The sequence below is a fragment of the Zonotrichia leucophrys genome, chromosome 3 (assembly GCF_028769735.1).
Source record: "Zonotrichia leucophrys gambelii isolate GWCS_2022_RI chromosome 3, RI_Zleu_2.0, whole genome shotgun sequence".
NCBI classification, from domain to species: domain Eukaryota; kingdom Metazoa; phylum Chordata; class Aves; order Passeriformes; family Passerellidae; genus Zonotrichia; species Zonotrichia leucophrys.
In genome coordinates this window covers 14,257,917-14,330,005 of record NC_088172.1, presented here as the reverse complement: position 1 = coordinate 14,330,005, position 72,089 = coordinate 14,257,917, and the positions used below count along the sequence as shown (strand labels likewise).

General features: G+C 41.3%; 1 protein-coding gene across 1 annotated transcript; it reads right to left on the bottom strand.

The window, feature by feature from the left end:
* Window positions 1-15,520: 15,520 nt before the first annotated feature.
* Window positions 15,521-59,169, bottom strand: SH3BGRL2 (SH3 domain binding glutamate rich protein like 2). Its single transcript, XM_064706950.1, has 6 exons — window positions 59,099-59,169; window positions 56,679-56,808; window positions 53,531-54,124; window positions 32,915-33,100; window positions 20,972-21,052; window positions 15,521-19,825 (listed from the first exon to the last, which is right to left on the bottom strand). The coding sequence occupies exons 1-6, from the start codon at window positions 59,167-59,169 to the stop codon at window positions 19,811-19,813; spliced, it is 1,077 nt and encodes a 358-aa protein (XP_064563020.1). The 3' UTR covers window positions 15,521-19,810.
* Window positions 59,170-72,089: the final 12,920 nt, after the last annotated feature.

Sequence of the window (72,089 nt, the reverse complement as noted above, 5' to 3'; positions counted from 1 at the left end):
GAGGGATGGAAAAGCCATGGAGGGGAACAAGTCTCTACCAAAGGCATTTGTAAGGGGGAATTTGTGGAGCTAGCATCACAGAGAACAGCAATGCTTCCTGTAGGAAACTCTATGAGATGGCAAAAACCCCAGAAGGTCCTTCAAGACGCAGAAGTGTGATGGCCATCCATGCCTGGCCACTGCAACACAGACATAGCTGACAGTCTCACTCTGCTGATCTCCTACAAATGTGAAATTCATTACTCTGTAATAATGATAAGAAAAAAATTATAAGAAATATAAATGCTAGAATGTTTAATTTTATTTTGCTTTTTACTTTATTTGCAGGAAAGATACCACTTCCAAACCAGGGGAAAAAAGACACAGCACAGGTGGAAAGAGACAGGGACAGTTAAAACTTTCCAAAACTGAATCCAGTGAGGGGCATAATGCAACAGACTTCTTCAATTGTATCACCAGAAAAAGAAAGGCAGGAGATAGATGGGCCTACAGAGGAATTATACAGGAGATCTGGTGACAGAGGAAAAGGGAAAATCCAAGCTTGATGCCTTCTTTCCTTGGTCTTTATGGGTAAAACCATTCTTCAGGAATCCCAGGTTCCCAGGGCCGGTGGGAAAGTCTAGAGCAGGGAGACCAGGTCAGGTATCATTTCAAGGAGCTGGGCACACACAAGTCCATGGACCTGGTGATGCACCCATCAGTGCTGAGGGCACCGGCCAGTGTCATTGTAAGGCCAGTCCTGGTTGTCTTTGGAAGGTCATGGCAACTGGGAGAGGATCCTGAGGAGTAGAAGAAAACAAATGTGAGTCCTGTCTTTGAGCCAGGTAAGAAGGAGGATTCAGAGCATTACAGGCTGGTTAGACACACCTTCATCTCTGGAAGGTGATGAAAAAAGCCAGTGTCCTTAATACCTTCTTTGCCTTGATCTTTTCCAGTTAAACCAGACCTTAGAAACACCTGGGATTGGATGTGGCTTCCTGTTTGAAGGGAAAATAAACTATGAAAGACCTAATATTACACCAAGTAAGTGGTCACTGTTAGTGTTCTTGTCTGATGTATAGATAAATATTCAAACTGAGGAAACAAAGTGTTGTATAATGAATATTTTTAAAGATAACTTGAACAAATATGAAAATGGATCATATCACACTGAATTTTCAAGATAGAGACATAGCTTTATTCCACTGGACTCAGCCAGTCCCTTAGAATTTATACACACACACACACACACACACACACACACACATATATAATTTTTTTTTAAATCTAAATGTACTATAATGTACAGGAAACTTTGTGCATTCAATGAGCACCATGGAAAAGAAATCCCTGACCTTTACCTGAATTTACTGTTATTAGTTCTGCTGAAAAATGGACATTTGATTTTTCCTGCAGCCATTTTTTGTCTTTTGTTAATTTTGTTAAACTGTCCAAATTACAGCAGATTATCATCACTTTCACACCGATATTTCTTCTAAATGCTTATGCAGACAAGGCAACCACACATCTCTGATGCAGTAACAATAATTTTGAGCAGGGCCAGCACACTGCCTTTGCAGTCTGAGACCCTCTGAAATTTGTGTGGACTGAGATGACCCCTTGGGCAAGGTCAGCAGAATCTCAGCCCCTTGCTTCCCAACCAGCTTAGCCAGTAAGCAGATTATGGATGCACTTGGAGAGTTTCTGAGTGCTTAACCCAGTGAGAGCCCTTCTGTGTTTTGCCCTCCCAGGCCCATGGAGATGTGCAAGGCTGCAGAGGCTGCTCCATTCTTGATAAGACAGTGCTTGGAGCTGAACTATTATCTGCCAGAACAGCTGGTTAATAGGGAACAGTCCAGCATTATTTGTTCATAAACCAGCTCCTAAGTGATGAGTACTACTCCTTCACTTTCTCAATTCATACATGTTTCATCATGATTCATTGTAAAGAGGAAAAGCCAAGTTAACAATGGATCTGTCAACAAATGTTTCACCTTACCTGCCCTGCATTAAGAAACACCTATTGAATGCAAAGATGTGTTTTTCACAAACAAAGACAACGTTCAAAGCCTCATGAAATACTTATTTTCTTCATTTTTAGAGTAGGCAAGATAATTTTATTATATTTATATTTAGGAGGAGGGATAAAAGAGTGATTTTTTCCATTGGATGACTGCAGTTTTATCTACCTGTTTATGAGGCTGACAAACGTAATGGAAAACCCTAACAGATTGACAGATCACACCTGGGTAATTTCCAAGTTGTTCCAGCTCTGCCGCTCTGCCACTCCTCTCTGTGCCCTCCCACTCCAGGTGTCACTGTAGTACACTTCCACCCTGCTCTAACCTCCCACATAAATCCTTTGGACTGGTGGGGAATCCAGTGGATCATCCAGGGTGTTCCCTTCAGCACTCTGGTGGGCTTCAGATGTGCACATCAGCTTCAGCACTGCCTGAATGGTGTCCGTGCTCCTGCCAGTGAATATCCCAGCTCCTGATGTTCACAGGATGGTTTATTGACTCATTCTCCATTTCTGCCCCCCCTCCCATATTCTGCTCTTTTTTTCACCTGCCTACCTTTCTCCACCCAGTCTCCTCCCAGACAAACTCCCTGGTTATCCCTGTTTTGCTGCATTTATTTCCAAATGCCTGATACCACTACATGTGCAATCTCAGCATTAAATGTCATTAATTATTCCATTCCCTAGGCACAGCTGCCCTTACAAGGCTCAGTTCCCCAAAAGATCTTGAATTCCCCTTGAATTACCTGGTTCATACTAGTTTCAGCTGGCTTGTCATGTATGCTTTCTGAGACATGATGGCTCACCTATGTCTTGATTCTCCTATTCAGCTTCAAGTAAGTTCAAGCACTGTCTTATATAAATCTTCTCCTGGAACATGTTTTTCTCACCCTGTTTTTTGGGGTTCACAGCACATCCTTATCTCCCTTCCCACTCACAAGGATGGTCCTTGGGACACCATCCTGCTTCCTGCAAATCCCAACCATCCCAACACCACCCTCATCCTCTGTAACCCACAAGGCTTCACTGGTGTTGGAGGGACGCCCAGCCTGTGCACCAGTCTGGGCACCACAGCAGGGGCAGGACAAGGGACAGCAACAACCTCCTGTTGACTGGAGGCTGCACAAATGTCTCTGGGGCTCAGGTCTGCCTGGATCTGCCACTGCTGGAGGTGGCTTTGTCTGTGTCAAGGTTTGTGCTTGAGCAGGTGTGCATGCTGCTGCTTTGTTTCAGGGAGGAAACAAATTTTCTGGGTGACACAGCTCTGCTGAGACTGGACCAAACCTGGATTTGGCTAAAAAGAGGATGAAGAAAACCAAAGCATTTTGCTGCTTTACTTGACACCTGATGGGGAAAATGCAATTTTCCTTTCTAACTATCTGGGAAAAGTACTTTCTATTTGTAGATATTTTTCTCAGAGGTGATAAACCATTTATTGTAATAATTTTAATAGGAATACAAGTTTTGGGAGACCTCTCTTATCCCTACAGCCAGTCAGTTCCCTTCTCAGGCCCTGGCTGCCAATTCAAGACAAGTAATTTTGTGAACACAAAATGGGATGTTATAATCAGGACACCTGGTGAAAGGGTAAAGGAAAACACAGAAGAAATCTGGGCTTCCTTTGAAACAGAATCGCAACAATTAAAACCAGGGGGTGATGATTTACTACAAAAGCACAGATGAACGGGATTTTACTTTTATTCCTATAATTTATAAAATATTTTATGAAGACAGCTGGCCTGTGTGAAAGAAGTAATTTGCTCCATTGATTGATCTCCCTTCCCAACACCTAAACCAGATGAAATGCCAGTTAAGCAGAAAAGCCTGAGCAAGCATTTTCTCTCTAAGAGGGTTTTTTATTATCTGGTATCAACAAAGATCTGCTTATGTTCTTACCTGATATCACTAAAGATCTGATTATATTGTTTCCTGCTCTCTACTTCATAGGAAACATTTTTAAAGGTTATCATTGCTCGTGTCAGTGACATTTCTGCTAAGCTCTGTGCCACTCCTGCTCCTTCCTCTTCTGCAGCTGCATTCTCTGTAATCTTATCTAAAAGGTCCTTCTGTGTTGTTTCTAGTTCAGTAATCTACTGTGGTAACAAACCATAGACAATGGTAGTATTTATAGAGGTAGTTGGAAGAAGGAGATTAATTAAAGACCATTTTGAAAGGAAGATGGTCCCATTGCTGTAAAAAAAAAAAAGATATCAAGACCATGCAGCTGTAACTGCTTTGGAAGATTTACTTTCACTTTTAAAGCAGATGTCTCTGTTGTGATTTAATTATGAATAAACTGGAATAGCTGGATGCTATGGGAAATCTGCTGCAAAAGCAGATGTCAGCCAAACTATTTTAGTTCATACAAAGCACTTGTAAACTCTAGAGGGTTATGGCCTCTTTTAGTTAAACCACAGAGCCTGCAACATATAGTGCTTATTGTTTATTTAATGCAGTTTGTGAAAAGCAACTTCTTAGGGAATGTTGAGATTGTACCATTCCCTGACCTGTCTTGTCCTTCCCTGAAGAAGAATTCAAGGATGTTCTGCTCTTTTTTTGTATGTAAAATCAGGCACAACCAGGTTAGTATCTTATTAGCAATAAGAGCATTTTCAGTCAATAAGAAATGCCAACATCCAGATTTGGAGAAAATCTTAAGCTCAGCTGAGACCTTCAAAGTTCTTGTGAGACCAAATTTCTTCGACTAGCCTTTAATTTTATGCATAAAGTAGTTTTTTTCACTAAAAGGTAGAACTTCTAAAATTACTCTAAGCAGACTTTTTCTAATTTTCCTCCATCCCCAAAATCTTGCCTCACAGTGACTACAGCAAAGTTTTGGGCAATTGTAGTAGAACAAGCAAAAAGAAAGGGTGTCCCTGGAGGTCTGGGAGCTGTGACACTGGTGCATTGGAGATGGATATGGGATAGAATATGGAGCTCTCTTATCTTTTCCACAGAAGACAGAATTTGGGTCCAGCATTAGACAGCCAAATGCCTGCATTCAAGCAGCCTTCTGTAGTCATCCATTTGAGGTAATGAGAACTTTGATACCTTGTGCACATAAGAACATTCATTTACTTATCTTAAATTGAGCTAAGCTACATCCATCCATTTCATCTTAAATTGAGTTAACTACGTTAGTATGTTTTCTAAACTGAATGAAAGGCTAAAGGATGAATTTAGCTTTTGGATTGCAGCTAATGTCCACAGAATGATGAAACACTTATCCACTCATCCAGTGGTAACACCAGCTGATGACGTGGGGGCATCTGTAGAGTTGCTGTGATCATGATGGAACCCCTAACATTGAAGGGTCATAACCAATATTTAAACAATTGAGAGCAGTGCTATTTATGTCTTGTGGCTGCTCTGACCATGGTTTGCTGTAACAGAGCTTGTGCTTTGGGTGGTTTGGGTTGTGAGAAAGCACACTGCTGTTTTCAAGATGCACCTGTCCATCTGTTGGTCCTTCTGCCTACACAGCCAAGCAAGCATGCAGGAGCACCATTGATGGCAAGCTCCTGCTTCCTGCAAGAGCATCTCTGAACCCAGCAATGAGGAGAGATAACTTTACCCCAGGAATTTTGGTGAATTTTTGTCTTTCTACATAGTTTCAGTCTGGCTGCTCAGTAAAGTGTGTAGGAGAAGCACCAGAGATTCACAGGGGCCTGTCTAATTGCAGCCTAATTTTCTGACTTGACAGCAGCAGCACTGAAATTCTCTGAGGGGAATTTTCCCATTTCTGTGAGCCTGTGCAAGGAGAGGTATTTCACTCTGCCTCTCCCTCAGTGGCACAGAGCTCCTGTCAGCCTCAGTAAAACAGCTGCTTCCCTGGAGAAACCACTCCTAGGCAAGCACCTACTGCTGTGGAGAAATAAGGCAATTGGCTTAAAATTGCTTTTTTTACTTGAAAAATGCATGTGGATAATATTTCACTCTGCATATAATTATTAATCTGTATTTCAGCTTTTCTTTAATCTATTTCTAGGCAAAGTAGGGATGAAAACAGGACTTTATGTAACCCTGATGAAAGCATCTGTCAACAGGAAAGAAATAAGTACAAGAGACTTGTTAATAAAACAGTACAACTATCTGGAGACATAGCATTACAACGAGGGAGCTTAGTGCTCTAATTAAACCATCTGCTTTTAAAATTGATTTCCTTTAGCAACTGGCTTGATTGCTGGGGTGTCCCTGTGTGGCACTGAGCTGAGCCCCTGGACTTGCCTCCACCAGTGTTCCCTGGCCATGGAGGCACTGTCCTCCACACCAGCTGTCTCAGATGGACCACAACAGATCCCAAAGCATCATTCTCATGCAGGAGGGCTCCAAAGAGGTGGCTCCTGTCCCAGGGGAGTGATGTCACCTACAATAGGGCCATTTCTACCTCATCCATACACCTCCTTCACTAGGGTCTGTGCTGAAACAGCAAATGACAGCCCCACTGTTTGGGGGAACAGGGAGGAGGAACAAAGTCACCTTTCTCCATCCACTGAAGAAATTTCCTTGATAGGGACTACTGACTGGTTTACAACATGAAACAATAAATATTTGGAAGTTTTGATCCAGGGCATAATTGGCACAACTTTTCAATTTTAAAACATTGTGAAGAAGTCAGTCCCCATGTTGTTCAGCTCTACTGAAGCACCATCAGGTGTCCACCGCCCAATTTACTTTCCACACACAACATGCTTTCACTGCAGATGAGCAGGTTTTCCTGCTTTCTTCCTGTTGTGTTTGTCTGCTTTTCCTGACATGGTGTGCAGAAGGAGCAGAAATGCCATTTCTATCATCAAAGGCATGAGGACCATGCCCACTGTTGACTCCTTTTTGCTGAAGATATTTCATCAATCTAATGAAATAAAACAAGTACCTGCAAATGCCAACCACTGGGATGCAATTCTTGCAAAAGCAAACGTGCAGGGGCCTCGCCAGGAGGGAAGAAGGCAGCCATGGGGGTGGCTGACCAGAGCCAATGTGCAGAGCTGCTGGAAGCAGTGGCACAGCTTACACGTACTGCCCTACCTGCTCTCACTGAGCTCAGCCCTGTAAATCCAGAGAGCAAAGCTGAAAGCATGGGAAAAGCTAATTAAATGCAGCACTCAATTAAAATCCCTCTAAAAATTTTTATTGGTTTTGTGCAAAACAGTTTACTCATCCTTTTACTATTCCTCTCAGTTTATTTATGAGGACAGACTGATCAGGGGAGCTGAAAAATCAAGGTGTAGGGTAATCTGTGAGCCTGAGAAATTAACCCTGTATGTGCCAGTTTGATGTGGTCTAAACAGAGTGCTGAGCTGCTACCCTGAGAGGAGTCATAAAACCAGAGAATATTGGGTTAGAAGGGACCTCATGGACAATGGTTCAACCTTTCTTGACAAAAATATTGCCGTGGCAAGATGGTTCAGGACACTGTCCAGCCAAATCTTTAAACTGTCTAATGCTAGGCAATCCACCATTACCCTGGAGAGATTGTTCCAATGGCTGATTGTTCTCATTGTGAAAAATTTTCCTTACATCTCTGGTGAAAGTCTCCTCAGGATTAACTTTTACTTCTTACCCCATGTATTTTCAATGTGACTCCTTGTAAAAAGGGAGTCTCCATCTTTATAGTCACCCTATAAACACTGGAGCATGGTAATAGTGTGTTCCTTCTTTTCTCAAGGTTGAACAAATCCTTTTCCCCATGTGACATTTTTCTACTTCTTTAATTATCTTTGTGGCTCTTCTCCACCCTGTCCACCTCTCTTTTTGCCTAGTGGAGACCAAAATTGAACACAGTATTCCAAGTGTGGCCTCACAAGTGGGATAATGACTCCCTTATCATTGCTGATGCTGCTCTTGTTGATGCAGAAGCAGCTCCTTGGCTTGAAGCAGTTACTGGCTATCTCCTGGGGCAAAAGAATCAATCCTGGCCCAAAGAGCAGCAAACAGCTAAAAATAAAGCTTCCTGGAAATTGTAGGAATTGCTGTTTGAGCCTTTCCTGTTGTTTTCTACATCTGCAAAAACATAGAGTTGGCAGAAAGACACAGAGAAGGTGGTCTGTCTGTAATAACTTTTATTTTCCTTCTCTTCAGAGGAGCCTACTCTGAATATACATCTCTGAAATTAAAGCTAATTTATCGAGAGAACCCCTACTTATTTTCTTTAATTTTAAAACCTGCCTTATCTTGAACTAACAGAGGCTTGAAACACATGTTCTTTGTGGGCAGGCATAAAGTGCTCATAATGCAAATGGATGACAATAGGATCACACAATGCTCCTGGATGCTCCTGCAAGCAGATGGATCCCATCCAGCCCCCAGCTGTCGAAGGAAGGGGACCAGGACACCAGATGGTTCATCACAGGCCCTCAGGTCCGGTCCGGTCCCGGTCCCTCAGGTCCTTCTGGTCCAGTTTATTGAAGGAAGTATCAAACACTTATACAGCAAATAATAAGCTTATGAATATTCTGTAAGCCAAGCAATCTATTGGTTAAACTATACCATGAACTCTTCCTCATTCCTTAGGGGTTACATCTCTCTTTTCTCATGTCTCTTTCACTGTCTGTTATTATACTACAGCTAGGCCTCAAGGACACGCTATCTTAGAGGTGCAAGACTCGGAATTAGCCACGGTTTTGTACTTTTCTATTCTCTAGCAGCTAAATTCCCAACATCCAGCCAGAGTTCAGTGGGGCAGGAAGCACACCTTGTGGTGGGGATTGTACCCTACAGCACCCCATAGTCCCCTGCTGACCCTGCAGTCAGCACAGGATGTGCCAAGCAGGTGCCCATGGAGCTGGCATTGGAGACAGAGGGCTCTGCCAGCCCCTGGCCTCCCTCAGCTGGCTGAGCAAAGCCCATGGGCTGAGCAAAGCCACGGGGAGTGATGGGGTGATGGCTCTGCCAGCGTGCTCCATGTGATGGAACTTCTGCTGCTGTGACTTGGTTGGGTCAGGCTCAAATTTTGTGTTTGCTGGGGAGAGGAAGAAGAAGGCACCCACATAAGATAGCTGGTGCCTCACAGACAGGAAAAGATGCCATGCTGTGTTCAAATGGGTAAAATACTTAAAGGTGGCATGAGTATGGAAAGCCAGCAAGTTTCAGCTACGAGTATCTCTGTGCCTGTGAGTGGCGCCAGGCCAGGGAAAGCTCAACACACTCAGGGTTTGGTTACCTCATGTTTCACAATGTACAGACTGTCTGTGCTGTCCTCTAGATGTCAGTGACAGCCAGCACATCCCACTCCCTGCTTCCACCCCACCCCGTCATGGCTGGGCCCGGCTCTTCCCTCCTTCCCTTTCCCTGGCTTCCCTGTCTCTGACACAGGACTGACACTGTGGCAGCACCAAAGGAATTCATCCTCCAAAGCAAGCCAAGATGCAAATCCATGACTTCCACTTTTTGAAAAGGCCAGTTTCCAGTTTTCCCATGGGTTACCACTCCTTGGTAACATGGTGTCTCACCACGCAATGCTGCACCATCCCCATGGCCAAGAGGACAGGGCTGTGCTTTCCCAGAGCAGCTGTGCTCGCCTCAGGGGTGAGCAAGTGATCCCTGATGGAGATGGGGAACGCCACACCAGGGTGTGCATCAGGGTGTTACAGCAGGATGTTCCAACAACAGATAGCTAAGGAGGTACAGGAGAAAGAGAAGAGAATTCAACAACTTCCTGTGCTAGTTTACATGAAGTGAACTTCTGATTAATGGAACTGCCAGTGAAATAGTTTTCCATCAAAGCCTTTCTTGATGAAAAATGATGTGATTGAAAGCACACATAAAAAAATGGCAATGTACCTGCTCTCTTTCGGGCTTTTATCTTTCAAGAAAAATGCAAAAAATAATTACTTCCTTGGCTTGTTTTCCATCTCTTTATTCTACAATGAAAGTGGGTGACATTTTTCTAAACACCCCTAATGTAAAGATCTTCAGCCAGCACAGTGTGAAGCCCATATTCACTACAGACCTCATTCTCTAACTTCACTTTTTTCAGCCCTCCACCTCCCTTTTTATTCCCCAGGATGTGAAAAAAAGGTCTTCAGAAAAGTACAACAATTATATAGTTTGCCTTTATTGATCCCCTATAGTGCTAAGTCTGTAAGAGCATCTTTTATAATAACTGCTGCTGATTGGTTGAATTCATTGCTAAGATACTGTAATACAGTTGGGATAGAGGAAACTAAGAAAACCTGAAATGTTTTTCTAGATTTAACTATTACCATCCCTGAAGACAGATTAATACAAATTTTAGGTTCTCCTAACCCTGAGAGGACATTGAGCAGGTCATCATGGTAAAGGTCCTGTAAAGTTACAGTGATCAAAACTCTCCCCAGTCTTTAGCTGGGAAGAGCTGCTGAAGCAGTCAACATTTCATGTTTCATTCTCCATGGTTTTAGAACATATCTAACAGTGTTTTTCTTACTATATTTATTATTAAACATACATCCCACTGGGGTATGGAGAGCATGAACTCCACAGCACCATCCTGATGCATCTACTCTGGGGGCTTTTGGCTGCCACACTGAGAGGTGTTTTCTGGTGAGTGGTACATTGCAATTGGTTACCGTGGGAAAGAAGATAATCAGTATGTTTATTACATATCCCCTTATAAAATATCCCAAAACTTCTCATTTGTCTTCATAACCTCTCAGCTGGTGACACAAGGCAGGGAGACCAATGTGAAGCAAAGAGGAGACACAATGGCACAGAGATTGCATTTGAAGTTACGAAAAAATGTAAAGCAAGGAGAGAAAAATGGAAATTGCACAGGTAAATGTGTTGGAAGCCTAGGTAGGATGGTACAACAAGGGGTGGGGGATTTAGTTACAGGAGCCTGCTGAGAGATGAGTGCAGGAAGCAGGTTGGAGCAAACACCACAAGAGTGATTTGTAAATGCAGTGATTTTGCTTTGACATTAGGAAATCCAGGCAGCAGCACTGTGCTGGGGGTGAATGAGAAGCTGCAGCAAGAACTGCCAGAGAAAGGGAAAGGGAGAGAACCTGAGCCCTGTGCAGAAAGAGCAGGCAGCATTCAGCTGCTGAAAGGAAGGAGACAGACTGTGTACATGCTTGGGGAAAAGTGGCCACTGCCCTTGTCTTGCTCACCAGAGCTCACAAACAGAGCCATGAGCACAACAGATCTTGGGCCCCTCACATACAGGATCTCATGCTGGAGCTGCTGCTTTCTGCCAAGGATAGTCCATGGTCCTTGTTTGAACTAGTGGGGAATTGGGATCTGCCTCTACAAACATTTTTAATATCTATGTCTATCTATTAAACTGAAATAAAATTTTAAAAGTTTTAAAAGATGGCTGGCTACCCATGGTCCTTTCCAGATCTGCATCTCATTCCTGCAGCTGTTGTAAGTTCAAGGAGCGCATCCCTGGCTATCGATTTTTCTGACACCTTTGGATTAAATGAAGGTTAAAATCTGTCAAGAGAATGTTTAATTCATGTATTTAGCAAGCACAGTTCTTTCATCTGCCCACACAATATGCCTGGAAATATGCTAAATTGGAGCAATAGCTCAATCAGGGCTAAAATGAGAAACTGTTAAACAGCAACACTTCTGCCAAGACACCAAGAGCAAGTATCAGGATCATCTCTAATTACAAATTCTGCTAACTGAAGTAATTAAAGAGCTCATTCTGGACTTGCTTCATGAGGCTACTCCATGCTATTGACTAGTGGGAATCTCCTTATCCTGGGGATCTCAATTGGCCCTGGATGACAGTGGTGCCATCAGGAGAACAGGATGGCTCAGCCACTTCTTCTACCTGACAAAAGCAGAGCTAAGGCAGAAAAAACCAACTCATATGACAGGACAATGAACAGACAGAACAACCAGGACAATGAAGACAAGCTGGCCATGAATAAACTTCAGCTGGAATTTGGAAGAGAGTTTTGTTTTTGCTGCAAGAGAAGCAGGATTTTGAGACAACCTTCCAACTAGCACAGCAGAGCCAAAAAAACACAGGGAAAAAATATTAACCCAGACCCAATGTTGTGCTTTTTGCTGGAGCTGTGTAGTTTTATGAAATAGTCTCTGTGGCAACAGAAACAGCAGAGGACTTGTCTCTGTAACCCAAGAATCTCCTCTAGGCTGATTATTTAATGCAGACCATGAAATCTGTTGCATTGAAATGCCATCCCCTGTGCAGGTTTCAGTAGGTGTAAGTGGGTTTGATGGATAATCACACTTTGCTCAGAGCAAGAATGTTCCAAAGGACATGAAATGGCCACTTAGGGCTTAAGTATTATAGTCCAGCTGGAGCAGCACTGATGCTACAGCAATTTACCTTAATGACTCAAGAGCATATTTCACAGCAATGCTGTATAGCTCTTCCGACCTAAAAGCCCTTCCGTGGCTTAAGCTCAAATTTATGCCACTCACAGAATACATCTAAAAAGAAAAAAAAAAGCACATCCATTGAAACCAGGAAGAAAAACAGAGGATTTGAAGCTATGAAAACCAAGAGACTAAAACAGGCTGAAGGATATATCAAGAGTGCCAATGATAACAGAAGTCTCATGCAGGAAGACCATTACTTTGGGTTCAGCAGCGAAAGCCATTGACAGACATTTCAGGCGCAGTGTGCTGGGGCAGCAGCAGGACGACAGGCTCTGCAGCACCAGTCACAGGCAGTGCTTGTGGGACCACAGCCATCTCAGCAAGCAGTGTTCCCACCTTTTGGAGATGGCTCATGGCTCTGTCACTGCTCCAGGCTGGCAATGTCACCAAAGGACTCTGCAAGGGCCATTCCCAGCAGACAGCCATGAGGCAATAGCTGAAAGAGGACAATATGGGTGTGTGGGCAAAGCAGGTGCAGCAGGAAAGCTGGAGCCCATCCAGATACAGCTTTAATTAGAAAATCCACAATTAAATGATAAATGTTATGTATCTGACATTACTGTGCTGACATTATCATGCTCAAGAGTGATTCAGCTTTCTTAATTCTCACACCTGAAAGGCTGACCTCTTCACACCCACATTCTTCCTACCTCCCTTCATTAAGCATACTCAGAGAATCTAAAGAAAATGAAGGGAAGAGCTGTGAGCCTTAATATCAGGTTCCACAGGATGGATTTTGCAAATGAAGGATGGGCTGGTGCTTATGTGCTGCAGACTAGAGCCCCACAGCAGCACCCACGCCAAGTATCCATATATCCAGCACTGTGTGTGCTTTCCTTACAGCTTTGCTCTGTAAAGGAGAAGTTGACACACAGATTGGCAGGAAAGAAGAAAATTGGTTATCTTGGGAATGCATGCAGAGACCATCAAATCTGATAATTACCCTTTTCCTGTTGGGAAGGTGTGAACTGAAAGTATTTTAATGAAGAGGAGTAATGTGGTAGCAGCAGCTAGAATGGGACCAACCTGAGCTGTTATCCTCAGCAAACCTTACCTGCTACAGCTCCTTATTATTTCCCTGGCCTTGCCCCTGGGCTCCTGATCACCTTCTGCAGGTTTGTCTCCATGCCAGCACCAATCTGCTCCTCACCCCTTCAGTCTCACACTGGTGAAACAAGTCCCTCATGCTCAGGTGCAGTGGGGGTCTGGTCCCTTTGGGAGTCAGAAAAGCAGTCATGGCTCTTGCTTGGCATCTGGGGCTAGAAGTCCTCTACGCCCTCAACTCTGGCGCTTCACAGTAATGTCTTGGCAAAATCCTGCTGATACTAGAAGTGCCTCACCCAAAGAAACAAGGCAAAAAACCCAAGCTATTTTTTTTTCTTTGGGCTCCCAGCAGAGTAATTTAGTCTGCCAGGTGTATTTGTGGAAGGTGCTGAAATACAGAGAGATGTTGGCTCAGCTCTTATTTTTCACATCTTGATAGCCATTGATTGCAGTGGAATTGATCTTGATCTCCAAAAAGGTACAAAGGAAAAGATAAGCACAGGTTGCTGTGTGGCAGGGTTGAAGGGGGTAGAACCCCTGGACCTGGGAGTGTGTGCTTTCCCTGCAAGGTGAGGTTCCTCTCCTGAACTAGATGTATGTAGACAGCTAAACTGGATGGGGAAACCAAGCAGCTAGAGATTGGGACACCTTTCTCAAGGTGTCTGCTTCTCAACTCCCTGTTTCCAAATCAGAATGTAACAATTCCTTTCTTGTCCTCTGAACACAATTTTTCAAGGCTCCAGCTGACCTTTTCTTTAGAGCGTTAATTCCTTAAATCCGTCATTTTCTGTTTCTCAAATTTACCACAGGACTGAATTACCTTTAATGATCACCTTTAAAGAAATCATATAGAGGACTTGTACCCAAAATGTTTGCTTGTGCTGCACCATGCAGCCTGAGGAGGCTACTTCAGGTGAGACCATCAAGGCAGTGACAGCTTGGTTGAAGTCTAGGGGATGAATGAGGCAAGTGCTTCTGGCACCTGAAAAGCAAATCAAGCAAATGAGAGTTCAGTAGAACCATTTAACAGCCCAGACTGGCTGCCCTGGGGTAGGAATGAGCTGCAGACAGACTGGCACGCACACTTGCATGTGTACAAGCACAGTGATGATTTCCAAGCACTTTTTTTGCACTGACGCTGCCCTGGCACAGGGAGCAGAGGCAGAGCTGGGATGCACAGGAGGGTGACAGCCACATGTAGCAAGGCATGCCACACTGTGTGACCACATGCTCTCGGTGTGGTCCCCAGCAGCCAGGTAGGAGGAAAATGGCAGTGCCACTGGTTTTCCCAGAGTGCAGGCTGTGATGCAACACCAGCAAAGTGACACAGAACATTGCTTCCTCTGCAAATCAAGAAGATCCTGCCCACCCATGCAGCAAAATCTGCTTCTACCCACCACGACATAAGGCCTGATCTACTACAGCTCCACTCACTTCAGAGCAGTGCTACTGATCCTACAGCAGCTCAGGATCCCACTGCAGGCATTTCAGGCTTGCCTATTCCATCTGTACCTCTTTTATGCATCCTGCCTAAAGCAGATGGCTCAGAACCTTGCTCCAGGGTGCAGCAAAAGTCACAAATGGAGTTTTCATGGCAGCAACCACAACAGACTAGGCAAGTTTTAGACAGGAACAAAAAGGTATTAAAAACTATTTACTAGACTGAGAATCAAGGGAAAACTGTAATTATGCAACCTGTACCTTTGGTTACAGGTAAAATGTGTTAAATTACCTTCTCTGGATTGGTGAAGTGGGTAGGCAAATCAGGAACTCATTCATTTGAGATGTAAAAAGCAGTGAAGGTTTTAACCCTAGGAACAAAACTTCATTGTGTGAAAACTTCCAGTCGCCAGTGTCCAAGCCACCTCAAAGGATCTGCCTTTTATTTCCCAAGTATAAGAAATGAAAGACAAAACACCATCCCTTTTTTTCTTTACTACTATTTATCTGGGGAGACCCCAAACCAGCAAGTATTCTGGACATACTGCAATTCCCATGCAGCCACTGGGGTTCAAAGCCAATTAACATCTGACAGAATCAGGCTCAACCATCCCAGGTGAAAAGTTCTGCAGTGCTTCCACCTGCAGAGGTTGCTCAAACCAAAACACCAGGCTGCCACCAGAGCAAGCCACAACACAATTAAACTCATATTTTTCATTGTTTATTTTAGCACATCCAACACAGCGCAAATTTCTTCTTTGAATTGCAGTTTATTAGATGAACAGAGTTTAATACATAACGTGTACACAACCTAGGATGCAACATGCTCCCTCCCCTCCCAAGTTACAGAACACTGATGCTGTGAAGGGGAACACCACGTTTGTGATCCCACAGGGATGTTACAGATGGCTGGGAGTGGAAGCTTTGCACACAGGTAGGTCTACACAGAACAGGATTACACACGTGAGAAGAGCTAAGACCAGCAAGAAGGGAGTAAGCTGGATCTGCCCTGGCTGAAGGACTGCTCTCAAGAAGGTGTTCTCTGTTTTCCCTGCCAAATTCCTTAGGGAGCAGGAGGGTGAAGCATAGGCCACGATGCAGCTGGAGTCCTGTGGAAAGCAGTGGTGCATGGTGTCACACGTGCCACTGCCAGCCAAGGGTCCCTGTGAGAACCACTGCTCAGGGTGCCAGAGCAAGCTGGGAGCATTCTGCACTGGGTCCTCCACTCGGGCTCCCTGTGAAGGGTGAACATATGGGACTCCATCCTCCTCCCACTGTCCATGCCAAGGTGTACGAAATCAGTGAATAAGTTACCGAAAAGTAATGAGATTTGGCATTTTCCTGGTGATCACCCCACTTATGAACTCCATGAAGGGCCACAAGGCAATTTCAAGGTCCTACTTCTGAATCATGGTATTGCCTGAATAGGACACCTGAAATAAATGGCCTGATGGTGGAAAAGGACAGGGAGGGACAACAAAGAAATCCACTGAGAGCTTGGCAGCTACTCTTCCTTTCAGTGATAGCACTTGGGCTGCTAAACATTAGAATCAGACACTATTTTAAAGAAAGTGTAAACATGAGTTTATGGGCTTTACTCCAGGTTCACTTCCCTTGGAAAGTTTGATTCTAGAGAGTCAACAAAAAGGAAAAGAAAATCAAAAAATAAAGTCACCTAGGAAAAATCAAGAGTTCAGAAGACTCATCAAAAACTGTTTCAGTCTTACAAAGCATGTGCCTTTTGACTCAGGCATCAAAATAAATTTACTGTATTATTAAAAACTAGCAATATAGAAACTACGCCTTTCTCAGTTGAAAGTTTAAGCACATCTAAGAAGACCCCACAGAAACAGTCCTCTTTCTGGCAAGGCACTATCCAGTAGTGTGTGGCACAAACAAAAACACCTCTGTCAAAGCCACTGATACAGTGAATGTGCACGTGCACGTCAGCCCACACAGCAACTTTAGCTAAGTACAAAGATGCAGTTTCACTCAACTGCTCTCCATTGAAAAAGTGGGGTAGTTATCAGTATTAGCTAGAAATTGGGATCATTTGGTTCTTAAGCATAACTCTATATGCCAAAATCTTAAACAGAATTAAGAATTTCCTATTTCTTTCAGTAAATGTCTCTTGATTCCCCAGACCTTTTCAGTTACCTGATAGCTACATTTCATTACTACAAAACTGATTAAAAAATTCCTGATCATCTTATGTAACAAACTAGAAGTCTACTTGATTTAATTACAAAAATAAGGCTGTCATTCAACAGACAAAATTCACATCCAAACATATATACCTCTTTTTTTTTAACTAGCTATTTATAATTCAAAAGCACACATTCTAAGGGACTTACACTGCCAAACCATGCAAGCAAGCAGGATATCTTTGGAGCTAGTGTTGTCCTCATTCAACTGACTATGCCCACACACATGCTCTGAAATAAGCCAGGTTTACTTAACAGCTGAAACAAGACTAACTCTCCACTAAACGAGAGCCTTCTATTCTACAATTATCAAAATTCAAAAGGAGCTCTGTGAAACTAATTTTATCCCTGGAGAAATCAGTGTGGTTTTTCCTTTCACATTAGCAAGCCTGGGATTTCATCCAGGATTACCCATGTGTATATGCTTACACACTTAGGTAAATTTTTCAGACCTGGGACTTCAGGCAGTTCTCAAAGTTTACAATGTATCAAGTACATGATAAATCCAGGATGGCTTCTCTGTAATCAACTGCAAAATTACATACATTTATATCTCTATTCATTTACAAAGTTAAATACTTTAACTTCTTTTAAGAAATAGTTATATTGAATGTGGTGAAGTTAACAATGTACAGCTCCACCTCATGTCATATTCCCTTCCTATAGTGAAGTTCAAGTCTCATGAAAATATGGGATTGGTTACAAGAATGTCACAGTACCTTGACACAGATAACATAATCCTTTAAAATGTACGTACATAGATCAATGCCCGTTCAGGATTCCTCTAGAGAAGGTGCTCTGGCAAAGACTTTGACCAGCAAATACAGCCACAGATTTCAAACCTGTGTGTGCTCTTCCTCCTCTAGCTCTTTAGCTCAGCTGAGCAGCCAGGTTTGTTCAGTCTGGTAAGAAGAAGGCTAAGAGGTGACCCAATGGTAGCCTACAACTATCTTGAGGGCTTTTAAAAAAACAATGGTGCCAATCTCTTATTGTGAGTGCCAAAAAGACACAGCAAAGGTAACAGCCTCAAATTAAAGCCTAGGAGTCAAAGCTGGACTTTAAAAGATAAAGTTTTCACTAGGAAAGCACTGCAGCAATGTCACAGGTTACCTAGATAGTTATGAGATCATCATCTCTGGATATTCTTAATGCTCTGCTAGACATACCCATATTTGTTTCAAGCTTGTGTGGTTCTTTGGCCTGATTTTGACAGTGCTGCACCAGATGACCTTCAGCTGTCCTTTCCAGCCGACATGTGTGGCATGCCATGACTACTGATGCCAGCAGAACATGTGATTTGTTTCACAGGTGTTGCTTTTGTTGTGGTAGTGTTGCTTTCTGACACTTTTTACAAGTCTGGCTTTCTTCAAACCACACAGTGTGAGTGATGCTGTGATTGCAAAGCAGCTTTTCTACATAGTGGTTGTGTCCCATTTACCCGAAGACACAAGGACATTCACTGTGGTGGCACCACCTTGCCAGTATGAAATCATTGTAGGAAAAGCCACATCACAACACAGCTGTTATTTATGTATCAGATTTGATTCAAAATGCATGATGCAATTTTACTTCTGTCTAGAATGCATTTTGTAATAATTACTGGCAACTCATGGGCCTAAGTTCTGCTATGTGCATCAGTGCAGTCCCACTGGAATAATCTCCATTTCCTTTACTTATTCCTCAGCTGAACAACCTCTCTGGCCTCATTTGGCAAAGCACACACTCAGCTTTCTCACTGTCTTCCAGGCACCTCCACATCACCACATCTGGGGATATAAAACCAGGACAACAGCTAGGCAAGTCAGGCATGCTCTTGGACCATGGTGGAGTGTTTAACCATCATGGGACTGACACCTGGCTCTCAAAGTACCCCCTTGACTCTCATGTGGCTTGTGGTGGAGCTGTGTGTTATTGAAGGTAAACTGAAGTTTTGGCAAAATTTCATTTTAAGACAGTCCAACTACAGAGCTCCAGCCTTGGGTGTTAAGACTTCCTCATTTAAGAGATAACTTCATAGTATCATTAGCTGTAAGACCTCTTTAATTCTTCTGAACTCCCCAGTATTCCCACCAAGGAAACATTTACTGAACATTTCACCTGCATTTGGAAACATGTCAAAATATTTCACTTTGGCACCTCCTTCATGGATAGCAACTTCTTTTAAACAGTCAGTTGCAATGTGCATCATTAGACAAATCAAGTCTTCATTACCACAATTAGCAGCCCATGTCTCTTAAAATAACCATGATCTAGAATAAACACCGCAATAAATAAATAAATGTAGAGCAAAAATATGGCAGTTATTGGCTTAGACTGAAAGCTCAAGATTGATGCTTTTTACCTTCTGGATCATAGCCAACACAAACATCATAATAACCAGCAGCACTTTAACTATCCATTTGAACTACAGTAGTGGGCGGAATTAAAAAAGGTAAGGAATGTGACTGTATAAGAATACCCATGAATGATACAAGCCCTACACTTTCACTCCTTATTCTCAAACACATGTGCCTGTTAGAATATCAGGGCCAGTTGCGAAAGCAACCAAAAGACAAAAGTGAAACATCAACAGTGAGCATTTTTACAAAGGAAGATGAGTAGCCCAGCCTTAATCCTATTTCATGTGCATGTTATTAGCTCCACATTATTGGAGAGCACCATCTCATGGCAAGCAGACTACTACTACTGACACATGTTTGCTCTATCACAGTGATCCATTAGGGAAGCTGTTATGTGCTGAAGGATAGTCACTCATTCAGGAATGTGCTTGTTGGTACTTCATATGGGCTTTCTAGGGTTCTGACTCCTATTGAAAAGAGAAAAAATAAATAGTATTATTAAATATATAAATGGTATTATTAATTATTGACATAATATTATTGACATTAATATTATTGACATAATATTAATGTTATGGATACATTGTCATCTGCCATACCTGTGACCTTGGCATATAAGGTGACCCTAACCCCAGACCACCTAGGAGCTGAGGATGCATCTCTCTGAAGTACCACCAGACTGAAGCAGGAAGTTTATAGAGAGACCTCTCCAGGCCTCCAATACCATATTTTCTAGGAACAGAGCTGCATAGAAGCTGCTATTTCAGATTGTGTCAGAACATCATCTTTTTCCTAGGATAAGTCCTCCAAACTACAAAGAGAGGCAGGCTGCCAAAATAACCTGCTTCTGCGGTCCTCTGCTGAGGTTCCTTCCTACTGCTGTCCCTCAAGAGGTCCAGGAATAAATTAATTCCTGGCAGAAGAGGAGCTATAGATAACCAAGAGCCACCACCCAAGCCTGAAACAGTACTAGCACCAAATACATCTATATCTACAGTATCCAAGGAAAGAAAAATCCTCCCCTCTGTGTCTGATCTACTGCCAAAAGGTGCACCACACAATCTGTTTGAAGAAGTGTCCAGACTTCCACATGGCAATAAAATTTCCTCTGTTATACTGCCCTCAACAGAAAGATATTACCTGGCTTTGTGTTCTGACCTCTAGATATGTGTTTGCTAAAACCGAATTCAAAAAAGTTAATATAAGTTCTGACTACTCCAGCATTTCAGCATTAAATTAATTAATACCTAATGAATAAATGCTGAGCCATTATGCCAGGCTTCAGAAAGTCCAGCGATTAAGTTCTGTCTCCTGTTATAATTAAGCCAGTTGCTTACAATTTAGATTGATAATGTGAAGGAGAATGTCATCTTTAAACTTAATTTATCTGCTGTCCCAAATTACTCCCAGGTACATGCTTGTTTTCATTTAAAATGCTTTACTTTTCCTTACAACCATATTGATTACTTCACTAGCACGAGGGTGATATGAACAAAGTATGGCTCACAGAAGGGATGTATCCAAACACAGAGCTCCATCCCATACAGGGATCAAAGAAAATTCAATCTCAACATCTCAATAATTCCATGAAAAGTCTGCAATACTACACTGACCTTTGATGCCAAAGTAGGTTTCAGTCCAAGAAAGGAGAATACAGTGTTGCTCTCCTTTGATTCAAAAAAGCCATCATAATCCTAGAGAATTAAAAGAAGAAAAGATGAGTCAACATTTGTATTCCTATTTTCCTTAATGACATTACCACACCCTGTATTAGAATAAAGAGTAACATGTAGTAATGCTCAGAAAAATACTGATACTTACCCCTATTCTCCTACTCAAACCTAAAACCTAAACTGCAATGATATCACAAACTACAAACTACAGAGGTGAAGAAAACCACATAAATTTTCTAACTTCAACATCTCTCACTACTTTGACAGGAAAGTATAAGCATCAAAAGTACCTACATCAAAAGAAACTCTATTGGGGGTGTATTTTAAAGGTATTTATTTAAGCGCAGAATTTCTCGTAAAACCTTTATGATGCTCTAGAAGGAGATGCTTTACCAGCATTTCAGCAACGATATACTGCTGTATCAGTGTGAACTGGGATATGTGCAGCTGCATAAGTATTCAAACAGCCTCAGCCTCCCCAAAACCACAACCATGGCTGCACCATGTGAAAGCACCTGTGAAAGACACCAAAAGGCCACCAGGAGTGTACAATGGTCCTCAGGCCTCAGATATATTAGCTGACATAAGCAGAAAGAGTAAACCTTGTTCAAATGACTTTTTATTGTTTTCTTCATAAAACATGGCATATGCTAACTTCAGAATTAATAAAAATTTACGATTTATTGTCAGAAAGTAAATCCAAGTAAAACAGGCAAATCAACTAAGCCATGGTGTAAGCTGAAAGATTACTGAAAGGATTCCCAACTGTGCCATGGATTAAAAAGGAACAATGTAATCACTGAATACCTACAGGAATAATAAGTAATGCTGAAGCTATGCAGAAGGATGTTTTATTAAGCCCTTGACCTCTAAGAATGAGACTTCAAAAGCTGCATGGACATATTAAACTTTAAAAAGGTCTGTTCTGACTCTTCTAAGGCAGATAAAAACCCATGAGGGACACAGGCTACATAAGCAACACACAAGAAGACAGCCTGTGATCGACCTGAGAAATAACCTTCATTTGCTCCATGGGGCCCATTGACAAGTGAGTCACACTCTCTGGAGCTGCAGGTAGGGCAGCAGTGGATGAGTACAGCCCAGAGCCCTTTCTTTAACATCAGGGCAGGGTCTAAAATGCCTGAAGATGCCCATTACAGCCCTGTAAACTACCAGCAGCCAACCTGCAGGCAGGCAGCTGTGGTGGCAGACACCTTTTTGGGTCCCTGCCAGGAACACTCTCCCTCCTAAGCACCACAGGCAGTCTTCACTAACAGACATCACTTGGTCCAAGGAAGGTTCTGTGTTTGCTCAGGTGAATCATCACCTCTCAGCACTGTTTTCAAATGCTGGTAATCTTCTATGCTGAAGATTCTTAATCCCAGTACTTCAATTAGCTTAAGCAGTATCACTACTGTAAGACCATGTTTTTTTCATTCTTTGTTAATAAACTGGTAAGAAAAACAGAGCAGAGAAGGACTCAGAAACTAAGAAGAAAAGGCTGCACTTGTGGCTCTGACAATGATGCTCAGCTAATCCACCAACATCTGTTTAACCTAACCTCTGTAAAGTAATTTAATACTTAATAATAAAAAGCTGTCCTCAAGTACTAGTTATCATTTTACTTTTAGAATTATCAAGTCCTGACTGATTATTCTTTTTCCATATTTTTACCCATTAACAAACCTGGATTCACTTACTGAAAAAACTGTGAAGGTTAAACAGCAAGCTAAGTCTATGTTTGAAGGACCACAAAACCCAGTGGACTGATTCATTTTAAAAGGACCTGAATATTTAAGAACCATAAGAGATTATCCACGAGAAGCAATCTCCCTGATGTTTTGAAATATCTGCATTGCAAAACGTATTTAAATCCTATTGACACTTACTTTCATGGGCGGTGAGGGAGAAGAAGCCTCATGCTTTTAGATAAAGTAGAAGTAAATTTTAAATAGGAGAATTTTAAATAGGAGAATTTTCCTAGTGATGTCTGCAATTACAATCTGTGATCTCAAAATATTCAAATGTGAAACAAGAAATGTTAGAAAAATACATATTAGTCCTATAAAAATTTTAAGAAATCCCTTTAGCACAGTAGTTTATTAAGAGATTATTGAGAAGTATGATCTCAATGACTCAGGGGTTGTATCATGAGTGGTAGGAGTTCAAAGTGGGCATCCCTGGCTTTTCCTGTAACACAGATGAGATCAAGGATGCTCCAAAAACACCCTGCCTTTGATCTTACCATTGGAAGGAGAGGAAGTCTGTGCAGATTTGGGCCACGTGTAAAGACACTAAATCCATGGGTGAGGACATAAAAATTCTAATCTCAATAAAGGACATCACACTGCTACCAGCAGTAGACGTATGCCGAAGAAGGAAAAGAGCACAAGCTCAGTGAAAATGAGAATTTCACACCCAAGCAGGAGCGTAACTCACTGGCGACCCAATGGATTCCATTTGGGAAAACTCTGCGGACACTCTGCCTCCCACAGAGGAAGGACACCACCATTCACTGGTTTTGGCAAGGCAGAGGTTCCCTTTTTCTGCACCATGCTTCACTACTGGCAGCCAGTTACTACAATGCTCTTGTCACTGTCCCAAGCAGCTCTACCCAGGGAGTGCTGTGGCTTTGCAGGGATCAGTGGAGCAGCGCTGTCCTGCCCCTGTGTAAGGAAGGGGCTCCCATTGGCAATGGGAGGCTCTCAGACAGCAGCAGTTTACCTAAAAATATACAAGCACAACAAACTGCTACCCACTGCCCCACTTCATAAGGCAACTATGTTGTAAAACATAATTTTGACTGTGGCATTTTAAATTATGGAACTTGGTGCTTTCCAGAGCTGCTAATCACACTTCATTAATGTATAGAATTCTGGCAACATCAAAACTGACTAAAAACTGAGCACTAAAACTAGTAGGACATGGAGACAGTGCACGTGAATCATCAGCAATGCAGATATGCTCAATCCCTCTGGAGAAGTTGAAAAACCAAAAATACAGATGATAAATCCCATGACTGAGGGTATAAAATGTTACCTAGAAAGACAAATGCCAGTTAGGAGGAAAAAATATATCTCAGGATGGTTTAAAGGGATAAAGAAGAGACAGGAGGATAAAGAAAGTAAGTAAAAAGCCATTTCAAGGCAGAAAGGGCCTTTCAACAGGATAACAACTAGCTGACTGTTTAAGGCATGGTTCCTCACCCTTAAAGTTGGAGGCAGGTCCATCACCCACCACGTAACCTGAGCAGGACACAGCCTCTCTGTTTTAACACCACAACAGTCACAGCACTTTATGTGCTCCATGAGCTGCTAGGGAGTGGATTAGCTGACCTAATAAGCTCTTGCTTTGTTGAAAATAAACTGAAGCCACTGTAGGTGAGCTGCTTGCCTGTAGCTCACCTATAAACAAGCAAAATCTTGTTGGCCCTGTGTGGCCTAAAGCTCTGCTTTGCTCTCCCAGCTCCTGCTGAGTGACTCTAAACTGGGATAGAGAGACAAACTGTGGCTGCAAAGGTTTTCAGCACCAAAGCTACCCCAGATGGTAAGGGGAGGAAGGCTGGGAAGGCTGTGAAGCTCACTGTGGTGGCAGGATGCTTGGTACTAGATGTGTTAGTGGACACATGGAATGCACTTCCAGAGCATACTGAAGATGCTAAAGGTTTCCACCAGAAACCTTTCAAGTTCATGAAAGAAAAATGTAGTAAGAATTACAAAATATGTTAAAGTGGCATTTATTTCAGAAAAATAACTAGAGACAAGGAAAATACTTGACCATTTCATATCTTGTTTGTGGTCTTTCCTAGGCTTATGATCACTGTTGGGACAAAACTGGGCTTGATGGACCTTCAGTCTCACAAATGTAAGGCCATTTAAGCTAATCTTAAGGTCTATCACACACTAAGTTTTAAAATGATCATAGAATCAGAAAATTACTTGGGCTGCAAGGGACCTCGATCATCTAGTTCCAATTCCCAATAATCAGCAAGGCCATGTGATGTTGTCCATTAAGCATGATGGTAAAGGGAAAAAAAAAGAAACCAAAACACAAAACAACTCAAGCCTCCAAGCCTCACATTTCCACAGCTTTGTTTCTAAAATTTGAATCTTTGCAGCTTACCCTGGAAATAAAAGATGTTGCAGCTGTTTTGCACCTCTTTAAAACCAGATTAATCAAAGACAGGAGAACTTTGTTAATGTCTACATCACAGAGTAATGCCAAAGACCATCTACTGCCCAAATGCTACAGAAAACTAACATCAGCTTAGTCTTTGAGACACTGGACAAGCATTCAGGAAATCTGACACAAATGCCTTAGGTTCTTCTGGCCTTCATGTGGGTTTTATGCAATTTACTCCAGTAGGAAAACCTGGTTCTTGGGAATTCTCTCTTCTTTAGAAATCCCACTTCCAGGGTAAGTTCTTCTCTCAACACCAATGGCCAAGTTCACAAAGCTCAAGCTGGCACAGCATCAGCTGCATCCCAAATCTCCCAGCTGTGATGACCACTAGACCTTAAGTGTGATGTATTCCTTAAGTGTGATGTATTCCTGGAAACTAGATCACTGCAGTGATGTAATTACAGACACTGCCATAATTAATTTGGCTCAGGATTTTGCTAAGCAGGTATACTCAGGATTGTTTAAATAAACACTGTCACTGCTGGGAGAAACTATTTACTACACACCAAAGTTAAAATAGGCAGTACTGCAGATCAGCATAAATAATTATTTGGGCTTCAAGGAACATAGCAGAAACATGAAGGCGTTGGATCAAAGTAAAACATTAACACAAAGCAGATTTACAGTTAGCAATTTTACCTCACTAATACACTGAAATTAGGAGAACATTACATCTAATGAACTTTTAAAGACAGCAACTGTGAATAAAATTCTTTCCAGTAAGTTTCTTTAAACAAGCAAGTTGGTTTTGTGGCTGTTTGCTTTTAGTTGGCAACAAGAATGAGCTTGTTAAACATCTCAGACAAATCTTTATTGCTTACCACACCAAGAAGCCAAAAAACAAGAAATCCACCCAAATGTAGCCTGCATAGCTTTTCCTAAAGATTTTTAAAGTGCATTGATTACTGGACAACACTTATAGATTACTCCATTGGCATGCTTTTCAAATTTATTTCTCCTTGTCAATATTTTTAATATAAGATTACGATCTCTCCGTTCTTATAAAAGAGGCAACATAATTGCTCCTTCAAGTAATAGTGAGGAACCCATAATTTAAACACATTGAATCAGCACTTTGCTACTGACTGAGTTAATACTGTATTCCATTGAGAATGAGCTGCTAACATCCTCCCTGAAAGGGGCAGTTCAGTTCTCCAGAACAGATGACATTCATTTACTGATCTGATTAGGATTACAATGGAAAACTCTTATGCAGCACAGCTCTCCTTGGAGAATGTGTGTGCATGTGTAAGTCTCTTTTAATATTATATAAATATACAAATAAAAGATCTTGTCTGTACAACACAGAACAAGCTAAACATGACAGTTTTCATTACCTAACCTTCTGATAAGATCTCTGCACAGGATTTTTAAAGAGCTTATAGAATTGACTCTACAAAACAACTTGTTACTCCTCTGCTAAAGGCCAGATGTTTATTTTGGTAATCTGTCTAGTTGTAGCCTTCCAGAAACAAAGGCTTTAATAAAAGGGAGCAGATGTCAGCCACAGCTCTATTGTTTGGACAGTACAGGACAAACTCAGGCTGATGTGATGTTTGTCATCCATGCAGCAGTGGTGCCAGGGTACACAGACATCAACTGTCTAAGAACTGATGTCCCTCACCTCCAAGGCAGGGAGTCCAAATGCAGCAGGGCTTCCCTTAGACAAGCACCGAAGACCTCAAATCCAGTGCCTAGTGCCCACTTGGGGCAGAAGAGTTCAGGGGAGTAAGTGGCGGAATCCCTAAGTACTGTGGATGCTAAGGGCTGTCACCTCCACCTTTTGTGCACCTTCTAGCTCACTGCGTCATTTTACAAATTGTTTGGATAAGAATATTATCAAATCAGACCACAACAGGAATTTGAGAAAGGGAGAGATGGAAATATCAGGGAGTTAACTATGGCCTGTTACACGAGGTAATGACTAAAAGACACAAAATGACCGTGCTGCACAGCAGCTCTGCATGCACATCTTTTAACTTGGACCCAAGTGGAACAGTAGCAGACTGAATCACTTATTTCATCCTGGCTGTTCTCTGACAACAGCCATGGCTTTTTCTAGATATGGTTCCAAAATCCTGCTTCATCTGTATTCTGTGCAATACTATGTGACTTCAAAGTATTACTGCCACTTATTAAGATTGCTTAGCCTTTCCTCATATATAATTTATCCTCTATTTTAGAACTCGCCTTTTAAAAAGACTTTAGTTAAAGTAGTCCAACACCTTCAATAATAAAACCTGTTTTTTCAAGAAAGCATGGCACAATAGGAAGTTTCTGTTCCCTGGAAAGGAGAATTAGGATCCCAAACAAAAATTTTAATAATTATGTCACACTTGCTGATAAGTTTTGCAGAATACCAGTGTAATAAATATAAAAATGAAAAAGAAATGTGCAGTATTTTCAACTATATCCTGTAGAAGTAACAATTATAATTTTGCACCAGTCCCTTTTAAGTGTTCTAAAATAGATGAACACCCTACATTATTATATTTAGGAAATAAAAAGTCTGCAAACAGAGTAAGGTATCTCCAGAGATGTCTTTGATGCCTATCATCTTTATGTGAAGGGATTGTTTACAGAATACCTGCTACTTCACTTTGAAACAGCTATTAATGAAGTTTATTTAGTCCAAATAAAAACTGTGGTGCTCAACAGGATTGTACTCTCTCCACTACAGGGTAAACAGCAATACTATTATACATTGCTGAAATGAGTCCTGACTTCTCTGAGGAAAATAAAATTCTTGCATTATTTTATTTTTACTTAGTTGCTGAGCTTCTATTTTTTAAGCCCTGGCACTGGGCAAGCTGGCTACTCTACACTTTGCCTCTGGTACCACATTTCCCTTTATAAGGTACATATTACACAGAACTAAAGCTCTTTTCCTCAGGACACAGAAAAGCAATGGAGAAGAGGATGGCAAAAGCATAGGCATAGTCTGAAAGTTGTAACCAGCCCTTGTGAATGATCTGAGCAGAATCCTCCCAACATGGAGAAGACTCTTGGCCAGGGGTTGCTTTCCAACACCAGCCTTCTGTATTCCTCATTGAGACAAAGCCTTAACCAGGAAGATAAACAGTGCATGTCATTGGCCTCAAGTCACATTCAGCCTAGGGTTTGTGGGTGCCTCTGAGCCAAAAACTGCTGCAACACAACTGCAAAAGGTAATTAAGAACAATTTCACACAGAGCTTAAATTTACCATACAGGGAACTCTACTTCTGATGGCAAAAATAATTAGTCAAGAAAGTTTTAGCACCATTAGCCATTAACAAATGTTACATGATCTCTGAGTAATTCACATTAACTTTTATCTAGCAAAATTATCCCTCTTCTAAAAGCAGATAGAGACCAAAAAATTGCTAAGTGAATCAGGTAAGACATCTGCAAGGGTGCAGAAAATCAAATGTAGACTTGCTGGATACCAAATTAGCCTCACAACTCCTCTAGCTCCTAAAGTGAACACACTACAGCAGGCAGGCTAAGGTGAATTCTGCCACATTGCCCGAGTACGCAGAGGCAGAGTTCAAGCTCTCTGTACCTGTAGGCACAGAATAATAACAAACTCTCCAATGACAGGCCAGGGCAGAAAATCTGAGGTGGCCTCTAGCCAGTTTTGTTAAATTCTCTTCCTTCTTTTATCAGTGAGCAGTTATTTAGTTGTAATGTGACACCTACAAAAAAGGAAGAAAAAGAAACATGCATGCATCTTTTCATTATCTTAAAAAACCTCAGAATACAATGATACATACCAGTGCAAAGAAATCAGGGCTACAATAATTGTCTGTGTACTGAATAGTTTCCCAAGAACACTGCACCTCTTTCAGCAGCCTATTTCATTTCTGTTTTGTCTATATGCCTTTGCCGTTTTGTTGGAGTTGACACCCATATATTACATTTCAGGGGAGGACAATAAATATCACATATCTCTGTCTCTACTGCTGCTCACTAGGCACTCTCTCAGGAATTACCATAACGCTCTAAACCATATGAACAGCTTCAAAGGGAAAAAAAAAAAAGAGTCAGCCTGCTATGTAAATATTTTCCCTTTTTCCCTTTGGCTCAAATTCCTACCTGGAGATAGATTTCCTTTTAATTTTGGTTGGCCTAAATTTTAGGCAATCTCCCTTCAGTGGCAGATTGTTGCATATAAAACTGTCACTGTTCAAAGTGCTAACTTGCAGCTTCACAAGAGTGCAGTTTCACTGGCAAGTGGCTATTTCCAGTCTTCTGAAAGATCCAGGAGTCACTTCTAGTCTAATAAAATGTACTCAGCTTGTGGAGAATTCAAAAAGAAGGAGGTGTGAGGCATAGGCCTAATTTCAGACATTCAGTTTTCCAGCATTTCTGGCTTTCTGCTTAAATATCTGGGCACTGCTGCCCTGGTAGAGAACCTTTATAAAGGATGTTATGTAGATACTCCTATACCCAAGAGCCCTGTCACCAAAGAACATGGAAACAAGGAACAGGCAGACCAGGCTGCCAGAACTGAAATGGCCTCAGGGGACCTGGATTGGGAATGTAAGGACAAGCTGACCACAGATCAGTGGGCCTGTGACACATCAGGACACCTAGGAGGAGATGCAATGTAGAGACAGGATCATGATCAAGGGGGGGAACCTGACCCCTGGAGTCACTGAACAGGTTATCCAGGAGTGTGAAACATCCCCCATGACCAAGCAAGTCAGGTGGGTAAAGCCCCTCTGCCGTGGAGAACAGTGGCTGGGAAAGACAGTATGGGATTATTTTCTTGGGTGAATATAATCCATAATTTGAGTGGACTGAGCTGTAGGTCAAAGTGCTATAGCAGGAGCTACCAAATCTGACTAAGATGAGATTCCTGTGCCCAAAAACACAACACAACCTACCAGATCTGATTAAAGCTCTTCTCCAAATTAACCCCACTTTACTATTCTTTATGCAAAGCGCATGCATTTTCTCCAGAAACATGCACTAGACACTAACATCTCCTCACTCTTACAGAGCACTAACTAGAACAAGACACCTATACTAATTTCAGATTTACACTACTGTAAATTTGAAAAGCAGGATCATGTGTCTGATTTGTCTGAAAGGTAGACTCTGTTCTCACACACTACTTTATAGCAATGTCACTAAGATGAAACAACAGACTGCAAAGTCATGAAAATATGAAAATTATCATATTGTTGGTAGTATAACATAGCACTTAATTATCAGTAAAATTATTTGTGTTCTTGTGTGCTTGCAGCTCTTATCTTGTTCACAGGAAATAAAAATTGTTCTTGCCAAGCACTTTGTTTCAAAATCTATTAGCATAACTTGTTACTGAAAAATTGGGAGTGCATCTCAGTAGACTGAGAAGAGGAAGAGATAGATTAATGATTAATGATTGTATCTGCAATTACATCAACTCAGAAAAACCACGAGGCCTTGCTCACACTTCAAAACATGCAGTTTGCCTCTCGGTACCAGAAGAATCCCTCCCTCCGTGGTACAAGACACTCTGTGAACCAGAAAACATTGATCATCTTTTGGCACCTTTCCCCCCTCCAACATCAGCTGTCAGGTGTTCAAATGGTTGACAGAAATTCATTTTGGATATTTACTGAAATCATGAAAGACAAACTTCCTCTAGCCGGCAGTTACATCCTGAAAAGTGATTATTTCAAATGCTCATGTCCTAGTCAGGAAAATCTAGTCTTAGATAAACCTCTTCTGCACATTGCTGAGGTTTTTTTTTTAAGGAGAAAATAGTGAGAAAAAATATCCCAAAACTATTAATGCTGATACTAACATAGAAAAACCAGTATAGCTATGAACATAACATTGAGTCATGGACATCATATGCTCAAGAACTTCTATTGAAATAACATGACAAAAATAAAAAGTGCATCCATTTTGCTTTGCACTGTCTGGCCCTCACAACTTTAGAAGAACAGCAATGGGCCTGACCAGTTTGTATCATAAGTGTGAACTTCAGCAACAATGCATAAAACAGTGTAAGTACATAGAAAGTCTCCTGATAAGACTGTAGAATGCAGAAAAACAGACAGAGTTTTTGAATAGATAAAACTGGATTAAAAATTGCCTGGACACAAATCAGAAGTGATAAGCTACAAATTTCACTAACTCAACTAACAGAAAATTCAGTATGTTTTCAGTTTAAGTTACTCAGTAACTTAAGTAGAGATTATGCTTTAGTTATTTATGTCAAGATAAATACATGAAAACACTCAATGTGGAAATGACAGAGACAAGATGTGCAAGGTTTGCTGACTTCTATCTGATTGTAATATTTTATCCCCCTTCCAGCACTGACCTCCTTTGCCTTCTGCATAATGTTTTGCTTCCACTCTCTCACCTAAGAACTTCATTAACTAATGCAGCAGGCTAACTCATGAATGTTGGAGATCCTGCACATACTTTCCTCTTCATCCTAAAAAATATCGTTTCTTTCAAAGCATGTTTGCTCTTTAAAGATGTTCATGCAGACAGTGAAGTCCAGTAATAGGATTAACTCTGCTCAACCAAAATGGCTATCAGCTCAGCAGACAGATTAATGAGATCATCTCACATGTTGCATGACATCTTCTGCCTTGCTAATTCCAAATAGCAACTTCTAAGACTAGGTTAAAACACTCTGTAAGTAAAAGCAATCTGAAAGGGTAAGATACAACAGCTTTAAAATGTGTTTCCCAAGCAAACTACATTGACACAGAGGAATGTAAAGGTTGTTATTTGTAAGTGAGGGGCTGATCCATAAGCAAGGGTAATAATCCCTTCCACATCCCAGATACATTTCTTTGATTGACTTACCTTACCTGGAAATAAGAAGATAAGAGTTATACTGCCGAGGTAAACAGGGAAGGCCACTACAAAGCATATGGGAAGGATGTTAAATACTTTGCTTTGAGAAACCAGTTAGCTGCTGCACCATACCCAATCTCTTTGTTGCAGAGGATCCTATATCACTTTTTATATGCTTCCTGCATTAAGCAAACAATTGCACTGCAGTCAACAGGCTCTCAACAGATCTGAGCAGCACAATTGAATCCAGCAGGGACTAAGTCAGAACCACTCTGGATGTACACATCAAAGGCTACTGCTTCAGCTTGCACTGGTGGATGGAGAAGCTTACACCAAAAAACCAGCCCACCCATCAACCTGTTGTCAGATTTACAGCAAATAGTGCTCATTTATCCTAAACACTCTGATTGCATAAAGACGCTCTGAGCATAAATGAAATTTACACCGTGACAGCATCAGACAAGGAGCTTAATTACAATAACAATAAAACTCAATCTAGCCAGTGTTCTCATTTACTGTGCCAAAGACAGACTTCCTGCTGAATTTTTGTGCTTGGACTAGACCCAAGCAGCAAGAATACCACAAATTCCCAGCTTACAGTGGTCTCACCAGGCACTTTACCATCAACAGGTCGTACGTGAAGGTTGTGACATTTCTGATTTTTACATTCCTGGAGGGAATCCCCTAGACAGCCCTAGGATTTACAGAAAAATGACCTGAATTTTCCCTGTATGATCATTACCTGATCCTATTGTCCCATTAATTCAGATTCTGCTAGAGAAAGCTCAACAGCAAGTCCCATGTATAAATGGCCAGCTAAGTGTACTAAAATATTGTATATAATGAACTAATATATTGTATGTAATATAATATATATCCTAATATAGTGAGAAGCACAACAGCTGCTTACCCCACAGTACCGATCATCACTGAATATCTGTGGTGGCAGTGGATTGCCTTGTGCAGGCTGCCTGTCCTCAGGAATATTTTTATACATCCATTGTCTCTTCTCCTCTGACATGGTGATATCCACCTCTTCGAACTCTATGCGGTTGGCTTCCAGAAACCTCACCACATCCTGCTGCCTCTTCTTTATCTAGATGGAAGAAGGAAAATTAAAAAACCCAGAGTCAGAGCAAGTCCTCCTTAACACAGACAGGCTTACAAATCTGAGAACAGTCCTTCTCTTCCATCCCACTTTCATAGGATGGGAAGTCACAAACTCAGAAAGACAAAGGAGAATTTTTTTTCCGTTTTAAATTCATAAAAGTTAAGCATTGCTGTTCCCTTATATGATGGCAAAGGTTACACTTTTTCACCTAACTTGTATAAGACTGTCTGTTTAATTCAGCTTTGGTAATTTCAGCTTTTACCCCCTAAAGATATTTTTGAATATCTTCAAAAAGATATTTTTAAAAAGCAAACTGTAAGGGTCTCTTCAGAAGCAGAAGTAAAAAGAAGCAGTTGGTTTTCAAAGACATTAGGGGCTACATTTTTAAAGTATACAGGCACCTAAAAATGCAAGATAAATAACGTGGCAAGTCTCAGAAGAATTTACTCCTAAAAGTGTTCATTGAGATGAACATGTCAGTACATCTGAAAAAACCCACCCCAGCTACACACATTTTTGTTTTTCTTGACACCTACACATTTTTTAAAATATAGCTCAACAGTTTCCCGAGCAAGGGAATAGTTGAATATTTACCTAAGAGTGTCTGTCAGCATAATGCCTGAAAGTAAGCATGATGTCATCTCTTGAAAATTAACTTTTTGGGAAAAAAAAAAAAGCCCACACAAGGTTTGTATTAAATATATGAGGTTTCTGCCCCTCAAAGAGATTATCATCTTTATATAAAGGGGCAGAACACTGGCAGTTTTTATCCACACTGGTTGGACCCAATGATCTCAGAAGTCTTTTCCAACCTTAACAACTCTATGATATTAAGATCAGCACTTAAGAGCTAGCTGGGCTTCAAGAAGATACACCCAGGTAAAGACAACCTCTGCCTCAAACAGGACTTGATATTAAGACAGCAAGCTTTGAAATGAAGGTCTGTGTACTTTTTGCATCAACCTAATAAAATTAATACTTTCAGAAAGGAACTATAAATTATGTGCCATATTTTTTACAGCTATCATCACAGTGTTATGTGAAAAAAAAAATCAGCTTTAATAATTTTACAGTATTCCTGGAGTGTCATATCCATGCAGTTGCTGGCTGGCATAAAGCCCAGGTGGATGAATCATGCCTGTGGGTATCATACGACCTAGATACTATTTGGAAATCAGAGGATTTTCAAAATGCATGTGCTAGTTGCTCCTGTCACACAAGCAAGTATACCTATCTAAATGCACCACAAAAATACATAATTTTTGTAGCAATACTGATGGAATTCTTATTTCCTTTAAATAAGGCGGCCATCCCAAGAAACTACAAATACAAAGCTTTGAAACTATCACTGCCTTTCTTAAGAAGTGGATTGCACAGTAAATTTGTGTCACGATATCTCATTCTTTTTCCTTTATTTCCACACTCTGGTACAGTTTATTAGGCATATGTGAAATAATCCCTTTTTCATAGAGAAGGCAGCTCCTAAACTTGCATGCAAGTAAGGCATTATCAACAACATGCCTTTTACTACGTCCCTGAAAACTCGAAGTGTAGAAGTGGAAGACAAAAACATTTTCCTCTGTCTTTCAACAAGAAGCTGCAAAAGAACACAAAAGAGGCAGAGACAGAGCTATTCTTAACACAAATATTAAATATCTGATTAAAAATAAAAGAGATATCTAAAATTGTATGCGGAAGAGATCACTTCCTCATGGTGCAGTGCTACCAAAACTCACATGAAATCCTTCCTGCACTGGTCAGAGCAGCGAGCAAACTCCAGAGTGGCTGGGCCAGCCCTCTGGCCCCAAGGGAATTGGCATCCTCTGGCCAAAGCTATTAAACCTTCAGCCTCCCAAAGCTGCTGCTTGCACACTGCACACTGGGAATGATCCCTGGCATGCTGTAACATTTAAATCATGGCCACGGGCTGCTTGTGAGACTCTAAGTTAGCCTTGGCCAAAGCTGACTGTGCCAGCAACCATTCTTCAAAAGCTCCAGAGTACCACAGCGCTCCATTCTCAGAGCCAGGACATGAACCAGTAGAGGTGCATCCACATGGACCCATTTTCAACCACTCTCTCCCTGTAAACTGAGCAACTTAGATTTAGTCAGATCCCTACCATTTTACAGTTCACACCATTAGAGAATTAGAATTCTTCCACAACCACAGATTTCCTAATGCCTCATTTTATTTTTATAAAACTAATTAAGATGTTGAAGTGAAGCAAATTGGCGTTTTTGGTTTTTTTAGCCATAAGCTTTACAATTCTCCATATGACATCTGTATGAGTTATCAGCTGTGGATGTACCAGCTGCATAAACCTAAACAAAATAGCCTGAAAATTTCAAGCCAAAAAACTAGCATTTTCTCCTCCCCAATTTATTTGATTCAGGCCTATCAACTGAAACAAGAGCATTAGTTGTATTTAAAATTCTATTAAATCACGCCTTGTTGTTTAAGAGGGATGCTCAGAGCATCTGTCACAACAGAAGCCAGCTGATTATTCCCCAAGAAAACCACAGGACCTTTGTCTCTGTCTGCCACTGGATCTGTGCCTCAGAAGTGCGTCAGCCTCACAGTCCTGCCTGCAGCTCTCATCTGGGCTCCCCCAGAGCCCTAAAAGCTGCCCGAGTTTGCAACACAGAGCAAAGGCAGCGTGGCACAGGAGCAGTGTCAGTCCCTGCTTCCTCACCAGCCTGTCCTGTCAGGAGCCCAGTGGAGAAAAATACATCCTCACTTGACAAACTAAGGAGGTGGAAAGTAATCTCTGTGAAGTATCTTGCTGCTACCAAGGTTTCTTGCATTTGATGCAACTGAAAGGAACCTGGAAAAAGAAATCCCATTGTCAGAGGTACCATGTTCAGAAGAATTTGGTTTGTGGCTATTCATACACCAATTTCGGAAAGTGTTTTTAGTCTTACATAACAGACTAGACTACTTCAGCATCAATATATTTTGGGTTTAACACCTTTCAGCATTCCAGAAGACACTGCAAAATACACCTTCAAAACATATATCCACTGTGAAGGTTCAGAGGAAAGTCTTTATGCAATATGATCCTAATCTATCTTTAAATGCAGTGAGAAAACTCTGATGGAGTTAATGGTCTGATATTATAGTCCAATGTTTGCCTCCCCTATTTTTAGAAGGGTAATTCTTTTCTGAACATCATTTATCTGGGGTTGGTTTTAGTGTTAATCTATATTTCTATTCACAAAACTAAGACAGAGAAAATATCCCCAGAGACAACTCAATTTTATCCTTGTATTCAGAGCTGGTATCTTTATTAGGATTAAAAAGCAGCAAAAATAGGATATCCATAAAACTGCTAAAATGAGCTAATCACTTGATCAGTAACCCGATTTATAAAGGAAGTCTATTGTAACTAAAGTATTCTTTCTGTCCTAGTTTTCATTTCTTTATACTGATTTGCAACATGTAACAGGCTACATTTTCAAACTGCTTTGGAGAAATACTTCAAAGACATACCCAGGCCAGTCCAGGTGGGACCACTGGGATTATCTGTTCTGACTTTCAGCATCCCTGACTTAACTCCTCCAAGGAAGGAATAAGGGTTTCTTGTTTATCCTAAAGGTTTCCTCTAAGGAGTAAAGGGTTTCTTCAGACTTCTTTTCCCCCTCTAAGCTCCATTCTTGAACTGATAATAACAGAGAGCTGATCTTTGCAATATGTTTCCACAATTAATTGACTGTCTTTATTGGAAATATTTGCTTGCTTCTGTTCAGAATCCACCTCACTTTAGCCACCTCACTTTTCACATCTTTGCCCAAACTAAAAATGGTTCTGTTCTAAGATTTCTGCTTCCCACACAACTAATATCACATCCCCCAGCTAAACTGAACACTCATCTCTGGCAGTATTGCTCTTTCAGTAGCAGAATGAGAAAATGAAGATGTTACCATTATAAATCATGTCCAGGTTGGAGCAGAAGTTTAGAAAAATCAGATTACATCTTCTATCCAAAGTGCCCTGGAAGCTTCTCATCACTTCCAACAAGTAAAAGTTTCTTTCTTTTTTGTCCTGTCTATGCTTCCTGAACCTGTTTTCAGAAGTTCTCCCATCCTAGAAAGGCTTCCCCACTGACAGCTGCTGAACCAGAGGAGCATAGCACGTGGTCTCTCCATTACTAAAATCAGCTGCACCTCATAATTCTATACTATTTTAATCAAGATATTCAATATCTTGCAAAAATCTTAGTAGACCAGGATTTATCTAACTCAGATAAGATAAATTAATATTACTTTTACTGTACTATATGCAAGATGACTCAAGCCACGATACTAACAGGGACTGTGCCTTGATGAAAGAGAACTTCTCTGCCTTTTGTCATTAGCCCAGTTAATATAAATGGGGCAAAGCAGACCCATTCTCAGTTTCAAGTTTCTTCACAGTGTCAACAGGAGGAATGTTGCTGAGCATCTGGTTCTTACAAAGTGGATGTGGAAGCTTGGTTTTCTGCTGTAGACTCTACCCCCCACCTTCTGGAGATAAGGGACTCCTTGGGTTTCTGTCCTCTGCCTGCAAGGGGAGGGAATGACAGCAGGTACCCTCCATTAATTGGCTGGTGGCTGAGATGTGCAGCACTGACTCTTTCACAGTTGCATCCTCTTGGAATTGAAGGAACTGACAGCCTAGCCTGAACTGTCTGCTCCTTCCAGACAGATCCCAAGAACAAATGACCATCTTTCTAACACAAAATCCCACCCCAAGAAATATTCAGACCACACATGGTGAGTGAGAACAAAGCCTTATGAGGTTATCTTCTAAACTGGCCTGTCAAACCACAAGCACATTTTAGAAGCCTGACCTTTAAAAAACAAAAATTGAATGCATGTCTAAGTTAATCTCAAATACTTGTTTCACAGGCTGGCACACCTGTGCCTCTAAAGACAGAGATGGTCCTGCTAGCTTTCTTCCTTCTTTTAAATTTGGTTACTCTTTCCACATACCTGCCCTCACTCCAGAACTGCATCAGCCACGTTATTATCCACCCACTGACTCAGCCAAAAACTGAATGTATTGCATTTGGCAGTGGCACCTTTATGGTGCAGTTTGATGATACAACTCAGCAGATCTCACTGCTGGCTGTCACTGAGATGACACAATGTTCCTCCCTCCTGCCAAGCAGCTCCTGCAGCTTTCCTCACACCAGCATAATGCAGGAACCAGGGGAACAAGGGAAGGAGCATCAATAACGTCAGCACCACAATCTCATCAGTTTATATCAGGAACAAAACTGCATCCTAAGAAAATGGCTCAGCCATGGCTAAAGGTACAAGTGTCTGAAACATGAACTGCAGAAGCAGCATCTGTGTTACATAAACACAAGCTCAACTCACTCCTACAACTGAAAATATTATATGTGAGCCTCTGCCTTTACAAGTCATGCAACCATACCCAAAGGGACTGTTGCAGTGTAAAATGCAGATGTAATATAGCTACTGCAGAGGATTACTTATCTTCACTTCTCACACAAATGTGGCTTAACATATACTCACAGATAATAAGGAAATATTATGCTCTAACAAACCAATACAAGCCCTAAACACATTAAAGGAACAGAATTATAAACTTGTGTTGAAGCATCCTTTTCTTGTTTCCACTATGTTGCTGCTCTAATAAAGAAGCAATAAAAAAGCTATTCCCACATATTCATAAGCTTGAAATGCAAATCCTCATGGTTCTTTAATATTTGAGACCTGTAGTGACAGAGATCTTCTGCCAAATTTCTACTTTCTTTGCCTGACTTAGGAAAGGATAGCATAACTGACCCCTGACAATTTTTATTGCAGGGAAATGGCAGCACTGTGACAGAACTTTACAAAGGTTCATATGATTACTTCATTGTTCTTGGCAGGAAAATACAACTCAGCTATGCACATATGAAAAAAGGATGAGAAGCTGTAATGAAGAGAAGAAGGTTAACAGAGAAAAAAAATTAAAATAAAAATAAACAAAAATCAGCATTGCATAACTATTTCCAAAAGTAAAGTGAGCGGCTCTCCACCACAGCGAATACCGCATTGCATCTGACAGAAGGAAAACACTGTCTTCTCATAACAGGCCTCCAAATAGCACCTGAATTCTTCATCCTCAAAAAAAAAAGTTTCAATATCCTAAAAACTAACTACAGAACTTTTTAACTTGAAGAGGAACAGAACAGTGTGTGAACAGAGGCCACATGCAGCCAGCACTGCCCTGGTCTCCTGCTAGCAGCAACCTTCCGCTTGCACACAGAGACATAATTAAGGACGCACAACATGAAACACTATTAAACTGGGAGGGCAATCTGCTCAGCCTTATGTAAAATCAGTCTGCAGGTCCCTGGGAGCTGCTGAGATACTGCTTAGCCAAGGACTCTGCACACCTTTGCCTCTGTGCAATGTTTGTATGGTAACTTCAAAAAGAACCCATTAATTAAGAAATGCAATTAAATTTGAGACAGGTTTGGTTTTTAAGAGATTCTTAATCACAAGCAGTCAGCAAATAAAAATATTTTCTACAGAGCTACAAAGACAGTTAAACTGCTCCATGCCCAATGCCTGCTAGCCTCATATTTTCCTAGCCAGATGTTGCATGCTGATAAATGCATTTAATTCTATTTCTCTCTGTGCATATATGTCTATCACAAGGTGAGGGGAAAAGTTTACTTTTAAAGGCAGTTTGTCTGAAATCATTGCTCTCTGTGCAAGTAACAGAATAACACTGTGAAACACAAAGGGGTCTTTAGCAAGTATAAATACAACTATCACTGCTAAAAGTAAGAGATGATGGGAATCTGCTCATGGGTTTACTAGGTGTTGTTTCAATAAGCACAAAGCAAAAAGAAGAGAAAAATGTAAGAAACAGAAAAACGGGAAACACCAAGAACAGAAAAAGACAACGTTCTACAGAAAAATTACCTAGAGGCAGCGCCACACAGGGTGCATTTGAGATGTGTGCAGCTGGAAAAGCCTCTGAAGTCATACCCAAGTCTACTTCTTTTGAATTCTTCTGTATTTTGGGAAACAAGACTTCCCACCAATGTACACAAATAACGTAAGTGATTCTATAATTTTCTTCTTGCAGTAGGAACAATGTGTTCTTACAGCATTGAAAATCCATTTACACAGGAGTCTCTGAAGGACTGCAGGAAAACAGATGCTATAAACCCCAAAATTTGGCTCATTGCTTCCTCATCAAAAGAATAAGAATGCCATTGATGCTGGATCTACCCTCCAATTAGCAGTGTGAATTTTCTTCTATTGCATCAGTATGAAACTAAAAAATACAGCATTGCTGTGGAAATAAAAAAAGGCTAAAACAAGGTGAAATTTGAAGACTGTACAGCAGGAATTGAACCAGAACCTGGAAGCCTCACTGAGGGTACAGGCAGCTCCAAATTAGTGAGACAGACTAAGAGCCAAAGGACTCCATGCAGACTGAGTAGCACAGGCAGAAGATTCCCTGCCCAGCCTGGCAAGCAGCAGGGGACTGCCAGAGTAAAGGTCAGGATGCAAAGCTGGCTGCTCCAGTAGGGGAGCTTGCAAAGCCTGCTGCCAGTTTAGATTATAACCCACAGGAAGAATCTGTGGAATTACATTATCCTGAAAACATTTCTATTTGACAAAATGCATGCTTGAAACTGTATTTTTGCTACAGATACAGGATGTTTCCTAGTCACAGGTATTTTCTTGTGAGGACACTGGGAAAGCGTGTTGGTTCCTCAATGGTTCTTCACCACTAACTAAAACAGAGGGCAGGTTACCAGAGCTTGCCCATTACTTCATCTGATTTTAAAAATGTCTCAGCCAACAGTGAGCCAAAAAGTCAAAATTATTAGAATTATGGGTTAGGATCTTTTTTTTTTCCTTTTCAACAAAGTGAGGATCTTGGTGGCTAGCACAAGAGACAGGAGAAACTTCGACCAGCTTGGAAGAGCTCAGGGATTCATAAAACATTCTCTGCTATCAAGAACTTCTCCTGGTGGAACCATCCTGCAGGGCTAGACTATTGCTTCAAAAGACTAACAATTCAAATCTTAGCTGGCAGCTAACTTCTTTCAATAGATAGATGCTTTTGTTTGCAATTTACCATATGTTTCAGTAGTTCAAGAGCGTGGTTAAAAAGAAAGTGTTATTTTAGTGCATTTTTCCAGCAGAAACCTTTCAAAGATGCCAGAGAATAATTTAAATCTCCTGTTTGGTATTCTACATTTAACTCCTCCTCATACTACTCCCTTTTGTCAAAGTGGCATATTTATAGCAAGTATTTTGCATCACGAAAGAAACCCTTTCAACAAGCAACATCTATCTTCTTTTTCAAAATACATACACATAAATACAAGTATAATAACTGCACCCATATTATTTCAACTACTTTTCAGTACCTACTAACTAAATGCAAGTTATTCCCTGATCTCCATGCTATATTACATTCATTCATGTTTATTTCTTCTTATTTGATTCTGGGGAATATACTTTGCTCCCCAGCAAAGTTCCAGTTCAGCAAGGTAGGTGAGAACTGTCAAGTCTAAACTATTGGAAACTCAGTCCTGCAGAGATGAACAGAAAGTTGATCTTTCAGTCTCACAGTTCTGCAGAGTAAGCAGAGCAAGGAATAGTTTGGTATCTCGCACATGGGAGTCCAAAACTACTACAGGTAAAAATCTGCAGGGATTAAGAGCTGTTGCTTTGTTGTGTGCATCAGCTTCCTCGGCAGAATTATGATTTTGGGAAGTAAAACATGATTAATCCATTTTGTTTCTTTATTTTCCTAAAACATTAAATATTTGGTAATTGATTAAAGTTCACTGAAATAGCACCAAAGAGGGCAGCTTTATAAGCAGGTTTTGGAAAGTAAGCAAATGCTTTAATATTCAGCAGTGTGCCCTGGCAGCCAAGAGGGCAATCCACAGCCTTGGGCTCAGCAGGCACAGCATCAGAGCTGATCCAGAGGGGTGATTATCCCGCTGCATCCAGCCTTGGTGCTGCCTCACCTCCAGTACCATGAGCAGTTCTGGGCCCCACAGTTTAGGAACAATGTGAAGGTCCTTAAATGCATCCAGAGGAAGGCAGCAAAACTGGAGGTGGGGCTGGAAAGAAAGTCCTGAAAGGAGCCCCTGAGGGCTCTGGGCTTGTCTAGTCTGGAGAAAGAGAGACTGAGGGGTGATTTCATGGCTCCCTACAGTTTGCTGAGGGGAAGTGGAATGGGAGGTGCTGATCTCCTCTCCCTGGTATCCAGTGATGAGATGTGTAATACTTCTGTCAGGGGAGGTTCAGACTTGTCATAAGGAAGCCTTTCTTCACAGGCAGTCAAACACTGGAGCAGCCTTCCTAGCTTACAATTGTTTAAGACACATTAAGAGAATGCCATTAATAACATGCTTTAATTAACTTCTGGTGAGCCCTGATGTGGTCAAGCAGTTGGATTAGATGATCGCTGTAGGTTACTTCCAACTGAAATATTCCATTCTACTCTAAATTCTGTGAAGAAAAATAAAAGTTTAAAATCAAAAAATTCCCCTAACTAGAGATTCACACACATTTCCTATTATGTAACATGTTTACCACCTGAACTTTTAAGATGAAAATACAGAATTGATTTTTTTGTGATGAGGTGAGTCAGCAGAACACAGAAAGTGTTTGAACTAGTTCTCTGTATTTATCAGTCACATTGTTTTGCCACAATGAATAAAGCGTTCCCAGCTGTATTTTCTGTATTTATTGCAAATGAGATAGAAAAGAAAATTTTCAGCACTAAAAAAAGTAGGTCATGTTTCTTCTTTCTCATTAGCTTTAAGCAGCAAAACCCAGTGGCATAGGAATATTTATCTACCAGAACAGATAAAAACACCTAGCAGTGTGTTACCAGGAGATGGAACAAGCAATTAGCCTTGTTTCATCTGGGTGGGGTCTTAGTTCTGTCAACTCAAGATATAAGTTCTGGTCACCTCCTGCCATAAGCACGAGCTGCACCCTTTAGATTTTGTCACTCGGGGCCCACAGCCCAACACCCAGGTACACCCAGCTGCAGCTCCAGCTCCTTCTGAACCCGGAGCCAGTGGATGCAGAATGTGGATCCATAGGATGCCACGTGCAGCAGTCTCCTGACAGCAAGGCAGAGGGCTCAAGGCACAGCAAGGCGAGCTTGAGGACTGCAGCACTGCCTAGCCCAGCAGTGGCACACTGGGTTTAATGCAGAATCCTGTTCCTACATAAACAAGGTCACAGCCATATTATTCTCACACAGGTACTAATCCTCCTCCATGAATCTGGGGGAATGATAAGTGCCCTTGACCACTTGGAAAAAACATCTAGCCTTTCCTTGAGAAGGATTATGCTTGCATTTATTTGTTCTCTCACCTTAAAGGAGTAGGGACACTATGATTCCAACAGGCTCCCAAGAATTTCAAACACAAGTTTGTGAAACAAACTTGTAAATGCTTTTGCTATTTTCCCCTGACAGTTACTATCCACACAGCACAGATGTGTCATTCTGCCAACTACAGATATACACACCCCTGACAATGCATTTTAAAAAAACAGCAGTAACAGCAGTGCAAGCCATCCAGATTTCGTTGTGCTACGTTTTTGCAGATATTTACAGGTTTTCTCAGCACTATATGAAACTGCAACAGAAAAATGCATTGTGGCTTGAGACAAATGTCATATTTCAGATAAAATTGGACTGTATTACTGCAACATTTTCTCATGTTTTTGTAAGACTAAGAGGATGGATTTTCTAAACCAGGGCTGACTGCCACTGCTACTATTCAGATCAGTAACAAAATTATCTTTGACTCAACTGAGCAGAACAAGGTTTCTAACCTTATTAATAAATGTCAACATTATTCCTCTTTCAACAAATGCAACTATTATCTATGTAGCTTGAGTGTTTTTGCAGCTCTGTATCTGTAAATTCTCTTTTCTTTCATACTTCTGCAGACCCATTTCTTAGTGACAAGGTGCATCCCTTTGTCAGCAGCACATCACAGCAGCCATCTGATTATTATCCCATAAACTGCAGACACATCTCCTGTAAGGTCAAGAGGAGTCACCTCCACATAGCCAAAGGTATTGCTGAACACCACTGCTGCATAAACTCACTGACTTCCAGACTTCCCTGGGGCCTGATGCTGGGAACCCTCACTAGAAAAGAGACCTTGCTGCAGGCAAGCCAGTTTGATTGAGCAGGAAGGGACTGCTTGCACATCAGGGCCTTCATAGCAGCTGTCTTCTTTGATCAAAGACTAGGTTTTTGTATCTCTTTTCTAACTAATTTTAGCTTCCTAGCTGGTTCCTGAAGAATGTGATGGTATCTACACCCTTCAAATGCCACTCCTGTCTCTGTTTCTACATAAACCTATCAGATCACTCAATTAGAGATGTTTCAGAAAGACTATCTGACCTTAGGAGATGCAGATCCAGATCAAAGGTTTAAAGCATACTTGAATTGCATTTCTTTAGATTGGACAGGGATGATAATTTCACTAACCCTGCAGCAATTTAATGACAGGTTTCAGTTGCTGATGCTCTATTGTTCATCAGATCAAAGGCAGCTTCCTTTCAAATGAAGGCACACAAAAACTCACTTGATTTTCTCTGAAAAACACAGATTAAGAAACCAGTCTTTAATTGATTTGTAATGTTACTACTAGATTGTTCCAAATAATCACTCATAAATGTCTTAAAAGTACTGATAATACCCAATATGATTCTCTGCAGCATACTGAAATGCCAGGAAACAAAACAAACTTGTGAAAGTTTTAATAGAATTTCCCCTGTTAAATGCTGATGGATTTTTTTCTGAGTCACTTTTTCTTGCTGTAAATGAGACTTACCCAGTGAATTCAGAGGACCTGTGCTACACAGACTGGCTGAAATAATCACAACAGGCCATTATCTCCCAACATATGAAGGTAAACAATATTCTGCCCTTTTGTAACAGCATGAAAATCCAAAAGGCAATGGAAAAGCAAATTAGCATGTGTGAATGGAACATACCCAATCACGTTTTGATTTGCATTTAATATGAAGTACAGGTTCATGGTTTCAGGCGTGTTCTCACAAACAAAAACTCTGAGGGTAACACTGCTGACAGAGTGTGCATCTGAACAATCCCATGAACTGGGACATTCAGAAAGCCAGAAACTGTGGCTGTTCAGGGCTTTGCCACAAGCAGAAGCTTGCCTTAAGCTATCATTACCCCTGTGACAGGGGCACAACTAGCCATGGCCTGGTGCTGCAGATGCTGGGCTCCATGGGCCAATGCATCACTCAGCCACCTCAGCATCCACAAAGCAAATGCTCAGCTGCGATGGAGGAGGCCAGAACACAGCCAGGAGTTCAGCCCAAGAGCTCTGAAACAGGCAGAAGAGCAACTTTGGGGTTATCAGCACTAAGGTCTTCCAGTGTCCCTGCCACCCCTGTCAAAACTGTCAGATAAAAATCTTTGTACCATTGTTTACACCCATGTTACTTTTTTCCTAGGCAGGAAGGGAACTGTTTCATTCCACTGTATGTCCCCATTAGCCAGCACAATAATACTGGTGTGTATCTTATGTTGGTACAACTATTCTGATATTCTGCAAACAACTCATTAGCTGAAGCAAGGTACATAAATAAAGCTCTCAAGCACAGAGTAGACACATGGAATAACATAGAATAATAGAGATAGGTGAGCAAGCACCGTGATTTCTGCTCTCTAGCTTACACTGAAGATAGACATCTACTGCTGCAATAAAGGAGCAGGCACTTTTGACACAGCCCTGAGAGATGCTGACATATCTTGAGCATCCTAAAGGCATCAGGACTTTATTTCTCTTCTGGAAATGATAAAATCAGTGGTTTATTTTTACTGAGGGATAATTAGCAACTATCAGTGATTCAAAGGCTCAAGTATGTATACATAAACATATATATATATATATCTCCATACCCACATATATCAATATATATGGATATTTATATCTCTCCATACATATGTGTGCATGCAAAAGTACATGTCTACATATGCATATTCAAACAAAATACAAGTTGATACATATGTGAATGTCACTCCCAGGCATTAACTTCTGCAAGTTTATTCCTTGCAGTACAATGACAAACACCTTGTGTTTTCCCATTTTATCTTAGTAGGAATGATGGGTGTTAGCTATCCAGGGATAGAACAGCAAAACCGACATAACAAATCCTGGAACTCTTAACTGTGAAGACAAGGTGTGTTCTACCCAAGGCAGATGGGCAGCAACAGAAGTGCACACAGTCACTGATGATTCACTTGACTCCCTGAACAACCAGCATCTCCTAAGAACTTCCCTTCAGAAATCAGCTAGCAAAACAGTTACTCCCTTTTCTTTGTACCAAATTCAATTACAGTGAAGTACAATATTAAATTTAGACTAAATAAGCTTGTTTACTGATGTAAATCAAATTGATTTTCCCTTCCCCCACTAATGACATAGAAATAACTTGTTTTGAGTAGCTTCCTCATCACTGTAGCTCTTGTGCCCACAAAAGGAGGATACCCACATGCCTTAGACTCAGCCTTTTCAGAATGGTGATAAATATCTTCCAGTAAAGTAGCACACCTGAGTGGAAAGACTGCCACAGCTTTGAACAGAAGAATTAAAAGATTTCATGCAAAATACTTCACAGATGAAGGTCTACAGCCCACATAAGACAAGAAAGCAAGTTTTGTATGTGTTCTCTTGCAGTAAGACAAACTATGTTAAAGGAGTTGCCTGTACAATATTTGTATCTCAGTCACTGCTTCTGCTCAGTCACCAACAACTTTGAGTCATCCCTTGAAAGATCAGATCACCCTTTGCTAATCTGCATGAGACACACTGAAATCTGATGTTTTCACAAATGACAGGCAACAGTGACTTAGGTCTCCACATTGAGTCCATCTGTCCATCCAATGGGTGCCAACCAAACAACAAACCAACCCAAGAGAGAAGATTATGGAAACAATATCTCAGCTACCGAGGAATTCAGAAGCTCTTCTGAGCTTTGGCAGCTCTCTGCAGACCAATTTCATTGACAGTCACAGGTGAGAAACACTACCACTGCCTCTACATTTACCCTCACCTTGCCAAGGAAGAAAATTTGCCAGCTTAAGGGACTTGTGAAATGTTAACTATCTTCTGGAAAACATTAAAAATCAGGCTGTTAAAAAACACTGACATTCTTGAACATGGTCATGCTTTTTTGGATACAGTAGATTTCAACCAGGAATAGATTCCAAGGAGTACTGTGTTTCTGTGTTCATTACTCCTCTTAGCAAGCTTCCACACTATAAGGAAATCAAAGACTGCAGCACTTCCTTTTGGACAGACTCCCCTAGGGGGCCAACACTTGAGGGGTAGGTGAGGAAGCTGTTGCCCTTAGAGTACTTGCTAGCAAAGAGATACACTCTGGTTACCAGCTCAGTGACAATTTTCTATCTTCAAGTTGCACTCAGATCAATAAACATAAAAGTGATACTGATATTATACAATGAAGAACTTCCTTAAATGCTATTGTTTTTTCCCACAACTCCCAATTTCTGAACATTCCTGAGTAACTTGTACTAATAAATTGCAAGTATATATTGGATGCAAGTTAGCTTTTACTTCAATATTCTTTTTCATTTATTATAATCAAATTCAGTTATATGCAACATCCAGCAATCACTAGCACTATGACCAGAATTAGAAAAAATAATTTCTAGACTTTAACAATCTGAGTGGAAGATTAAGGAGAACAGGTTACCATCAGTTAAGTATGTCCATTTGGGGACTTGTACTCTATAGAAAAACAAAGGGGAAAAGTCTTCATAATCTCAGTCAGAACAATACCTCCTTTGAAGTTTTATTACAGCTGATTGTAATCAAAGTTCAGTAAGAAACTTTCTGCACATGACACAGTGTAGTCCAAAGTGTGTTCTTTAAAGCAGCATTATTTCTGACATGATCTATCTGCCAAGAAGAAGTGTAAATATTTGGAAAGCACTAGAGCATACAGGAATGGTGCAACAGTTAGGTACTAAATACCATACACAAATTCAGCCTGCATCCTTGTGACTAGGGTTCACACTCAGCTGCCCCCTGAACACATTCCTGAAGTGATCTGAACTGCTGTCCACAGGCTCACAGCTCTCTCCATCACAGTGGAGATGGAGAGAGAGAATGGAACTAGAGTTTAGACTTATTTAGAATACAGACCTGAAACCTAGATGCAAATAGTAAGTCCTTAAGGTGAAAACCAGCTAGAGCCTTCACCATTGACCTCCCTGCCTCAGAGAATTCAGTCATGAGTGAGTCTCTCAGGCTCTCTCTGCAATAACCTTGCAAAATAGGACTGACACAAGCCAGCAAAAATGAGTATGAGTCACCTGACCTGATAATAAGGAACTTGAGGGAAAATGAAGTCGAGGGACCAGCTCCAGGAAGTCCCCACATCTCTCCTATGCACCTAATATAATTGCTAATATCCAAGATGTGTCCAGTGACTGAGCAAGGATCCAGCTTTTTCCTTGCAGTATCACTGCTGTGGTTACATCAGTGCTCTGTAGGTGCACAGCCACAAGCACCATTACCTTGAAAGGTGAATGATGTTCGTGTGGGATTCATAAATCAGGCTTTGAGGATCCAATCCAACAGGATCCTCAGCATGCCGACAGATGTAGACAATACTACGGTTAAACACTTAAAATACTGCTACTTCCCAGGTAAATATTTCAGGATCACTTCCAACTGGAAAGACTATTGTCTCATTTCTGAAAAGCTAGCTTACCTGCTGCTCTGATCTGAGTTTACAAAACCCAAATATTAAAAAAAAAATCATGATAATATGTAACATTTACAAAGCTCATTATTTTTAGTTGAACTTGCATAAATCACATGCAACAAGTTGTAAATCCCTCCGAATGACCACCATAACTAATATTGCTTTCTCAAAAGGCACTTGTATCACTCAAAAAAAATCACTTTCAGTTTTGACTGTTGTGCTTTTTGGGTGAAGAGAGGCAAAGAAAAAAAAGCTAAGATGGTGAATATTCTAGAAGTGACATATTCTAAATTAACTCATTTCACAACTCCAACAAGAAGCACAATCTTTCTGCTAAGTGCTATGAGAAATGTTGAATTACAATGACTTTTTACAAACAAGGGTGGAGTTGAAATTCATCATCCATCGGAAACCAGCTTAGCCTTAAGAATGCTAGCACTGTATTTGTCTCCACTACATTACCCAACAACAAGTGAACCAAACAAACATGACTATAATTATTCTGACATTCCAAAGTTTTATAATGTGATTTAAAGTCATTCCAGGAAACAAAAAATCCAACTCATTTGACCTCCATAATACGCTTAATCAAAAAGAGAGCGTTAGTCCCACAAAGCCAATATTTGCTATAGAAACAATTTAACAATAACTGCACCTATCTTATCAAGCTTCCTAGTAAAAAATCCATAATCCTCTTCAGTTGCAAGAGTCAAAGTCCAAGTTTTGGTCATGTAAAATCATCTATTCTTTTCAAGTTGTTGCTGGTCCTCCCCAAACTCTCCTGTCCTCCCAAACATTTCTCCTGAAGAATGTGGCTGACTAGCACTTATCTTTGTGAACTAAAAGGAATTCATTTCAGTGACCTGTTTTTCTCATCTTGTGAACATACAAAAATTTCAATGGAAAATTGTTTCACATATCTCACTAGTCAAAGCAGATTGTACCTGTTGTGCCATTATTTCACTAATTTCCCTGTATTATCTGTTCAGCTCAACAGATGAAGCTACAACAAATTAATACCACAAAGGAGAAAGTACAAGTGAGGCAGTTGTTTGAAGGTTCTCCATTATTTAACAGCTCTTCAGTGATATTCCCCTTACCTGATCTTCAGTCCTCTAACTGCAAGACTGAAGTTTTCTCCGGTTTGGCATTTCCAGATAGCTGCAGGAATTACAAACTTAAAGTTTGTAATTAGCTCATGCTGCCAGCTTCCTGACAAAGGTAAAGCTGCTTTAAAACACTGAAAACTATTTAACTATGAGACCGCATGTAGTACAGTAGCACAAGTGTAAATTCTTATTGATAGACTGGAGAAAGTGAAACAGATAAAATGACAGTCATCTGGGAATGATCTGGTGAAAAACATGGGCATAAACTATTTCCTGAAAACAGTGAAGCACTGCTGAGGGAGAACAGCAAAGGCTACTTTTAAAGTAACCTTTCTCTTAGGCACAAAAGAACAATGATTGTCCTTATCAGGGAGGAGCAGCAAAGCCTGCCTCCCCAGCCCTACAAAGAAGTGCTTGGAATTCGAGACACAGCTTACCAACACAAGTAGAAATTCAGGTCAGAAAGAGCAGGAGACAGTAAGGCTTGTAGAAACATGCCTGTCTGCCTATTCAGAGGCTTCACACTGCGCTTCGATTGAATCCGCCTAATGCATGCTCAGAACAAGAGGAGGTGATTTAGCAATGTACCCGCACGCACAATGCACCCGCGCCCTTCCCACACCAAGGGCTCCAAGCTCTCCACAGCGTCCCTGCAGGCCAGACCCTCGGTCCAGCTTCCCTGAACGCTGAACATCAAGGTTTCCACTCCAGCAACAACTACCTTTTGGGATCTGCGGGTTATTTTAAGCTCATGAAGCATTTATAGCCACAAGTTTTATTAAACAAACAAAAAGCAGTTACAACAATTAACCACTCAGGGGTCTGAGAACTTTCAGATGTTTGGAAGATGCTGCAGGGAGAACTCCAAAACCAAATGAAGGGAAAATTCACATTATTCTTGGTTCCTTCTCATTGCCTTTAATTAATTCCTTTTCTCATTCTTTGGAATGACCCTCAAAATACTTTATGCACTAAAGTCTTAGAATTATGTGTGACAATTATATATTTTTATGTTCTTTAACCCAAAGCAAATTGCACCAAGTATCAAGATCAATAAATACTTTAGTAGTTTCCAGATAAAGTTATATTTATGCAAAGTAAAGCCTTTTCTGAGTACACAATCAGTGTATTTCTCAGCAATGTTTCAGCCAAATGCCTATCATTTGACCTGGGTATTCTGAAGATTTTGAAAGGAGGCATACACAAAGAGTTTAGCTCATTATATTTGCCAAAGCAAAAGCTTACTCTAGAGACTACATGGACTTTCCATTTTAAGATAAAGATTAATTTCACAAAGTCTCTCTAGAGAGATTGGAAAAATAATTACGTCACAATGACAGTGCTTTTTTTTTCAGCCAATATTACATATATAAGTTTCTGGTCAATTGCAGCAGGTCAGATACTCATCTAAGAAACACCCACTCTTATAAGCAGCTAGCCTACAATTTGACTCAGAGGTAGAAATTAAACCATGGAGTCTGACACCATTTTTAGTAGGACACAGAGTAGGATCTATATGGGGTACTCATTTTTTCTCGATGGGGAAATAATTCTGTCTCATGAATGGCACAGGATCCCAAAAAATAGCTGATATAGTGCTGAAGGCTGGAGGAGATGACAATTGTATGACTCAAACTCCTTTCACTAATGTTTAGTTCTAGAAGGATGATAATAAGTTTAAAACTTCCCTTAAAACTGTTTAAAGACATGAAATACAGTAACCACCTTCTTCTCCAGATGCAGATTCCCACATATCTAGCTAATAATAGTGTTTTCTTCATCATTTTCCTCCATCCTTAGCCTGGATCTAAGGACACCCCCTGCAAAGCCTACAGAAAAAAGGAAAGGCTCCGTGATGCAACACTGAGAACAGCAGGAACCTAGCCCATAATTAAAGGTCTTACATGCGGTGATAACACAGATGAAAAAAACTGACAGAAGAGAGATGTCAGAGCACTGGCCCTTTATAACAGCACCTTCAATCACCAAATCATCTGTTCTGCTCTGGCTAGGCTGCACTCAGATGCACTACTGTCTAGATGAAGGAAGCTGACTATCACCAGCATGCAAACTATTACCCATATTCTGTCATCTTGTTGCTGTCCAACCCAGAAAAAAAGTCAGCAAGAGAACCAATGTGCAATTTAAATTGCTTGTCAAACTCAGACTTGGTTTGCTGGGTTAATAGATAGTTATGAGGACTATACTGCTCTGCCAACTGCATTTGTACCTTGCAGGCAGACAGGGTAAACAGAGAGCAGAATGAAAAACTCCTATCAGTAACCTCCTTGCAGACTGGAGATGGGGGTGAGTGAACGATGTGGCCCTTCTCTACCCCTCCAATGAAAACAAAATATATACTGTATGTAAACTGTTCAGCCCATGGGGCATGAAACAGAAACCAAAACCAGCAATGCTACACTACCACAGCATGAACCAACTGCCCATGCAGGGAAGATGATGTTTCTCTCATGGATGCTTGATGGACATGGATTACAGAGTTCTGAAGATGCTGGCTACTGAAATGGATAATTAGTTTTTATTAGCTGTAACGCAGCCACTAAGCACTTTGAACACTTCACGACAAAACATATCAGAACACATACCTGTCATCATGTTACTGAACTGAAAACTAGATCCACACAGTAAAAGGCTGAAGGAACTGAATACACAATAAACCTTCAGACAGGAATGTGCTACGTCCTTCTGCAACACAGAAAGTACTGCTGCCCTCACTGCTGAAGCATAAAGAACATCAATTATATCTAAATCCTCTAGATGTTTCTTATTAAAGAACGAATTCAGTAGGATGTTTATGCCCAGATTACCTTAACAGAAAGCTGTCACTTTATATGAAAATATGGAAATTCGTAGGTCACACGCATAATTAGTCAAACAAGAGAAAGATGTACAAGCTTCAATTAAACAGAGAATGCAGTGATGCCCTTCAAAAGTGAGTCTGAGAAGAGCTGTACCTATTCCAGAGTATTTCTTAATGCAGAGAGGTGCTGGTGGCCCGCAGCCTGTCCCTAGGCTCTCATGTATTTATCTGTCCACCCTGCTGTGGGTGGCAGGCACCGAGGCACCGCACCTGCCCGGGCTCGGCTCCCTCGGGATTTCTCCCCTGCACCGCGGCGCTGGTCGCCTCCCAACAGGGAAAGTTTAGCCCCACTTAACGACCTCTAAGACCCGTTAAACACACCCAACGTTTGTCCCCTACAAAGGTTTCGGGGTGCCTGGTTCGCCAAAGGCAATTTACGAACTAGTTAAGCTTCGGCAGCCTTGCGGAGGAGAATTGTCTTTTCCGCCCCCATCGCACACGCAACCGCGACAAATTCAGCCCCGCGTCCCAGGGCAGCCCACGGACGGACCCGGCTCCGTGCGGGCTGCGGGGCCAGGCTCGAAGCCGAGGGCAGGCTGGGCAGGCGGGGAGGACGAGCTGCTAGCCCCGCGGTGCCCGGCCCCGCAGGCTGAGCCCTGCCCGCGGCGGCCGCGCCGCTTTCCCCGCTCCCCGCCGCTCGCCCCCACTCACCGCCACCGAGCCCGAGGAGGAGGCGACGAAGACGCGGATCACCATCTTCACCTCATGAGCCGCGGCCACAGGAGCGCTCGGGACGGGACAGCGAGGCTGCGAGGAGCTGCTCCCCCGCACGGGACGGGGACGGGGCCGGGGCCGCCCAGCTCCACCTCGCCGCCGCCCCCAAGCGAGGCCACCGCCCGCAGCAGAGGCACCCCCTGCCCTGCCCGGCCCTACCCTGCCCTGCCGCGCAGCCCCGCTCTCTCGGGCGAGCCGGCTTCGGCTCCCGGCTGGCAGGAGGCAGCGATAGCGGCGACAGGCGGGGGTGTGTGGGCGGCGCGCAGGGACCGACGGGCGCTGTAGTCCTCCCGGGCGGGGACAGCCGTAACACGGTGCCGGGAGGGACCCGGGAAGGAGCCTGCCCGCCCCCAGCTGCCGGGGAAGCGGGGGCTTGCCGCAGCCTGCCCGCCCCAGCGCCCGGGAGAGGCCGAGAGGGGCTGGTGCCGCCCCCCAGGCGCGCTGCCCGCAGGTCGAGGTGAGCAACGCCTGGAACTGCTCCCCCGCCAGGAGCGCTGCTCCTCGCTCCGGCTCAGGCTGCTCCTGCTCCTCCTACCCCATGCGGAGCCGCCAGATCTGAGCCGCTGGGTCCGGGTCTGGCACCTTGGTCGCCGCTTACTGCGGCAGAGGGGTGGAAAATAACCCGTTCTGGATAGGCAATCCTGCCAAGGCAAGCAACAGGGACAACGCAGGAGAGGCAGGACAATGGGTGAGAGGGCTCTCCTACGCCATATATCCCAAAGGAGTTAAACAGCGCTGCCCATTTTCACTCTCTGGTGTGGATGTACAGTTCCCAATATTGTCAGCTGTGGAACAGATGTTATTAATCATCAGGATAAGCAGATAACCCCAAATAACCCTTCATCAGTCAGCTCATCTGCAAGTGGCCAAGGGCAACTCGATCCTCATCAGTTTTTGGGTCTATGAGGATGCAGATTGCCTTTAAATAAAGTCAAGAACCACACAGTTCACAACCTTATACATGTTACTACAGTCGTAACGCCATCCTCTTACTTCCCTGCATGCAGCCCGATGGTTGCTCATTCCCTCTGACTAAATTTCCCCTTCACACAGTTTCACCCCAGTGATGAAGTGTGCTGTGTCATCCTCCTTTACACCTTTGCATTGCCACTGCCCTCAGTGAATTTCCACTGTTCAGACTAAGCACAGACCTCGACTTGCTGCTAAACATATCCTTAAAGCTTGTTGTACATTTCAGTCTTGATTATTTATTTTGAAATCCTGAATTTCTTGAGGAAAGTACCTAGCAGGAGCCATAGAACTCTCAGTGCTCTCACAGAGCTTGATTTATCTTGTGGGATTCATTGGAAAGCTTTCTACTGATTTCACTGTCCTCTGGACTGGAGCTTAATATCAGGAATATAAAGTCCTAAAATGGGAATTCAAGTACCAATCTTGCAGAGATGTATGCATTACTTTGCTTTCATGAGAGTGCTTGTTGAAAGAAAAAAAGAGTAAACTTTATTAGAGTGCACTTCGGTACAAAGGTTAAGATTTTCTGGCTTCAGTGCTCCTGTCTTCACTTGAGCATAACTTTTACTATGGGAACCACAAAGTGGTGAATGACAAGTGTTTATTGTTTAATTGCTGCTGAATGACCAGGGAAAGCAGCAAAGGAGAAAAACTTGGTTTATGTTGGTTTGTAAGGCAACACCAAGCAACTTGTTAAAATTCTGTGATAGGTGAGTAATTATAGGATTTTGCTGGAAAATTCCCATTACCTTACTCAGTGAATTTCCTTCACACTGCAGGATTATTTCTGACAACAAATTTTACTGTATTTCTCAAAGTTTTTCTTTAAAAAATGGAGGTGCTTATTTCCTACTTATTTCTCTGTTTACTCACTACTATAAAATATTTGGCTTAATATTCTGTTTTGGCCACCATACTCTTTTGTTTCATTTTATGAAACAAAATAAGGGCAATTCACTGCAGCTGGTTGTACATTATTCACTCACAGCACTAATACACAGCTTTAAACTATACCATTAATAATTTCTGCTCATTAATATATTTCATAAGTACTGCAAAGCACAAAAAAAAGATACACTGATTCAAAGGGTGCTGGACATCTTTATCTCACACTAAATAGAAGAAGAGAATGCTCCTACATCTCAGAGACAGCCTTGACACATAACCAGCAACCCAGAGAAAGCATGTGGCAATAGCATTATGTGGAAAAAGCATGGGCTGTAAATAAGAAAATTAAGAATTCTAATGGAACTGTAAAAACTGTTATTAAGGTATTTTTTAAGACTATTTCCTCTTCATAGAAGAATCCTCTGTTTTGTTAGCTCCAAAAGCCCCAGATACAGTCTCCTTTCCCGTGTGGAAAACAGACAACTTTCATTTCAGTTCATTTGAAAGTGCTTATAAGCTGCATAAATCCTCAAAAGTTATGGGGGGAAAATGATAGACAAGACACTGCACAATTTTCATTTTTATTGCTTTATTCCCCTTTATTCCTGTAGCCCTTGGGTTGGTAGATTCCTACAGTTTGAACTTCAAAACAGAGTCTGAGCAGCTAAACTCATAGCTAGAATTGATAAACACAAGTGGAGCTAAAGTACCAGAGCTCATGAAGATCTTCCCACTATCACACTTGGCACAGCTTCAGCATCTTTATTCCACACATATTTAGAGAAACCATCAAAGAGTAGGGGGCTCCCTGCCCACATTCAACTTGATAACTAATGCAACAACTTAATTAAAGGATCCTTTCAAACACTCTTTGGAACTGATTTTGAAAAATCTGTATTTCAATGAATTTTCTTGTATTTCTCAATTTTTAAATATTTTTATAATATTTTGGCCTTAAAATATTGCACCTAGGACTTTTCAGCAACAACTTTGATGCAACATGGGAATTGAAAATCCAGACAGCTTTCTCATGTCTCTCTTTTGCCAGTCTTTCCATACACATAGTGAAGCTAGTTTGTTGTGGAAGTAATCCAGAAAGTTAGGAAAAATAAATGTTACACTGAGAAGCTGAAGATCTTAAAGCTTGTAGAGCAGCATCTTACTTTATGTGGCTCCCAAGCAGAGAATTGTTCCTCTGTGGTGTGTAAAACCTATTGGACATCACCCTGTGATGTTTTGCATTTTCAAGTATTGTACAGGTTAAGACTGGACATCGCCCTTTGTCCTGCAGCTGCTGCTGGTAAATGTCCTGAGGCCACGCCTGTAACTCCATCTCTATTGTACAGTTCTGGACACTTGAAGACAAAGTGGTACGAACTTTTAGTTAAGTAGAAGAAATGAAATAAATTAAAAACATTGCTAAAATGATTTATGAGCAGTTTCCCATGTTTACAGGAGGTACAGAAAGACTGGAGTAGACAATGAGAATTTATGGGGGCAGGGGTAGTTTCTGAAGATTTAGTGGTAAGAATGATTCATTGTTATGCCAGACCTTCATGGAAGATTAAACAGAACTTTGCTGCTGCTAAGGTAACAAAGTACACACAAACCCAAGGCTCATGAGTATGTGAAAACAGAAGTATAAAAGTACAACTTTTAACAAAGAACATTCTAGTTATGATAAAAGGTGATTGTATAGTAAGATGCAGCAGGCATAGAATAAAAATACGGGACAAGCAAAATATTATGTTCAGGACTGAAAAAATTACCAAGGTGGCTTTATTTCCACCTGAAAGAAGCAGTCTTTCAAAGGCATTTTAAAAGTTTTCTGGTCCGTGAGTTGTTATTACCAATCAGTTATTTCTCTGGTTTCTGTGAAATATTACTAAGAAACAGTAAAATCTCATAGATTCTGCAACATAGATTCAGTCCACATACTTCAAATTTCTAAAGAGGTCTTTATCACTTTTTAAAAATTCCAAGCATCAAAACATTTGAAAATTACAGATTTAGAATGCCATTAAAAGCTCTGACAGTTCAGATCAATCTCTTTTCGTAGAAATGTGACTGTCATAGTAGGGAGAAGAAAATGAATTTAAAGGGTAGAGAAGACACAGTGTTCCAGCTTCAACGGAGTATCATCAGCTGCTCTTGCACTGCAGAACACCAGAGAAAGATAACTGCAAGGCTCTAAACCATACAAATGGCCAAGATAACGTAATGTAAGTAAAGGACTGTTTCATTTGTTGAGTAATGGCACTCAGTGTGGTGGCTGACAGCTGTCTTGGCCAGACACAGCTTGAAAGCACATGAGATAATGCTGCTTGGAGCCCAACTCTCTGCATACATCCTAGAAGCCACTGTATTTTTAAGGTATCATTTTGTTCACAGAAGTAACCTCCAGGGAACATTTTCTCCATTGTGCTTAAATGTGCTGCATCTGTGGGCTGTGCATACTCTTATGAATCCTCCTCTACATGCACAACAGGTCAAGCAGCTCCTAGTCAGGATCACTCTATCCTTTGCAAAATTTTTTTTATGTTTTATCAATCATTGATGTTTCTCAATCACAAATTCAGTTTCATCCAAGCCTGTTCTTTCCAGAACCTTCACTGTGGCCAGAAGTTTACATTCAGAGCATTTCTCAGTTTTTCCCACAGTCAGATTTTAGAGATAACATCCCAAGATAGAGCTCTTTCTCTTTTGACTTGAATTGCTCTGAAGCTATGATGAAGCACGTGTTAAAGTAGGTTCTTGGGAAGCGACAGAGCTGGAACAATTTTGAGAAAGTTATTGATTCTTGCATTTACAAATTTGTGGCATGTTGAGGAGAGCAGAGATATACATCTGTTCTTCATTTCAGAATCATTTCTGTACCATCTCTTTATAACTGACAGAAGAAAATAAACCCAAACAAACAAACAAATTTTAAAAAATTCCAGAGATCTTAAGTAAACCTTCCTTCATGCCATTAAATCTAAATGTACTTAGATAATTACAAAGCTGTATGAGTCCATTCTTCTCAGTGTCTGCTCTTTAGCTGAAGTCACAATCTGCTGCTCTTTATTTAAAACATGACTAATTTTAGAATCTGTGGCTGCTTTGATTCCCTCCATGAATTCCTAATACTAAGAAATTTGAAAAGAAAAATATTTTCCTGTGAAGTTCCACATCTGATCTAGGTCAGTCATCTGACTTGTTCAGTCAACTGGACCTGGAGATTAAAACATCTTTCATGTTCTGTATAAATCAGCCATCATTCCTTAAGCTTCCAGCTACATTGTGTAAGGAGTTCTAGAGTTCATTTTCTGCTTGTGTCTTTAACAATCCACTGTTACTGAAAGTGGTGGCTCTGACTGAGGAGCAGGAATTCAGGCAGGTTTCAGTCAGTGTCAAGCCTTCTACTTTGTCTACACTTTAGCACAAGATAGTGCCAGCAAATCAAGCCAAACAATGTCAAGTCCAGTAGGTTTGCATTCGTATTTCTGCTGATTTGAACAACATTTAGTAATCTACATTACTGCAGAGGGATGAGGGATGAAAGCCCCCACAAATCTCATTTCCCCATCTGCCATTCCAATGAAACCTAAATTAGCAAGTACTCAAGATGTGAAGTGCACTCAAAGAACAGCCATGGAGCCTTACATTCCTGCCAGCTCCTTCCGGGACGGATCTTCTGCCAAGCCCTCAGAAAAACAATCTACCACCACATCCATTTTGGCTTTTTTTCAGCGGTTTTCCTATATCTGTTCAGTTCCACTCTGACAAGACACTTTAGAAGACTGATTTCTTGCAGGATGCAGAAGTGGGTCAGCAATAATATTTACACATACAAGAACAAAAAGAGTAATCTTGCAGAGAATAAGGAGCAGTTGAATACGTGAATTTTGGCAATTTGCCTAAAGTGTATGCACTAAATGAACTAAGAATAGTTATTATTTTTATCATATTTAGGAGTTTTTTAGATGTTTCACAGAACAGAGAAGTGGGAAAGCATCTCAAACGTGATGTAAATTTGAGGATAAGGATTATGTGTGCTCTGCATTTCAACCATGGGTTCAACCCCACAGATGGAGGCCGCTCTCCCACTGAGGGGACACAAGACTGTACTCAGTTACAAGTTTGAGACGATCTTTAGGAACCATCAGAAGAAATCTTTGGCCCGCCTTTAATCCTCACCTCAGAGGCCAAAGGTGTCCCCACGTGCAGCATGGGTGGCCAGTAGTGGTCTGCTGGCCCCTACCCTGTCTCAGGTGTAGCCCATCTCCCTGCAGAAGGTGACACAGAGCTGACAGAGCCCTTCCCCACAGACAGGAGGCACAAGCAGCATGAATTTAACTCCATGGAAGCAGTGCAGACAACTGCAGCCAACCTGCAGGCATTCTTCTGGACCCAGGGAGTGATGCCCTGACATTGGGCATTGTTGGCCTCTTGGGCAGGGGCCAAGGAGAGTGAAAGAGTGGAGAAATCACAGGGGTTGTTTCCCAAAGTGGAGTGGGGATGACCCACTCTGGAAAGGGGACTAGCAAGTGGAGCTGAAGCTGGTATAGGGAGAAGGCAGCAAAGGAGAGAGTGGCAGCAGTAATTAGGCCTGTGCTGCAGACAGGCTGTATTGACCTACATGGGAAGTGATTGCAATGTCATGGGCTGTTTGAACCAAGATGACCCTTTACTGCCTGGGCAGAAGCTGAAGAGGTGTGGACTCAGAGCAGGAGCACACAGAATGGTAACCAGGTGGGTGGCCTGGCACCATCAGGTTAACACAGATACAACCTGTGCAACCAATACACTGAACAAAGGAACATGTAGGAGGCAATGTAAGCCAAACAAAAAGATAGTCAAATAAATGAGAAACCAAACAGTATGTCAGGTGATGGGTAGAGAAATCATTCATGTCATTCCATGCATCACCTTACAAGTCTCAACCCAAACTGTTTTGACCTAAATATGGACCTGCCTGTCAAAGTAGATGTACACTTCATATTCTTTGGTAGGGTGACCCTGAAAAAATTGCTAATATTTGTTTATTCCTTTTAGATTTTTAGAATAAAGTGGGTTACAATTTTCATTTCCATGTCTTGTGTTCTGCACAGTTTTCCCTGATCAGATCTTTGGTGCAGCTGCTACTCTGTCTCAGAGCTACCTGAGATTTATTTTGCCCTGTTAAAAAGGTACTGGGGAGGTAGTGGTTCAAAAGTAGTATTTTCCATAGGGGGCTAATCAACCTGCAACTGTTGTTCAGTTGTAAAATGTAAAGTGGTGAAAATGCTAAGCGGAATTTTTATCCCTTCCCGAAAGTCAGCTACAAAACCCAGTACTGTTACCCTGGCCACATTTGATCTTACCATCTCTTCTTTGCAGAAAAAGAATGACATTCTTTGCATCCATGTATTTGCACTGGGAGAACTGATGGTTGGCACTATAAGTATGTATGACTTTTGTCAGTGAAGGCTTGGCCTAGGCCAGCTTTCAGACTTGTCAGAGCATGAATTGCATGGTAAGAACAAAAAGCTAATACAGCCCCATTTGTTTGGGTTTTTTTACTTAACTAGAAAAGGATGATGAAAGACACACAATTGGTCTTCATAGGAAATCTGCAAAACAAGCATATCTTGATCAAAATGAGAAGCTAGGAGAGGCTGGCAAAATTAATCTTGCTTGAAGAAATATTTTTTCAATTCATCAGAACCATCTTCTCAAAATATACTTTCTATTTCACTAAGCAACAGACATCATGCAGCCAGCAGGGTCAAGTCTGCTGCTCTGCTAATGGCATGGCATGGTAAGCATGTCAAAGCTGCCATTGATTTTTTCTAAATGCAGCTAGACTGAACAAAAATTACTTTCAGAATAGCAGATATAAAATAACTAATGAAGGTATGGCCAAGCAACTATGCTGCTAAACCTATTTTGACAGCATACCTGTCTCAGTCATAACCTATTTTAGTCATGGTCATCATAGGCTGCTCTCAGATAACTCCTGAAAAAGAAGCTGCAGTGTTTTAAAGACCTTACTTATCTAAATTTTCTTTTTTCTATACAGGAAGTTGTCTTTTGATCACAATTTGTCCACAAATTGACAAATATGATATAACAGCTCTATCAGACCCTACTTGTGTGAATATTTGAGATGTCTACTTTCAATATGTAAACCCCCTCCACCCCAGCCAGTCCTATTTAAAACAGCAGGAGACAACTTCAACTCAGTACTAACTTTTTAATGATGATAACTAAAGTTTAGGAAAGTCTGAGAAATATTGAACTCAACACAATTGTGTCATAATTGGATGCAGTATTTTTCAATGAAATCTAGATAACAGGACATGCAACAGACCCATTCTCAGACTTTTTGACTACATAATAGGCTGCCCTGGAGGCCAGTGCGGGGGGTTCCTCCTCACATCAGCGGTTCAAAGACTAGCAAGGGTTCAGCAAAGACCTCATGGGAGACTTGACAGAAGGGAAAAATATTGTTTTATACACCCCCAGAGCCAGTTCAAATCTTTCATTTCAAATCCCCATTGAATCACTAAAGTCTGCAGCTGCAGTCCTTATTCCCATTGAGCAGACCTCACTCAGACAAGTAGCATTCAATGAAATAAATGGGACTATCTGCATGAAAGACAGATACTCCACAACATGGGTTGCAGATTCAGGCTGGGAGACAACTGTGAATCATCACAAAAGCAATAGCAGATTTCTCTTTAGAATGTGACTGGCAAGGGCCTTACAAACCTTCTATTCCGTGACCCAGTGGTGAGACACTGACGTAGAGCAATTGGGCTTGGTTCTGATTTTAGCTGCCAACCTAGGCAGAAAAGCAGAGAATCACATGCATCTTGCATATCTTCTTGAAAGCAACTTCTGAGAGACAGTCTCTCTTGCAAAAATTCTTTTAGGATCTTTCAATTTTGTCACTTTCTGCAATGCAGCCATTAAGCATGACAAGCAGTAAATAAATGTTAAACATGGTGTTCATACCTCCAGACATCTCCATCTTACTCAGATTCAGCTTTATCTGTGGTATCTCCACACTGTCTCCATGTTGCTGCCATTTCCAAAGCTGGGCTGCATCACCTCTTACTCTGGAATTGCATGAGAATGAGAATGATTTTTAAGGGACTAGGATATTATCAAGATCATGTCTGAAGACAGAGTTTCTCTCACAGGCTCGAATTCATGTTTTAAGAATAAACCCTGTACAGAGCAAATTTCTCATGAGACTGATCAAAAACAGTGCTGTGAGCTTCCTCGGGAACTAAGGGCTATTTATATTTCTTGGTACAAGTTACACTAACAAATAAAACCAAGTAAACTGGGTTATAATATTTCTCCTATGTCTGGAACTTGCTGAATTCCAACAGAGATAGGAACCTTTGTCAGTGAAGCAAATATTTTTTTTGTCTGTCACATGGAAATTCATGTCTTGTTTTAATATGGGAAATGAAAAACTGTTTCCAAATGGATTTAGTGCCATAGAGCTTGTTCTTGCATAGAAGCATCTCTCTTATCTACAGAATATTAGTATGGACTTACTAAATTCAAGTTACATCTGCCTAGATAATATATTTTATGATATTTATATTCTTAAGGAGTTGAGAAGACTACAGGAGGAAAAAACAACAACAACAAAAAAGCAACCCTGCATACAGTCTTAATCTCATCTCCGAACTCTCTGTTTCCTTCTGTGACCTTGGAGTTTTTTGCAGTATTGATTTGTAGCATTTCCTAAAATATTTCCTAACCTTTAGTTATTTTCTAAAGGTTTTGCTGTCTTCTTGCTTTTTTTTTGGAAATAAAAAAAAGGTTTGTTTTAGTAATAATGAATGATTCATTGCCCCTGCAGATCATTCAGGGACACCATTCATAGTTAATTATTAAAATGCAGTAATAAAACATGAAATGTTTGAAAGTTAACAGTGATGCTTCTGAAGATAGATCTTTGACAGAAATTGCTGACAGCATCAGAAGCTCTCCCTCTATAAATATATATACACAACCATAATAATTTTGCTCTTTATTTTTTTCTCCTTTTGCCTTCTCTTCCTTGCAGGCACCTTTTGTATGTGCAGCTTCAGGTCAATATTCTAGCAAGATGGTAGTTTGTCTATTAATTTAGTATTTTTCTCTCTTCATTTAAATTTTTACTCATTTTCAGCCTGCAGTGATTATTTGCATGGAAAGAAATTGTCTTCAAAGTCTATATTTAGCCTGATATATCGGATTAGAAATGTAAGCCAATCATCCAATGAGGTTAATTTTTAATCCTGTGGAAATTGTACCACTCTATTCAGTTTTCTCAGCACTGGCACCCAACTTGTATGAGGTCATATGACCTTTAACTCCAATGTCGAATGTAATTTTCTACCAAAAGGAGTACATGCAATACCCTTAAGATAGTAATTTTAGAATTTATAAGGAGAAAAAACATGAGCAACAGCCTTTTTTTAAGTTGATGAACTGAGGGCTCTGATTGTGTTTTAAAATATGCAAAGAATGAACAGAAATGTCAAGAGTAAAAAGCAGAAACTTGTACTCATTCTACTTTTTCTACCACAAGCAGTATTCACCAGTTCTTAGTTCAGGGTCACCCACCAATATTGGTAGACCTGCATTTTAGCCAGTGCTGTATTTATTCTATTTAGTCAACATTAATATCACTTAATACTATTTTGAAGTTCTACATCTGCCTTAACTGCTGCTTTCCAGCTCAGTTTGTGCCCCTTCTGCCCCTCCAAAAACGCAAACATTTTGGATTTTTTTTTTAATAATTCTGCGGTTTTCTTGGCAGTGACTGTCTAGGGATGACTATCACATTCATCATCTCCATCAAACCTATTTATATCTATTGGTTAAAATCCAGCTTGTGATCACTGAGCTGCAGATGGAGCTCCTTGAACAGCCAAGGAGTGCATGCATCCATGCCAGGAACACTTGGAGTCACTGTGGAGAAAGGGCTGAGAGGATCTGTCATTACACAGTCTTTATCCCATCAGCCTCAGAGTGGTGGCAAAAAAAGGCAAAGACTGCTACCTTACCTAAGTATTAGTGTCAGCACTTTCAGCAGGCCTCAGGAGTTTTTTTTTTCAAGGAAAAAACCATGAAATTTACATGTAATTAAAGACAATATAGGGAGTAGATGTGATGTCCAACTTCCAATGAACGATTAACAGAATATTAAATAGATGTACTTTTAAAGTATGGAAAATGCAGGGTAGGAGTTCTTTCTAAAACATACTTTTCCAACAGAGCCTGTTAAATGAGATCAAGGCAGTTCTAACCTATAAACTTCTGGATGATCTGCGACAGGGATATTTTTGTTTTCTAGGGCATGGGCTCGCTTGAATATTTCATTCTTCAAAGTGCATGAACAGGAATTGAAGAAAGGGTTTTAGAAAAGAAGAAAGACTGTCAGAATATTCTCCTTTAAGCCATTAGCCATGGAGGAGGGTCCCGTCCCTATGCAGAGCTGCACTGGTTTCAGAAGGGCTGCACTCCAGGTGGACATCCTCATGCAGCACTGCAGAATTAGGCTAAACTGAACATATTTAATATGATCTCAGAGAGTTAAGCTGCTTATCACAGTGTGATAGATAATACATTATATAGCTGAGTGGCTAATAGATTAAACATAGAAAGGCTGATGGCAGGGCATTTTCACTTCCTTTGGCTTACATTCTCTCCCAAGGAACAACACTGTGAATTTGGAAGGTGCAGGAAATATTCTCAGCTTTCTCAGTTTCTCCTGAAAACCTGCTTAAAAATATGTATAAAGTAAATTCTGTCCTCTGTATGTGAAAAACTGAACAATCCTTAAAGTCACCATGTTTCATAAATCTTGATATGAATGGATCCTAAACAGGAATAAGGAATTAGTATTTAGCTAAATGTGTTATTACTGGAAATCAGTCACACCTTAAGAACTCTTTAGTTCAGTTCCTAAATTTCAGTTTCAAAAAGAGGTTTCAATCTACAAAAGTACAAAGGAAATAATGAAAATATGTCTATATTTAGTTGTACTGGTGTGTATAAGCCACTGATGATCCCTATCCAGAACACAGCCTGAGAAGGATCAGGATTTCACATTGGTAACTATTGTCATCAATCAGATTAACAGAATGAATGAGCTAACAGCACTTGCATGAAAATAAAAAGATATTTTAATTTTCTGGATTTATATTTTAGGAAACTGTGTTTATATACTCAAACTATTTCAGAACTGTAACTCTGTCTCCTTCCCTGTGAAAATGTGACCAGAGCCAGTGCCATGGTGTTCATGGTTCAGCTAGCACTCTCCACAATGATCCCTGTGCATGCTTTGGGAGGCAGCATAGGCCGGGGCACACTGTTGGAAACAGCAACACAATTTCAGAAACACTGAATTACAGACTAACACAGCTTGAAGGCACTTCTGGAGGCCATCAGTCAAACAAGCTGCTCAAAGAAGGGGCAACTATGTTGGGTTGCCTGGGGCTGCATCCAGTTAAAGTCTTAACATCCCCAAAGCTGAAGATGCCAAAGCTTTTCTGGGCATCCTTCTTCAGTGTTTGACCACCCTCATGGTGAATATTTTTCTCCTAGCATCTGGTCAGAATTCCCCATGTTGCAATGTGCATTCATCTGCCTCTTATCCTTCCACCTCGGGAAGAGTGTGGATAAATCTCCCCCCCTCTGTCCCAGCAGGTAACAGCAGACAGCGCTAAGTTCTCCCTGAAGCATCTCTTTGCAGGCTGAGCAAAGCCAGCAACCTCAGCCTCCCCTTGAATATCCTGTGTTCCAGCTCCTCACTGGCTTGGTGGTCATTTATAGGATTCAGTCCAGGTTTTTAAATGTTTTTCTTGTACTGGAGATCCCAAGGCACATGGCTGAGTCATGTTCATCACTAGGATCCCAGGGCTTTTTCTGGGGAGCTGCATCCTGGCCCGTACTTGCCTCTCATGGGGTTCCTCAGACCCCAATGGTGACAGTGGGGACTGCAGAGTCCCACTGGCTGAGGTGCAGGGCCTGCAGAGCCAGCAGGGCCGGGCTGGGGTGACAATGGTCAGCCCAGACCCGCGGTCACCAGGCTGCTCCACAGCCACGGTGCCCCCGGTGCATGAGCCGAGGTCCCATCGGCAGGGCAGTGCCCTTGGCACCAGGCACGCAGCTGAAAGCAGCCGCCGATGGCAAGGCTGGCCACGGCTGCAGCCCCTCCACAGCTCTTTGGAGACCGCTCTTGTCTGCACAGGCACAGAACGAACTCCCAGCCCAAGAGCCAAACCTCAGGAATGGGAATAAACACCCGAAGCTCCAACAAACTCCATCCCTCGGCCAGCTCAGAAATAAAGACATTAAACAATACTGGCTGCAGCTTCCATCCTTGAGGGATGCCTCTGGTTACTAGCAAACCCTTGTGAAAAAAAGGCAGTTGGATGAAAGGAAGAAGGATAAATTTAAAGGCGGGACGACGCTGTTTCCAGCCCTTGGCCTTTCAGGGCCGCTTTCATTCGCTGCCTCCGCCGGTGCTGAAGCCCCATCTAGAGCACGGCCGCGCTATTGCCGCCGCCGCCCCGCCGGGAGCGGGCACCGCTGCTCCGGGCCGGCAGCCAGGGCCAGCGGCAAAAACCTTCCGTGCCTCTAGGGAAGGGGAGAAGGGTTGAGAAACCGAAGGCAAAATGGCCTGCTCGGCAGTCCCGTGCTCCTGCTGTCAGGGCCCTTGGCAATGGCACCGCGGTAATTTGAATTTCAGACCTCGTATAGAAAAATTTAATGTTGAAGCACCTTTTTCAGGCAATAAATATAATCGCTTGGGTAACTACAGGCGGCTTTAGATAGCAAGTGTCATCAAGCAAACGAAGAGAAATGCTGATATGGGATACTAATGAAGGAATTAACGGATTACGGGTTTATTAACGTCAGTCCACACAATTTCCCAGGAACTCAGACTGTCAAAAAAATTTGATACTGTTTTAATGAGATTAAGCATTAGACTGATAATGAAGATTGTGGCTGAAATAGTGTCTTTGCCAAATATTTGACATAATCTTGCATTAAAAACCAACTATAAACAAAATCAATGTAGCATATTACATGTTAATTTTTAAAACCGGTTAAAAACTAGGTCATAAAAATACACTATAGCTGAAGTGTTTTCATGTCAAGGGATTGCATACTTTTCAAACTTATGGAAAAATCTTTTGTGTATGAATTTTTTCCATACATTTATCAATGCCCTTGAGGAGAACTGCATCACTGTACATAATATTTGCAATATGACACCCAAATTGCTGCTAATGTGAAAAACAATAAAAGTAACAGCTCTGTTGTACAGACTGACTGATCAAGTGTTGAGATTAAAACATTGTCCAGTTTTGTTCATTCAGATGTTATCACAAATGCAAGCTCATGAGCCTGAAAACCAAAACCAGAACCAAGTATCTAGATCTGGGACTGAGTCCTAAAATGCAATAGGGCATGCCAAAAGAAGCTCATAAGAAGTAAAGGGTTTAATCAACAGCAGTTGACTGTTGATGCTACAATAAAAGTCCTAATCAAAACATACAGACATGAGATACACATACATGAGAATTTAAATGACATGCTCTCTTAGTAGGACCAGTGTCATCAGCTTCAGCATTCTTTCTCCACCATATGTATTCTGGCACTGCAGAATCACAAAATGTCTGATGTCCCAGGGACCTCTTGATATTGTCTGAGCCAATACCCACCAGCTCAGGCAGGGTCAGCTAGGGCACGTTGTTCAGGACTGTGTCCAGTCACATTTCAGAGCATCTCCAAGGATGGAGATTCCTCAACCTCCCTGGGCGAACTTCTTGTCTTTCATCACCTGCACAGTAACAAGTCTTTTCTTATGTTTAAATGGAACTTTCTGTATTTCAAAGTGTCTCCATTGCTTCTTGTCCTGCCATTGGGCATTGCTGAGGAGCACCTGATTCCTTTGCCTTTACTCCCCTCATCAGGTATTTACAGCCTCTCATACATCAGATGCCTCAATCCCTTCGTGGTCCTTCACTCGACCCACTCCAGTGTATCCATGCCTCAATTCCACTGGGGTGCCCAGAACTGGTCCCAGCACTCCCAAAATGTGCCACCAGTGCTGAGCAGAGGGGAGGGTCCCTTCCCTCATTGGCTGACAGCACTCCCCCTCACAGCCCCACGTGGCACTGGTTGCAAGAGTGCACCACTGGCTTGTCTTAATGTTCACACCTCACACATGATGTATCCCAGCACAACCTTACCTACACCTTGTGTTCAACCAGTCTGTACCTAATTATCTCCCTGGCACAGCTCCTCAGCTTTCCTTGTCAACGTCGATGCTGTTCCACGTGGGATGTGACCTTCAAGGTGGGATCCACTTAAAACCATGAGGTAAGTTAATTTCAGCATCCTGCCCTGAGAACCCCTCCAGCTTGCTTAGCCACAATTATTCTCCAAGTGACAAGTAGTCAGTGTCAAGTAGGTCTCACAAGTTGTACTTTCAGAGCATTGAGGACACAACCCACCAGCTCTGGCAGACATTGTTAAGGTAATTTATTATATCAAATTCCCACTTCCCTGGAAGGGCAGCTACAGTCACAAGTAAAGATGAGTTTGACTCAGAAAAACAGATGTACCCCAGAAGACCTGAGATACAGCCACTCACCTCCTCCTTTAGGCTCTCATATGAGCAGGCATAGCTTATGTTTAAGGGCCTTAAAATGGGACTCAAACATAAAATAACTTAACCCATCCCACATCTCTCCCATTCAATTCATCTGAGTAGAAGCACTTCCTTCCACTACTAAACAATGTGCATTTTCTTCCTTGGAACTAGTTCCAGCTTCTTACTACTAAGGTTTATTGCACCTTTCTACTCTGGACTAAAACTCCTCTACCAAGAGGAGCAATATAGCTCACCATCAAACAATCTCTCAACCTTTATTAGTATTGAATCTTTTCTTGGGTGTCTCTCTGTAGGGGGATAGAACATAAGTAAATAAAGACGGTATAGGAAGTAATCTTATCCCCTAAAGAGTTGCAGCTGGATTAATTATTGAAGATTAGGAGCAGGCCTGATTTTAACAGGCCACAGCTGTAGCTGGCAATAAGAAAAGTGTTATAAAAGAGTGGATTGATTGGGTGAGGGGAATTGCAGTCAGTCAGCTACTGCACGAAGAAGGAAGAGTCAGTGCCTTGAGGAGCTGTCTATGAGAAGCATAAAGGAGGTACAAAGCTCTAGCAATACGGAACCTTTGCAATGTAATGACAATAGAACTCTTGCAATATAATGACAACATCTCTCCCTATAACTCAGGGGTCCCTGAGTTTTATGGACCCCTGGTGATTCTTGAGATGTGTTTGTGAAGCCTTTGTAGTTGTTCAACACCTTTCTCCAAGTGTGAACACCACAAACACCTACCTTAGTTCAGCTGACAGGTTTTACTTATGGCACAGAAAGATATGATGCCACTTTTCTCTCCAAGCTGTTATCTCCAGGCAATATTCAGGGAACTGGACTAAATCTCCAATGATCAACACTTCTTATTGGGGTTTTTTTTTATTGTTACTTTAATCACATGGTGACCAGAAAAAGATTAGGCAAGTTAGAGTAAAGCCTATTTCACCCTCTTTGTTTGGATGGACATATCTCCTTTTATTATTGATGGCATGAGTTGTCAGAGGACTAGGCCCTCAAACCTAGCATTTTTGTAAGCATCCCTAGTGCACTCCTTCAATCTCTCTGAGCAGACCCAGGATTTTTCTTTGACTGTATGAAACATCCCTCCTCCGCAGTCCAGGTTAGTTTGGTCACTGTCCTTGCTTTTCTGACAACTACACAGTGACTGATCTCATCAGTTACTAGGTGTTAGAAGAGGATAAGATGGTTTTGGTTATAAAACAGAAGGGGTAAAAACATCCAGAAAGCAGTCTTCATCAATCTAAGCATCCTTGAAGCACAGTATGGAACAGTATGGAGGCACAACATGAATAGTATAATATTCTACCATTTGGGAAGGGAGGAACTTCAAATCCTAAGAGAAACAGGATGTTCACACAATCATAGACTATCCTGAGTTGGAAGGGGCCCACAAGAATGACTGAAGCCAGTGTTATTTAGTACTAATAAGGAGAATTCCTGTAAGTTGATAAATACATTGCAAGAGTTTATGCACTACAAATTGTAAAGGCTCAAATGCATCCTACATAGGATTTTAACAAATCAAGGATATGAAGTCCAAAATGCTGTCACCAAGCTGCTGTCCTACTCAGTGGTGCCCAAAGTGCCCAAGGCACATGTTTGGCTCAGAGGCATCTAAGCCTTCACAGCGATGAGCAGCTCTGGTCATATCTCATGGATAATTTCGGTCTGCCTACACAAACAAATCTGACTTAGGGCACATCCAAAAATCCAAGAACCCAAGTTTCAATTCCCTCCTATGAATGGGTTCCAATCCCTACCTCCTTCTTGCCCAGAGTACATGATACACAAGACTGTGGGCTGAGATGCTGGCACTTCTTCCTCGTGGGAAGCATTCCATTTTGGATTGAAAAACAAAAAAAAAAGAAAATTCAATTACATGATTAGGTGTCTAGAAATGGTGTGAGTTGTTCAGATCTCTTTCTGGGTTTAACACTACTAATCAAGGTGTGTCTATGTTCTGAATAAAGATTTTTTTTTAGAGGGGACAATTTTTCTGTGTAACTGGAGCAATAAAACTGTTTTCAAAGCAGTTCACATTGAACACTCAGCCAAATTTATTTTGATATAACATCCATTCTTTTTGCTGGTATCAAAGATGCATTTGACCTCATTGCTATACATCATAAAGTATATCACAAAACTGTATAGACACAGAAGTAAATTCATTTTCTATCCTAGCAATAAAAATTAATTTTAAAGCCAAAGGACATAGGTATTCAGACATACATTGCTTATGATTAAAGAGTTTTTCAAAATTATTTGGTCACTGGTTTTTTTTCCTTTTTTTGTCAGAGACTAATGTACATATTGGGAATATGAAACTGCAGATTATGAAAAATCAGCAGAAACAAGTCCACAGATGTCATGGTTTTCCTCCAAAAAGTGGTTTTCTGGAAAAATTTACTAAAACCTTCAAAGAACAAATGCAGCACCTAACACAAAACTGCCAGATCCTGAATAATACATGTGAAATTTTCCTCCCAGTAGCACGTCTTCTGGAGAAAGATGTCCTTAACTGAAATATCTCCTTCAAATAATATTTTTTTCCTAATCAAACATTCAATATTTGTTTGCTCAGCATCTTCTCTACCTTCTCAGGCTTTACTGGGCTTTTTTATAATTTAAATTGCTCATAAAACACTTGTTGCTCGACCTCTGGCAATAATTACCTTGTTTTGTGTCCCTGCTAAAACACACCTATATTCATGACATGAGCAGTTAAAGCTTTGCATTATAGTAACGGAGTGCCTTATTTTATTATGTGGAAGTGTTCACTCATCACATTGTAAATTGTATTCCTGTGATTCACAAGCAATCACTTTATGTATTTACTTAGTATCTCTCCACAAGGCAGCCATGAGCTCAAAACCCAAGCAGGTTTACTAACACAAAGAATTCTGATAAATTTGTAAAACCTCTGAAATCAACTAGTGGTGTGAAGTATACATAAATGTT

Excerpts from the sequence above, each read along its gene's own strand:
- SH3BGRL2 (XM_064706950.1), bottom strand. The coding sequence starts at position 59,169 with ATGGATGTGGTGGTAGATTGTTTTTCTGAGGGCTTGGCAGAAGATCCG. Across the intron at positions 33,101-53,530 it reads CCTCCTCGGGCTCGGTGGCG|ATAAAGAAGAGGCAGCAGGA; the intron begins GTGAGTGGGGGC and ends TCTTCCATCTAG. Across the intron at positions 21,053-32,914 it reads GTGATGATCGGTACTGTGGG|GATTATGATGGCTTTTTTGA; the intron begins GTAAGCAGCTGT and ends TTAATTCTCTAG.